Source organism: Schistocerca americana, chromosome 5 (assembly GCF_021461395.2).
Source record: "Schistocerca americana isolate TAMUIC-IGC-003095 chromosome 5, iqSchAmer2.1, whole genome shotgun sequence".
Classification (NCBI taxonomy): domain Eukaryota; kingdom Metazoa; phylum Arthropoda; class Insecta; order Orthoptera; family Acrididae; genus Schistocerca; species Schistocerca americana.
In genome coordinates, this window is record NC_060123.1 from 545,981,960 (window position 1) to 546,054,048 (window position 72,089).

Consider the following 72,089-nt stretch of genomic DNA (forward strand, 5'->3'; position numbering starts at 1 on the left):
AAGTAAAAGAGTTATTTGTCCATTTTACTCCTCTCGAAGCTTATAAAAATAATCAGTTTTTATGAAGAGACTGATTATCTACTGGTGACGTGTGGGAGGGTAAGATTACAACCTCAAACGTCGCTTTATTATTGACTACAGAAATTCTACCGAGGAGCTACTAGACTATTTTACCCCATCCTTTTCATACCCCGTATACACAATCATTGTGTACCGATAGTACGACGATACTCAAGAGCGATTACTTCCATTTCTTTCATGTCAGTGTTTACAACCAATCTTCGTACTGCCCAATGGACTCTATCCATCGCCGCCCGCGTTCTCCCTCAGTTTAGCCAACACCGACGTGTAGTGTGAAGGGGAGCTGCATGCTGGTAAATCATTCCATGACACTCATAAAATTTGATCACATTCCTTTTCGCAGATAGAACACGTTCGACTTTTTGGATGTTGGAGAATCTGGCGATTTCCACATTGTGCTGACTCGTTTTCCTTCAGGATCATAATGACGCAGCCATGACTCATCACTGGTGATAATCGATTCCAGAAACGCGTGCCCTCCATCAGCAATGAGACGCAGCAGCTCACGCGTTGTCTTCATACGCACTGCCATTTGCTCGGGAGACATGGCACCCAGTGGGCACAAGCACGGATCATATGGAGATGATCATCCGTAATGTAACTCGCCGTGCCGGCTCGTATCGATTGATCGATCGGATCGGTATGGTGTGATCTTTTGGCTCGGCCGTTTCACGTGGCTTTTGGCCGCGACGGGCGTGTGGCACTCGAGAGGGACAACCGTAGAGCCACGCGGCGCGTGAGAATCGGAGGCGAGCGTGGTTGAGCAGGCCGGGGCACGACGCAGAGGTTGTGGTGTGTTTGACACGTTGCAAGACCGAACCTGGCTTGCAGTGTGGGAAATGGACTCGGCCACATTACCCGAATCGAGTCGTGCGGCCCTGATTTGTATCTGTAAAGGATTTCATAAAAGATTTGGTGAGAATTGCTTGTCATGTTTTTGGTGCGCATGTTATACTGATCCTTGCTTTCCAAGTATCGGCACCATGACCGGAAACTGTTGTCTTGCCAACCAAGAGGTCCCCTCTATTTAGCACTGTTTAAATAAACACGTGTTATTGTGTTTGGTTAAAGCTCTATCTGGATTTTGGTGATGTGATACTGCCCGCGCAAGCGAGGTGTATTAATTGGTACTGTTCGGAGTGACGGACGGCGTAAGCCAGTATGGTGAAGCTGTAATATTTTTCCTGGTACAGTGAGCTGTGTGGACGTTGGTTCAAAATGGTTCAAATGGCTCTGAGCACTATGGGACTTAACTTCTGAGGTCATCAGTCCCCTAGCGGTCGCGCGATTCCAGACTGTAGCGCCTAGAACCGCTCGCCACCCCGGCCGGCTGGACGTGGGTATAGTTGGTTCAAAGCACAGGCTTAACATTGAATCTGTACGTTCTGTATTATCTAATTGCATTATTTGCTCACTCGTAAACAGTGAAATGGTAGCCTTACTTGACTGTTTATCAGTATCCTGTTAAGCGGTAATTTAAATGAGCTCTCCAGTTTCAGTGAGCATATGTTAACCTACTAGTGTAGTTTAAATTTCTAAGCTGACTTGGTATTATGTTCTTCGCCCTCGTCCTTTAAGGTTACGTCAAGGGCATTAGTTATTGATTCACCCTTGACTATTTTATTTCAATGTTTGTGAAATAGGCTATCGTTTTATACATTTTGCGTTTGAGGAATTAATTTTTGCCATTTTCTCCCCCCCCCCCCCCCCCACCCTTTCTTTGAAATTGTATAGTAGCAAGGGCTCTAAGACCTTTTTTCCAGAATGTTATAGTGTGCTGTGTGCGGCACCCTGTCCAGCTCGCCCGTTTGCTGTGGGTTCTGGGTCTAGCCGCCTCTGGTTTGGGTCCAGTGGGCCCCCCTTCTGCTACTTGAATTAGCCCGTGCCTATGTGACGTCACCTGTTTTGAAAAATGTGTCACAAAGGGGCGTATCTGTTTGTATTTTATTTTACGCTAAAAACAATTTATGATCCATTATTGGTTAAAGTTTTATCTCATTATTGTAGTCTGCTTTTGGGAGCTTTACTGTGTACGGAATTTAATTAACTTTCGAGTCACTTAATACTTGTTTAAAGATTAATGTTGTTGTTTGAATAGGGCGGTTGCCCGTGCTTGTAAGGATTTTTTGCTAACTTACTTCATCACAAAAATTTTAAAGATAAAATTTTATTTTGCCAAAAAAATTTAATAAAAGTGTTGTTGTTATAAACTGTGAATGTTGCTTGTGTGGCCCGGCCCTCCCGCTCAACAGCAATTGCCTGATTAGGGTGAAATGACCACCACAGTAACGACACTGCCATATGAAATTCTCAACACTTCACTCAGATTACGTAGCATTGCCCGCCGATCCCTATAGAGAATAACAGAAATTGTGTTGATATTGACTTCAGTCACAGCAGAAGTCGAAACATCACTCCCACCTTGCTTAACATAGGCTAGTCGGCCTTCTTTGAAGTCTTTGAAACTCCTAAACACTGTTGCACGACGTAGTGCATCTTCGATGCACGCTTGCTGCTGTTTTGCATAAGTTTCACAGAGTTTTCTGTGTCTCAGTATGGTAACACAATGCTCACACAAGGAAACTAGACATCCACCTGGGTGAGTCAATGAGAATTATTACGGATACACTAAGATCCGTACGATTCCTTGGCTACACACCATCAGTAACATTTCACCCCCTGAATTGCGAGGCCCAGAAGCGACTGATCGAGAATGGAGGAAGCTTAATCACCCCGAATACCCTCAAAACCTTCCAATTCGTACAGTTTTGAGTGACTCTCCTCCAGACCGCTTCATATCACGCACTCCACTGTGACATAATAGAAGAAACAACAAGAAGTTTTACCCTCCCAGAAGAGTGCTGCAAGAGATGGAATGCCGCAACAATAAAACGTCAAGGTGTTCAAGATCCATCTCCCAATCCTCCAGGATTTTTATCTGTAGAGAAGTGAGTGGAAACGACTGAAGAACCAAGCACGTGAGGAGCTGTGCTATGACGCACAAGTGGGGCCCAAGGACAAACCTTTCAGCATATTATCAGAGACTGCCCTGTGAGAAAGCAACTTTATTAATGCTGTTCCCCTTGCTATCAAAATGGTTCAAATGGCTCTGAGCACTATGGGACTTAGCATCTGTGGTCATCAGTCCCCTAGAACTTAGAACTACTTAAACCTAAGGACATCACACACATCCATGCCCGAGACAGGATTCGAACCTGCGACCGTAGCGGTCACAAGGTTCCAGACTGTAGCGCCTAGAACCGCACGGCCACACTGGCCGGCTCCTCTGCCATCAACTGGCTTCGCTCAGGAGATGTTGAAATCTAATTAAACGTATCTGTTTTAGTTAATAGTTCTAATTTTATAGCTTAAAATTCCTCCTCTTAATATTATTGAAATATTAGCTCTAAGAATTGAAATACAATAGCTTTGCGTGTAAACAGTGAGATGTAGGATTGTAAACCGTGTGTATTTCTACTTCATCTACATACATACTCCGCAATCCACCATATGGTGCGTGGCAGAGGGCACCTCGTACCAAAACTAGCATCTTCTTCCCCTGTTCCACTCCCAAACAGAACTAGGGAAAAATGACTGCCTATATGCCTCTGTACAAGCCCTAATCTCTCTTTTCTTATCTTTGTGGTCTTTCAGCGAAATGTAAGTTGGCGACAGTAAAATTGTACTGCAGTCAGACTCAAATGCCGGTTCTCTTCCTCAGTAACGATTCACGAAAAGAACGCCTCCTTTCCTCTAGAGGCTCCCACCCGAATTCCTGAAGCATTTCCGTAACACTCGCGTGATGATCAAACCTAACAGTAACAAATCTAGCAGCCCGCCTCTGAATTGCTTCTATGTCCTCCCTCAATCCGCCCTGATAGGGATCCCAAACGCTCGAGCAGTACTCAAGAATAGGTTGTATTAGTGTTTTATAAGCGGTCTCCTTTACAGATGAACCACATCCGCCTTCCCCACAACTGACATTACATGCTTGTCCCATATCGCTCTGCAATGTTACGCCCAAATATTAATCGACGTGACTGTGTCAAGCGCTACACTACTAATGGAGTGTTCAAACATTACAGGATTCTTTTTCCTATTCATCTGCATTAATTTACATTTATCTATATTTAGAGTTAGCTGCAATTCTTTACACCAATCACAAAACCTGTCCAATTTACTAGAATTTGCTGTTGTTACCATAAGATAAATAAATCAATTACATCGTATTCTACTCTCGCGTCATTAGTATGCGAAAAGCAAAGAGAGTACAAAGTAGAGCGTTACCACAACCTACCGATATGAGAGTGTTGCCGCCTATTGACATTATACAAAAAAAACAGCTCTTTTCAAATATTCATGGTACAAAAAGGAAATTATCACCGGAAAAAATCGTCTCAATCTTTGTTGATAATGCTACTGACATATGGGTGTCTAGATACTTTTAATCACACAGTGAATTTGGGCTCAATTCTAGGGACGGGGCTAGTCCATGTTGCCTTCCTTGGGTGTGCCTCGTTCAGTGGTGTCAACTGCTTAGCACTAGTGTCTGGCCTTAGTGTCCAGTGGGCTGCGTAATTTTTTAGCACACAAGGACACTAGACAGTGTCTTGTTACTTTCACACTGTTTGTGTCCTCCCGACACCTGGTTGCAGATTTTCTGTGCGTAGTATGAACTTTTGTACTTCGCAAATGTAAACGTCGCGTCTGTGTTCGTCTAAGGGCGGTGTGAATATGTTGCCGAGAGAGGACAAACTGGAAGGTCTGCCGGGGGCCAGAAACCACCGCCGAAAGCCGCTGAGAGATTTGTCAGCGGCGGCGCTAACAGCCGCCCCCGGGCCTGAATGGCCCGCTATATGTTGTGTCGGCACGCTAACAGCCGCGCACTAAGGCGGCCCTGCGCTGCTCAATACCGCCCACATATCATCTGCTCTGCATCCTTCTCTCTCTCCTCCAACCCCTCCCTCCCTCCTCCTTCCTTTTATTTCATCCCTCCCTCCCACCACCTCCTCCCTTCTCCCAGAATCCCCTTTTTTGTGTAGTCTGTGTGGATCTCAAGTTGCTTGTAAAAATAAATGGACCGCATTTGTTCCTGTTCCCACTTTAAAGTCGGGCTACTTGTTATTTTCTTTTTGCAGAGCCACATTATGCTGTGTGTACCGGCTTTATAACAAAGGGTCTTAACATCTGTCGGGCTGCTAATGCTACGGTCGCTTTCTTTTCCACCTCCTTAACAAGACCCGTTCCATAAAAGCGCCGCCGCCAAGGTAACCAGCTACTGTGCGTTATTGCTTTTCCGTTCTAAATTACTCGCAGATTTTCCGTCAGTACTGCGTGCCTCACAGACCGACGACAAAAGAGCCAGTTTACTGCCGTGGAGGGTCACGTCTCACGGATATTACAAGCCGAGAGAAAATATTACCGCATTTCTAACGTCACGAGGGTCCCTCACTTATATACCATGGAACTATTGTTATAAATAGTTTTCCTGAGCACAGGTATCACGTAATACAGAATTATGACTCGGGAAATGTGTGTTGCGTTCACTAAACAGTAAGAAGATATGCGACAGAGACGGTAACGGCTTGTGTCATAGGTGCTTTTACATCACTGCCGTTGTCAAGACAGTTTACAATTATTGGACGTTTATTTCTCAGGTTCAGTAGTATGAGCAGTGTTATCAGTTCGCAGTAAAACTCCAAATTCTGTGTTCAGCACTTAAATTCATCTGTACACTACAACGCATATTTATACAAAACACTGATGTGCAAATATTAAGGACGAAAGTAACTTCGTTCAAATGGCTCTGAGCACTATGGGACTTCACATCTGTGGTCATCACTCCCCTAGAACTTAGAACTACTTAAACCAAACTAATCTAAGAACATCACACACATCCATGCCCGAGGCAGGATTCGAACCTGCGACCGTAGCGGTCACGCGGTTCCAGACTGAAGCGCCTAGAACCGCACGGCTACACCGGCCAGCCGAAAGTAACTTTCGCGTGATAAAAAGCCTAATAATGTCCCTCGATCAAAGTTGAACCATACATGGAAAGAACTACTGCAGTATACAGTAGATAACAGCAACAAATCCGCAAAGAGGCGACCAGAAATCTCACATTTATTCGAAGACAATAATTATACTGAAGACTTAATAACATGTGTGAATCCATGTACAGCAATGCATGCTCTGCAAAGTGCCCGATGATGGCAACAAGATTGAAAAGAAGTTCTTGGTCTCCAACAGCGCAGTTGACAACTGTTGGACGTTCCTTGGTGGATGCGACTTGCTGCAATATGGCTTCCCAACGCATTCCATCGTCACGGTGGGTTTTAAGTCGGGAGGGGAGGAGGGGGGGGGGGGGGGGGGTGGCATGGTGGAAGGGCTAGTCGCGCATTGCCATTTTGCCATCCATAGAAATGAAGTCAGGGCCGTTTGCACCACTGAAGAAGGACATGGGCAATGAGTGAATGTCGCAGTATCTTTGAGCGTTGGGTGTACCATGATCAAATGTTTGGAGGCCAATACGCCTGTGCAACGTTATGCCTCCCCACACAATAACACCCGGACCTCTGAAACAATCATTTTTGATACTGCTGGTCGACCCTGTTATCGCGAGAGGAGGGCGTACGTAACACACCTAGGAACATGGTACATATTTTCAGGGGTGCTGTCGGTCCTGACTTTATTTCTATGGACGGCAATGCGCGACTGCACCAAATAGCGCAGTTGGAAGAGCTCTTGGAGCGAGACGACTTTCGGCGAATGGACTGGCCTCCCCGTTCCCCCGTCTTAAATCCCACCGGGCACGTGTGAGATGCATGTTAGCCGTACTACAACATGTCCACATGCACCGAACGACCATCCAGCATTTGCAACTGTGCTGGTGGAAAAATGGAACGCCCTACCATAACAACTCGTTACAAACTTTGTGGTCAGCATGGGAGCACGTTAGAGAGCACCCATTGCTGTCCGTGGTGATTGCCCTCTCTATTAAGAACCACCGTTGCTAAGGTCCAGAGGACCATCGTGAATCTCGGTGACTTCAATATAATTGTCTTTGAATAAAAGTGTAATTTCCGTTTGTCTCATTACGTATTTCTTTCAGATAACTCCTGTGCGGTACTGTGCTGCACTGTACTGCAGCAGTTCTCCCTATTTATGGTCCAAGTTGGCAGTGACACATTCATGCGAAAGTTACTTTCGTTCTTAAGTTTACACGATTTTCGCAAGATGAATATCCGTCCTGACGCCACCCTAACGACTTGTCCCAAACTAAATCATATCAGATGGCTGGAGCTTGTGATGTTACAAAATAGAAGTGATGTTGCTATTCAATGGAAAGTTGGAAATTGAGATTTAACTAACTGTTTTATCAATCACAATTGGCGTAAGAATCATGGATTGACCATTGTCATAAAATATTGCATTATGAGATGTGAATAGTTTTTACTTGCGGTTTCGCGTGGCTTGAGGCAGTCACAACTAGCGTGCTATTGATTAAGAAGTTGCGTTATCGTCTTTCTAATTACTTCATGATCGTAGATACGATCATACCCGGTTGTGAAGTTATTGTTATGACAAAAAAATTTCCTAAGGGACCAGAAAGTTCTTAAGGGCGCAAAAACAACTGTAACATCACACAAAAGAGAAATTCAATATTAAAGCTGATGCAAGAAGACGATAAAACAGTTTTCTTTTTATCAAGGTAACACGCACATTGGACTGCTGATCTTGGAGTCTGTAATATTAGCAAAATGCATAATTAAAATGAAAATAATACTGAGGAGATAATAGGAATGAGCACTGCTAAATGATTCAGTATTCCCAGAACAAATATTTATTATAACTAAAACATATATCGTACCTTAAGCTTAATACAACAATGACGGTAGATTTTTATGTCCGTATCATGTCCATTTAGCGCTCTTTTATATAGCCATTGTCTTCTTTGAGTCGCTCGTGCGTCGTCACGGTAAGTTATAACAGTTCTTTACACTTCACTCAACTCAGACATACACGTTTTTATACATTTAGTAAAAATTAGATCAGACTGCCACAAATCTGCGTCCGTCTTACTTCAGAAAAACAGTACAAGTCTTCTTAGCGCTCAAGGCTTCATTTGTTCTCCAGCGAACAAAACAGTGAAGGATCGTATATCTATCCGTATTTTTCTGTTTTTATTGCCGCCCAAAGACGACAAATTACATCACTAGAAAATTCCACCGTCGCTATGCGACGCCTCATTATACATTAATCATTATTTACAAACAAGTATTTGCCTTCTGGCTGAAAGTATTAACTACTCGTATTTGCTGTTTTAATGAAGTCAAAAATAGCGAATATCTCATTGCCTCCCATGAGGAGAGAGGGAATGCCGAAGGATTACCTCGATCCTCATGTCCTCATGAGATATTCGTGATTTTTGGTGTGACATTTACATAATGTTACTGGCGTACTATGTACTTAAATTGAAATCACATTTATAAACATATATCAGATATTTATCATTTTTCAAAATAAAGTTTTTCATTCTTTGTTCATCAGTCACTTCATTCCATAATACCAAGATTAACATTTATGTGCATATTTAAGTTTGGTCCATATTTGCTTATAACAATAAGTGAACGTTCATTTCGCACTTCAGGGGATAGAATTCAGGAATTACTTTCTCTTGAGCTTAACAACTAATACATGAGTACAGTGAGTGCTTATTTTCACTAAACTAGAGTGGACAATGTTCGAGCATCTGTTGACTCCTTGTGGTTCAATTACAGTTTAATAACGTAGCACTACACTTCGTGATGCTTTCACTTTCTGTGTTAGCTGTCTACGGCGTTCATCATGCAGTACATCTGTCCTTTCCACTGTGGTGCCAGGAATTCAAGTGGTTTCCCGGGTTTTTATTTACAATATGAAACAGAAGAAGTGGAAAATTATTAGTATAACTTACAACCTATTGGATACATTTGTTAAGGATCGGGACTGGTCTGGAGTTTAGGGTCTTCCTATAGTGCACATTCATTTTCTTTGTCCATCAAGAGACAGGATTATAATTCATTTTAGCAGTGTTCAGGAGTGCCGGTATTAATGGCTTTAAGGCCTGAGTAATCTAACAATCTACTTCTCACTCATCTTAACTTCAACTCAAGAAAATTGCTTAATTTACATATGAAAATGTAGTCACACAAGTGTACAAATGTCTTTCCTCCAGTATGTACGATTGAAGTCATGGCGGTTAGCAGTTTAAAGTTTGGATTGTTTCGTCACCCACACGTCAGCCACTCACAGCGGCTGCACAGTGTTGCGTGAGCTCCAACACTCAGTATCCGTTCGCGCTCAGGCTGTAACAGAGCTGGTGGTCGTCGATTGCTCCCTTTTTTTTTTTTTTGTGAACTTCGTATCACACGAGTGCATCGATACAAACACCTCGCGCGCGTTTCCCATCGGAGGAGCCGGACACTGAAGTTGCCTCCATACTTCTCTGTCAACTGCCTCCCATGAGGCTCACAGGTAAGTGACGACGAATGTTTTAGCTGTCGCTGCACTTAGAACAACACTGAACTTTGCGTTGCACCTGTTGTCGTAGCCTTGACTTCCTTTTTTACACTTGCAGTACAACACTACCACTAATATACAGTGAACAGTTATTTTTATGATGCACGTCGCACTTTAGTGTGCATCTTCACACAGCATTCGTGCTTAGTTCCTTCGCCGATGGAGATCATTTACAAAACAATCAATTTTGCAGGTTTCCTCCATTGGTACAGAAAGACTTATATTCTACTATTTACAAAATATCACTTACGAGCTAATATTTACAATTAATGGTCACTCCTTTTGTTAAGTCCAGTGAACAACTGCTTTATGAATGGACTCTTTATATCTCAAGATTTGCTTTCACTAGTGAACCTAAAAATATTCTTTCAAACTTTCTTTTAAGTGCTCATCTCCTCATTATGAAAACTACAGGTTTCGCAACACTCGTTGCATTTATTCTTTAGTGCACCCAAGATCATTTTCTACTGCCACGCAGCATATCTACTACTTAACGAGTACACATTTAACGCTGAATCTTTTTTTTTCTTTTTGTGCTTTCCTTTGTGCTTGCCAAATTTTTTTTATATTTGAGGGCAGACTGGATAACAATAGTTCTCCCTCTTCACTTCATGTACTCAGCAATCGTTCTCTGTTAAAAAAAATAGGGTAACGCGTGTCTACTATTTTTTTTTTGCATGAATGGAATTACCGACAGTTCACTGGGTTTACGCAACCGGTCCATAACAAACATTACCAAAGCTAGCGAAGTTCATCACGCTACGTGTCTCATTTCTCATAAGCACTGCTTTGCCCCGAAGCACACGTGCCTTTTACAAGTCGACCCTTGGTCTGGGTTAATGAACCAGGATCAAAAGGAACGGGCACAAGGAAAATGGATTTCATAAGAGGAGTGTCTTAGGAGACATTTTTGCAATAAAATCTGCATGTAAATTAAATTATCATAATAAACATAGGCACATATATAAATTTCAACCTCTTTCATTACAGCATACTTTGCTACTTCTACGTCTTACTCAGGTTATAGTCAATATTAAGTTTAAATATCACTGCATTGCATGTTCTTTAGATTAGCCTTCAATTAGGGTATTGAATGGTCGCTAGATTACACTACAAATCTTCTGAAGATCTTTACTTGGACTTATTTATGATACAGGGGGCTTGCTGTGTGGTTATTTAGTAACTTGATTCTACTGAAATCAATTCGTCAGCTAACATTCCTCATATACTCTTTACATTGGGCTCAGATCACAGGGAAATAGTTTACTTTCATAGCAATTAATGGCCTCGTGGAGTACTTACGCTACATTATTGATGCTTCATGGTTTGCCTCCATTTGTACTGTATTTCACCTTACTTAGTTTACTACAGCTTATTGTCTCCTTGCGTGAACACATGCGGGTTACCACTTGTTTTTCCATTTAACAGCACGCTTTAACTGAACTTTAAGCTATTTCTTCTACTCCTGTCCACTGTCTGGACTGTTTGAACATGTACCTTTTTTTTTTTTTTAAGCAGGTAATTTGGGCTTTTACTACAGAACTTCAAGTACTTACATTACTAAAAATAAATCTATAAATATTCTTGTACCTTGAGAGAAGTGCTTATTTACGCATCCTCCTCCATTTCTCACCTTTACATATTTTATTTAGCTCCGGGCAATCACCTCGCAAGCACTTTTTTTTTCTTAATACTAACTTAAAATTAAATTGAAATTCTTGGTGCAACCTCAATTTCCTGCTTCAGCTTGTTGAAGAAATATCAGTTCAATGTCCATTACTATAAACAATTTTTCCATACATAGCATTTAATACTTAAAGATGACATGTAGTAGCCGTTACCATGTAGTCAGTGCGCTGTTCAACACAATACTTATCATTAACAGTTCACACAAGGAAATTTCCAGTACGCAAGAGGTAAGAAACCAAAACAGATGCTATCTGCAGTTGAGGCTGTGTCTGTGAACTAACTCTCTGTTTCAATGGACCAATCGCTCCCGATATGGAGCAGCCCTGAATCGGCAATGATAAAACTTTTGAAACAGAAGACACCTGTCTGAAAAGACATGATGACATCACATTGATGTTTGCTCCTGTATCAACAACTGCTATGAAAGGAATGTTGGCAATAGAAATCTTAATCGAAGCCTGGACCTGTTCATCATAAATGTCGTTAATGTCTGGAGCTTCTTTGTCAGGTGCAAGGTCATCTCGTAAGTCGGTCTCATGGTCGTACCGTATCGCATTAGCATGCTCAGAATCAGAGTATTCGTTAGTACCCCCACTGGAACCGGCAGCGACCTCTAGGAGGCTGAAAGGTGCTGCCTCTAATTTTCCGCAGGATGTTTAACCTGTTTGTCATTCATGGCCTTAAGTGTTTGTTCCGTTTCATATTGGTGCTGGTTATGTGGTACAAATGCCGGTGTAAAGGGGTCAAATCCACTGGGTGCATTCACTTGTGAATAGAATACTTGAGAAGGCTGATGTCGCCCGATCTTTTGGTTGCCGGCAAAACCATTTCCTTGTGAAGGAAAGTTCGCATTTGGTGCCATTTGAAAATTGTTCCGCGGTCCTCTATCCTGTGAATAGTTGTTCTTATGTTGTGCTGGGTGGCCTCCGCCTTGCCCATGCCACTTGCTATATTTCGACCTATAACTTTGATTGTACACTGGCCCATTTGAAAAATTACCACTAGTTTGTGGAGAATTTCCATACTGCTCAGGCGCAGAATTAAAGGGTGGGTTTCCGTACTGATGTTGTTCCTGGTGGTTGTAAATTGGGTGGTATCTCTGCTGATTACTGTAATTGGTTTTCTGCTTCCATTTAAAGTTATTGCCATTTGCGTTTTCATAACGGCTGGCAGGTTGGTAACAGCGGTCGCAGTAGCTCGCTCTCTCCTTGGGCGCATTGTTGTCCGCGTGCGATGCATTCTGCTGGCTGCCAGGGAAGAATTTGCCGCTGCCAGCCTTGGAGCGCACATCCTCGCTAATTAAATCTAAGGAATCCAGCACAGAAAGGAATACATCCGTGTCTTCTTCGGACACATTTACTAATTTCTCTCTAATAGACACAGGGAGTTTGCTTTTGAGAATCATAATTACGTCCTTGGAAGAAATCGGAGAATCCCAGAATTTAATTTTTGCTAGATACTTCTCAAAGTATCGCCGGAGACTTCCATGCTTCTCATTGAAAATTTCCGCACCATACACCTCCTTCCTTAACCTTTGCTGTACCCCATTACTCCAAAATTTTGCCAAGAACATTTTCTCAAACTCTTCATAATTCCTACACGTGTCTACCATTTCCGTTCCCCATAATGCTGCATCACCAGAAATAAAGCCAGTGACGAACTGAATACGCTGTCTGTCTGTCCAGCTCCTGGGAAATATGCCGGAAAAATTCTTTAGGAACACGATGGGGTGTATTTCTCGCTTCTGCGGATGAAAAACAGGAAAAGTGCGATGCTTAATCACACTTTCCTCTTGCATTAAACTCACAATTGTGGGCGGATCATTTAGTTTCCCTACTCGGGACTCAACAGGACTGTTGTTTTGCATGTAATCATGCGGTGAACGATAAGGAGTTGACTGACATTCGTCACCGTCTAAAGAGTTGTTCCCTATAGTTTGCGTATGTGTGTGCGGATTTTCTACCCAGTTTCTCAGCATTCTGACTTCGTCCACTACTTGCTGCTTCCACTCGGGAAGATCCCGTGTAAGTGTCCTCCGAATCTGTCCCAATTCAGAAACTACTGTGTCTCCCGACTTACCAGGAGCAGCTAAGATTTCATAAGTTACATCCTTGACAGTCTCCCTAAGCTCCTCCCTGACCTTCTTTTCGATAAAAATATCTTTACCCTTTATCCATTCACCGTAGTGTTCCGACAATGCCTCCGCGTGTGCTTTCACGGTGCTCTTAACCTGTTCTTCAATATTGATTGAGTCTATCTGCCTCGACAGATCCTCCACTACACCTTCAATGTCAGATACTGCATTTCTAACTGAGTTTATTTCTTTGGTAGCTGCCTGAATTTTTGTGTTTAATGTTCCAGATGCTTCAGCTATTTCACTTTTCACCTGTTTCTGCATTTTCTGAATTTGATCACTGATCTTAGTTTGCACCTCACCCAAATGGGTATTTAATTCAGCCATAATTTCTTTATGCAGATCTGTTTTGATTGTGCCTAGCTCTGTTTTTAATGATTCGCTTACAGCATCTAGTCGGGCGTTAACAGTCTCATTTTGTGTTTTTATAGTCTCATTTTGTGTTTTTATATTCTCATTTACTGCGTCAAACTGTTGTTTCAGCATTTCCATTAACGCACCGAGGTCATTTGTAGCTGCAGCGGGACGAGTTTGGACTTCAGGGCCACTTTCCCCTGTTACAGACATGGTTAGTTCAGTTTCCACACGGGAACCTACCGTTCGCGATCGTAAAGGGTATGGAATACTATTAACGTCTTCACTTCCGTCTCCTGTTGTCACCTGTCTCTGTTTACTATCTGCCATTTTCGTCAGTAAACCATGTGCTACGCAAGGCTTTCGTCGTTTGTCAGTGACGTGGTGAGTCCGCTAAGAGCACCACTCTCGCGTGAGCAACAAATGAAATTCTATCTGGCAAGAAGACAAGATGGAACCTAACCGTTTCGGACAAATGAATGAAGATGCTCTTCACTGCAAATTGCACACACTATCCACCATGTTGAAAATGCAATACAGGTATACTAACAATGGGGAGAAATAATTTCTATTATCAAACTACGAATAATTTTACTTTGAAAGATAAAATAAAGCAGATTTTCTATAGCGGGAAGGAGATAGAAAGGATGTGGATCGACTTGGAAAAGCAACGTTGCTACTGAAGCACTACACTGCGTATGCAAAATTCTGACTTACTTTTTGATGGCTTGGTTACCGCTATGTTGTCTCAGCAAATTCGCGTCTCTTTTCTGTGCCTTTCTCTCGATAATTAAACTGCGGTATTGACCGTTATTCTCACAGAGAGACGATGTGTACATGAAACGACAGAACATTAATTAACACAAGCACATAGAAAATTTTCCAAGAATTTGAACTAATTTTTGGTCACGTCCCTGTTCGGGCGCCAAGTGTGATGTTACAAAATAGAAGTGATGTTGCTATTCAATGGAAAGTTGGAAATTGAGATTTAACTAACTGTTTTATCAATCACAATTGGCGTAAGAATCATGGATTGACCATTGTCGTAAAATATTGCATTATGAGATGTGAATAGTTTTTACTTGCGGTTTCGCGTGGCTTGAGGCAGTCACAACTAGCGTGCTATTGATTAAGAAGTTGCGTTATCGTCTTTCTAATTACTTCATGATCGTAGATACGATCATACCCGGTTGTGAAGTTATTGTTATGACAAAAAAATTTCCTAAGGGACCAGAAAGTTCTTAAGGGCGCAAAAACAACTGTAACATCACACAAAAGAGAAATTCAATATTAAAGCTGATGCAAGAAGACGATAAAACAGTTTTCTTTTTATCAAGGTAACACGCACATTGGACTGCTGATCTTGGAGTCTGTAATATTAGCAAAATGCATAATTAAAATGAAAATAATACTGAGGAGATAATAGGAATGAGCACTGCTAAATGATTCAGTATTCCCAGAACAAATATTTATTATAACTAAAACATATATCGTACCTTAAGCTTAATACAACAATGACGGTAGATTTTTATGTCCGTATCATGTCCATTTAGCGCTCTTTTATATAGCCATTGTCTTCTTTGAGTCGCTCGTGCGTCGTCACGGTAAGTTATAACAGTTCTTTACACTTCACTCAACTCAGACATACACGTTTTTATACATTTAGTAAAAATTAGATCAGACTGCCACAAATCTGCGTCCGTCTTACTTCAGAAAAACAGTACAAGTCTTCTTAGCGCTCAAGGCTTCATTTGTTCTCCAGCGAACAAAACAGTGAAGGATCGTATATCTATCCGTATTTTTCTGTTTTTATTGCCGCCCAAAGACGACAAATTACATCACTAGAAAATTCCACCGTCGCTATGCGACGCCTCATTATACATTAATCATTATTTACAAACAAGTATTTGCCTTCTGGCTGAAAGTATTAACTACTCGTATTTGCTGTTTTAATGAAGTCAAAAATAGCGAATATCTCAAGCTCCAGCATACTGTCTTTTCGACGTTTCTTCTTCTAATACCACACTGCTGTTGACACTACTGATTCGTTTTGGACAATGTACCCCAGTAACCATAAAGTTTTGATTATCATCTTGACAGATAAAATAACGTAATTGAATTTCTGTTTATTTGTAGGTAGCCGGCCGGTGTGGCCGTGCGGTTAAAGGCGCTTCAGTCTGGAACCGCGTGACCGCTACGGTCGCAGGTTGGAATCCTGCCTTGGGCGTGGATGTGTGTGATGTCCTTAGGTTAGTTAGGTTTAATTAGTTCTAAGTTCTAGGCGACTGATGACCTCAGAAGTTAAGTCGCATAGTGCTCAGAGCCATATTTTTTTGTAGGTACATGTCAACAGGCATGGTATACACTGAAATAACCACACCGCAGTAGAGGAACCAAAAGCAAATGGCGTATCTCAAACATGAATTGGACTAATGTACGCTAATTTGTTTTCTCCACTTTGAGGTATAGCAACGATGTGAATCGAGATTTATCTGGAATCATTAAAGAAAAAGGTGAAATCCGCGTTCTGGCCCTAGAGGGACCAATCAGTCCCAACGACCCGCTGTGTCATCTTCTGCCAATGGCGTCACCAGTTGTGATATGGAGGGGCAGGCATGTACAGTTGACCTCATGATACCAGTCCTACTGCCAAGGGAAAACCACTGTCAGTACGAGGAATCGAGCCCGGGTCCTCAGCGTGGTAGTCAGCCGTGCTGACCACTCAGCTACATCTACATCTATACTCGACAAACCACAGTGAGGTGCATGGCAGAGGGTAAATCCCATTGTACCATTTATTAGGGTTTCTTCTCGTTCCAATAATGTATAGAGCATGGAACGAATTATGGTTTGCAGTAGTTTTTCTAATCTCATCCTCACGATCCCTGTGTGAGCGATACGAAGGGGATTGTATTATATTCTTAGAGTCATCATTTAAAGTCGGTTCTTGAAACTTTGTTAATAGACTTTCTCGCGATAGTTTACGTTTGAGTTGCAAGGACCATACAGCTAACAAGAGTTACAAAGCGTCAAAGAAACATAATCGCAAAAGAGCAGAATAGTACAAAATTACGAATTTAGCGTACAAACACACTCTTAAAGTAAAATAGGGGCACATTTAGACATACACCGGACAGCCGACGGCAGTGAAAACAATGACACTGGAGCAGTAATAAAATAGTACTGTACAACAACATTGCGACAAACATCCATACGCTCTCATAGTAAAAAACAAAACGTGGAAGGGCAAACATCGTACATCATACAATAAGTACAACAATAGCTGAAGAACGAAACGGCAAATATCATCACATAACAATCTGAGACGTGTAGCATATAAACAGATGTACTTAAAATAAAATAAAAATTCAAAATTACGTACACGATACATCCAACGGTATGTACAATAGTGCCAGTAGGGCAGTGACACAAAATGCACCAGAGAGCAGTAATATATGCAATGTATGCAAATTACAAAATTTGTCACCCGATTACGAACTGGGCTGACGCCATGTAAAAATGAAGACCTCAGCAACTCATGAAGTGGATTTGGATGCCGGTGGCTGTCAAATACCGTCTGGGAAAGTTCTATTTATCAAAACGGAAGAGGTAACCTCTCCCAACCAATTTCTTACACAGGTCTGATTGTGCAGTCGTGTTCTTGGAACGTGCCAGTATGATGTGGTTAAGATTCGCTACTGCCGTTGTGTCTACGAAGCTGCACCGAGGAGAAGCATGGTCGAGAAGACAGTGCTGAGAGACATGCCATTCACAATTCCAACAGTGATATGCAGTCTTCCATAACATCGATGTTATGTCCGTAAAAGGAAACGGCAATGGGCGTAACCATCCTTCTATAATATTCCTCTTGCTAAGGCGGGCAACAGTTTCGTTATGATACCACGATGTCCTTTAATTCAGAGTTCATTTCCTTTGGTATCTCTGTAACGTTCTATCACGGATCAGACAAAACTGTGACCGTTCGTACTGTCCTTCTCTGTATACATTCAATATCCCCTGTTAATCCTGTCTGTTATGAGTCCCACACTCTTGAGCAATATTCTAGGATGGGTCACACGAGTGATTTGTAAGAAATCTCCTTTGTAGACTGATTGCAGATTGTTACACCCAGGTATTTGTATACGTTTCCCGTTTCCAACAGTGACTCATTGATACTATAGTCGTAAGATGCCAAGTTTTTTCGTTTTGTGAAGTACACAGTTTTACATTTCTGAACATTTAAAGGAAGTTTCCTATCTTTGCACCACTGTGAAATCTTACCAAGATCCGGTCCAATATTTATGCAGCTTGTTTCAGATAGTACTTTAATATAGATAATTGCATCATCTGCTAAAATCCTGACGTTGCTATTAATATTGTCTGGAAGGTCATTAATAAACAACATGAACAGCTAGGGTGCCAATACACTTCCCTAGGGTACACTCTAAGTTACTTCTACACCTGACGATGACTCTTCGTCCAAAATAACATGCTGTGTTCTCTCTACCAAAAAGTCCTCAGTCCAGTCACAAATTTCACTTGATATCCCATGCGACTGAACTTTTGACAATAAGCGTAGATATAGTACTGAGTCAAATGCTTTTCGGATGGCAAGACATGTTACATCCACCTGATTGCCTTGATCCACCGGTTTCGCATGTCATAAGAGAAAGTGTAAGTTGGGTTTTACATAATGATCGATGTTCTTGGAATCCATGCTGGTTGGCGTTGAGAAGGTCATTCTGTTGAAGATTTCTCATTACGTCTGAGCTCAGAATGTTCTAACACTCTACAACAAATCGAAGGCAAGGACAGTGGACGGTAATTTTGTGGATCGCTTCTACTACCCATCTTGTAGACAGGTGTGACCTGAGCTTTTTTCCAAGAACTGGGCACGGTTTTTTGTTCAAGGGATCTACGATAGATTACCGTTAGAAGAGGAGCTAAATCAGGAGGACTAACTACAGAGAATAGCTAGAATCATTTCCCACACTTTTCCCCACTGCCTTTAAAATCACCCTTTAAATTAACATAAAAACTTAGCAGTATACAGATTTTGTCATTTTAAACTCTGACACAATTTCAGATTCATCCACTTAAGGAAAAATGAAAAAGTTCATTTATCAAAAATCGTGTATCTCTGAAAGTTCTTGCCCGATTGCTTTGAAATTTTGACATGACGTTGAATTCTATTACGGACGTGTTTTTTGAAAAATATTGTTACCAAATATCATAAAATGTATCTTTCCGATTTACTTAAAGTTCTTACACGTTACACGAATAAACGTTTAGACACCTACAGATATATATAAATATATGTGTGTGTGCGTGTGTGTGTGTTAGTTAAACGTTGTTAGCATAAAGTTGTATTTAGGGCTTACTGGAGTATGATTAAAATACTAATACAGTATCCGAATTTGCAGTAACAACAAACAAGGCTCAAGGTCAGAGAGAGAGGCAAAGGGGGTATGAACATATGAACAGAGGATCGCAGGAAATGCTCATAGGCCGGCCGTGGTGGCCGAGCGGTTCTAGATGCTACAGTCTGGAACCGCGCGACCGCTATAGTCGCAGCTTCGAATCCTGCCTCGGGCGTGGACGTGTGTGATGTCCTTAGATTAGTTAGGTTTAAGTAGTTCTAAGTTGTAGCTGACTGATGACCTCAGAAGTTAAGTCCCATAGTGCTCAGAGGCATTTGAACCATTTTTTTGAAATGCTCATAAAAAACGGAAAGGAGGAGATGGACAGAGAGAGGGGGTAGGAGGAGAAGATGGACAGAGACAGAGGAGAGAAGGAGATTAGGACTTACATCCAATCACCGCACATATTACAAACGTGTGCTTTCCGTTTTCTTTCTTTTCCAATTAAGTAGACTGAATCACAGAAAAGCGTGGCTGGGTATAACTACCATTAATATGAATGTGGTACTAATTATACCGATTCTAATTATTCTGTTATTTAGATAATGCTATAATTAAGCTGGTTCCTTATTAGGTGACTCATAGTATGTGGTTGTTTAATAGTGCCACGTTTGTGTATAGAAATCAATGTGGCTTAGAATTAAATATACTACTAAATTATACAGAAAATTATCAGATATAAAAACTGTGTATTGAAGTATGAAATAATAAAATGGATATATTTCCACTATTCTGGATATTTTAGTAGTATTTATATTATATTTCCACGTATTGTTTATATAAAAAATATTTAAGTGTTGACCGTCTGAGAATTTTGTACAGAAGTAATGTTATCACATTGTAAGCTGGGAACAGCCGGTTCTCATTGAGATGTTGATCACAAAATTTAAATTCTGTCTCGACGTGGAACTAATCACTCCTTGGATGTACTGAATGATACAAAACAATGCAGTGCCCTTCGATGCGTGTTACGTCACAGTGATCCATGTGACATTCTATGTTCCATAAAAAAAAGAGAAATTTGGTAATACTGTGATGCTAGGTCAAACCGTGTAACCTATACTCATTCACAACTCTGCACGCGTGCGAGTATGTGTATGACTTATAGCATGTACCACTTCAGGTAATCTGGTACTATTTTCTGTGGCACACGTTACATAACAGGTTAGTTGACAACGCCATCAGCTAAATTTTACTGTATCGATCCTGCAGAGGCGTCTGAATTCTCGGATACCTAGGCACAAACAATAACCTTCTTATGATAAACTGTCACTATAATCTGCATGTACCCCCTACATACATACTACTGCATTATTTGTCCAATAGAATGTTTTTGTCATCTTATCCTCAAAATGGTTCAAAAGGCTCTAAGCACTATGGGACTTAACATCTGAGGTCATCAGTCCCCTAGACTTAGAACGACTTAAACCTAACTAACCTAAGGACATCACACACATCAATGCCCGAGGCAGGATTCGAACCTGAGGCCGTAGCAGCAGCGCGGTTACGGACTGAAGCACCTAGAACCGCTCTGCCACAGCAGCCGGCTTCATCTTATCTGTCTGAGAAGAACGCCATATCTCCAAAATAGCATTACTATCCCTGTTGGAAGAAAAACCACATACGAAGGCAGAAAATGGACTGGCGTGTTTGAAACTTACTAATAAGCAGCAAGGCACACGGGTCAAAATTCCACGTATTCTGTTAAATAACTAATGAAGCTGATAAGAAAGGAGGAGCGGTCTGTTTATCCTGTTGGTCATTTTGTAGTGTGACCGTATCACGTGCAGCGTTTGATTATCCTGCTCTCTCTCTCTCTCTCTCTCTCTCTCTCTCTCTCTCTCGTTTGTTAAGGCCTCTTTCACATGCGAAGCTGTCGATAGAGTGAACCCTTTGCTGTAGCTTGTCCATACTACAGATAACTTAAATCTCGTTCGTGGTAGCTGAACTGCCGTCATTTGGCGTGTTGTAAAACTGCTCAGTTAAACGCTGTTTCCCGTGGAGGATGTAGTTCTGGTTCATGCAAGTCTTGGCCTAGGGAATGAATTCAAAATACCGAAAAGATAAACTTTGTAGTATCGAACAAAGATGCGGTGCTACACCACAGTCGGCAATGCGCATCAATACCGTAGACATCAGCGATGTCTCGCTGGCAATCAGCATCGACAAATGGGAGAGGATGAAGAAGACAAGCTCTCCCTCTCAGCACAGCGCCACCTTGGCACAGCGGTCAATATACAGCCCAACCTGGAAGTGCTCTAGACCCAGTTCGTGACGGCCGGCTGAAGTGGCAGAGCGGTTCTAGGCGCTACAGTCTAGAACCGCGCCACCGCTACGGTCGCAGGTTCGAATCCTGCCTCGGCCATGGATGTGTGTGATGTCCTTAGGTTAGTTAGGTTTAAGTAGTTCTCAGTTCTAGGGGACTGATGACCTCAGAAGTTAAGTCTCATAGTGCTCAGAGCCACTTGAACCATTTGAACCAGTTCGTGACAGCTGAAGCAGTCAAAGCCATCGAGTAGCACTAAAGAGTTACCCAAGTCTCAGACGGAAATGTAGGTTTGTAAGTGAGAAGAGTTTGTTAATTTTTGCACCGAGCTATGGTTTAATAGTCCATGTCAGCCGTAAATTATCAAGCACTTCTGTGTCCAGGGACTGTACCAAGTTAAGTAAATCTTTCTATCATTCATGTAATAAAGTGAGTTAATATTTTATACGTTGTAGTTCAGATGAACCATCTCCCAAGCTTTTTTTTCTTTTTCTAGTCATCAGATTTCTGACCCCCTCACAAATCCGTCTCCTTCGCCAGCATCTTCGTCTCAGAGTAGCAGCTACACCCAATTTCATTTATTTGTTGGATATATTAAAATTTCTGTCTTCCCTACAGTTTTTATCATCTATAGCTATGTATTAACACATGTCTCATCATTCTGTCATTCTGTTCCTTGTTCTTGTCAGTGTTTTCCATGTATTCCTTTCTTCGCCAGTCTCCGTGGGGAACCTCATTATTTGCCTTATCTCTCCACCTAAGTTTCAAAATTTTTCTGTATCACTACATCTCAGATGCTCCGATTCCTTTCTGTTCCGGTTTCCCCACAGCCCATGATTCACTACGACACAACGCTGTGCCTGAAACGCACATTTTCCGAAGTGTCTTTCTCAAATTAAGACTTTTTTTATACTAGTTGGCTTCTTTTGGCCTTCCTGCGTTAGTCTACTTTGTATGTCCTGTCAGCCAAGGGTAGTTTTTGTCCCAAGGTAGCAGAATTCCTTAACTTCGTCTACTTCATGATCACAAATTTTGATGTTATCCTCCTCACTATTTTCGTTTCCGCTACCTTTGCCTTTCTTTCAATCCAGATTCTGTACTCAATAAACTGTTCATTCAATTCAATCGAGTCTACAGTTCTTCACTGTCAGTGAGATTAGCAATGTCATCAGCGAATTATATCATTGATATACTTTCAATGTCATCAGCCAATCATATCACTGATATCCTTTCGTCCTGAATTTTTACTCCATTCTTGAACCTTATATTTATTTCTGTTTTTGCTTCTTCAACGTAAAGGTCGAGCTGCAGGCCAAAAGGCTGCATCCCTGTCTTTCACCCTTTTTTATCCAAGCACTTCATTCTTGGTCTTTCAGTCTAATTGTTCCCTCTTGGTTCTTTTATATAGTGCATATTAGCCGCCCTTCCGTATAGCTTACTCCTGATTCACTCAGACTTTCGAGCATCTCGCAGTGTAATACATTGTAGAACGCTTTTTCCAGCTCGACAAATCCTATGAAAGTCTTGATTTTCTTCAGACTCGGTTCCATTATCGAGCGCATAGTCAGGACTATGTCACTGTTACCTTTACCCTTGCTAAAGCCGAACTGATCGTCATCTTATACATGTTTCTGCCTTAACTGTTTGTAAAGTATCATAACCCCTCCTATATGATCGACATATTTCATTTCACTCATCAGCGTTCTTTAATTTGTTTGCATAGTCAGGCATGGAACAGTTCCACTGTTCTAGCCTTCTTTGTACTTTCGCAATGAAACGCTCTACGTCGAATGTGGTCTCTGTTGTCCCAAAAGGCTGACACTCACAGGAAACGTTTACTGCACTATACTCTAACCATGATTAGTGGGCAGTAGAGAGAAACAGCAGAGTCGTTGACTTGACAATGCGTACCGGTACCGAAACTACCTGCGAAGTTGCAAACAGTAAGCGGATCACTGCCTCCCGTGTGAACACACTCATATGACTCTGTGAAAGGCGAGTAGCGGCGATTTACTTCACCAAGTTACAGTGGGCCGAACACGAAACTCTGTGCCTCGCTTTTGAAAGCATGCGTAAGGTTCAGTGTAAATGGAATCGCTTCAGCTCTCTGCATCTGGATGTACGATCTCTGGTGATCGAGCCCTAGCCTCACAGCGTAGGATTTCAGCTGGAAACAACAGGATTTTGTTGTGAGAGAGGAACTGACAATTCTCAAAGTGTAAAATTCAACTGCTTGGTTCGATTGTTGCCTCAAAGCGACAAAATAAAACTGACACTTGTAACCTCCCCACACAAATAAGTGAAAATGGAAATGGAGCCAAATGTAGCCTCGCCACAAAATAATTTAAATGAAAAATGTGAGCCAAGTGTAGCCTCCCAAAGAATAATAATTAAATGAATTTTAAATATTATGACCTCCAAACAAAATTGGCTCCCATTTATTGTCTGTGTGCAGAAATGCATTCACACTTAATGTTACCACAAAAATTCTATTCTCATGTAATGTCAAATTCGAAACAGAAAAATTCCTAAACACCAAAATAATAAAAAAAGTTTTGTAACCTGATGAATTTATAAGGACAGCAGCGCTGACCTTCGGCCCTGTATTCTGAATAAATTAAAAAAAGGCAAAAATTCTTACCTCAATAAAACTGCAATTATATCTGCTCTTAATTAGTCATTTTTCGAAACAGCTTCGTGCAATGCTGGCGTATATTTTTTTTTTAATTCTTGGAAGCAATGATAATGCATTGGAAAAATTCCTTAAATTGAAATGAAAGCTTTTCTTTAAAAGAGTTACTTTATATTATAAAAATTACTATTGGGCCATTTTTGAACAAATTAAATTACAATTAACATACATTATTAATTATGCGCAAGGCTGCTTCTTTACCTTCTACAACAATACTCATCCTCCAGAGTCCTGACCAGAGTCGCGAGCAGAGCACACAGCCGACGCATGCCGACTCCCGCCGACTCACGCAGACTACTAGACTACTACCGACTCGCTACTAAAGTCGACCGACTACTACTACCCACTCGCGCAGACAAGTGCAGACTAGCGACAAGCAACAACTAACTACAAACTGCTCTCTGGTCAGAGATTCTGTCATGCCTCGCCCATCGCCGGCAAAGCATACGTCTTACACACTGAAAATACACTCCTGGAAATGGAAAAAAGAACACATTGACACCGGTGTGTCAGACCCACCATACTTGCTCCGGACATTGCGAGAGGGCTGTACAAGCAATGATCACACGCACGGCACAGCGGACACACCAGGAACCGCGGTGTTGGCCGTCGAATGGCGCTACCTGCGCAGCATTTGTGCACCGCCGCCGTCAGTGTCAGCCAGTTTGCCGTGGCATACGGAGCTCCATCGCAGTCTTTAACACTGGTAGCATGCCGCGACAGCGTGGACGTGAACCGTATGTGCAGTTGACGGACTTTGAGCGAGGGCGTATAGTGGGCATGCGGGAGGCCGGGTGGACGTACCGCCGAATTGCTCAACACGTGGGGCGTGAGGTCTCCACAGTACATCGATGTTGTCGCCAGTGGTCGGCGGAAGGTGCACGTGCCCGTCGACCTGGGACCGGACCGCAGCGACGCACGGATGCACGCCAAGACCGTAGGATCCTACGCAGTGCCGTAGGGGACCGCACCGCCACTTCCCAGCAAATTAGGGACACTGTTGCTCCTGGGGTATCGGCGAGGACCATTCGCAACCGTCTCCATGAAGTTGGGCTACGGTCCCGCACACCGTTAGGCCGTCTTCCGCTCACGCCCCAACATCGTGCAGCCCGCCTCCAGTGGTGTCGCGACAGGCGTGAATGGACGGACGAATGGAGACGTGTCGTCTTCAGCGATGAGAGTCGCTTCTGCCTTGGTGCCAATGATGGTCGTATGCGTGTTTGGCGCCGTGCAGGTGAGCGCCACAATCAGGACTGCATACGACCGAGGCACACAGGGCCAACACCCGGCATCATGGTGTGGGGAGCGATCTCCTACACTGGCCGTACACCACTGGTGATCGTCGAGGGGACACTGAATAGTGCACGGTACATCCAAACCGTCATCGAACCCATCGTTCTACCATTCCTAGACCGGCAAGGGAACTTGCTGTTCCAACAGGACAATGCACGTCCGCATGTATCCCGTGCCACCCAACGTGCTCTAGAAGGTGTAAGTCAACTACCCTGGCCAGCAAGATCTCCGGATCTGTCCCCCATTGAGCATGTTTGGGACTGGATGAAGCGTCGTCTCACGCGGTCTGCACGTCCAGCACGAACGCTGGTCCAACTGAGGCGCCAGGTGGAAATGGCATGGCAAGCCGTTCCACAGGACTACATCCAGCATATCTACGATCGTCTCCATGGGAGAATAGCAGCCTGCATTGCTGCGAAAGGTGGATATACACTGTACTAGTGCCGACATTGTGCATGCTCTGTTGCCTGTGTCTATGTGCCTGTGGTTCTGTCAGTGTGATCATGTGATGTATCTGACCCCAGGAATGTGTCAATAAAGTTTCCCCTTCCTGGGACAATGAATTCACGGTGTTCTTATTTCAATTTCCAGGAGTGTATTTCATGCGCCTTACGACAGGCAACGTAACTCGCATCACTTGCCCTAGCAGCAGATGACGTAAGCTGTTTTACCTACCTTCAGATGCGTGAAATATTTTCCGGGTCAGTTTTATTTTCCTTGCCCTTCACAAGGTCGTGTCATCAGTGATACGAAACATAAGGAAGACTCATGTAAAGCAGATTTATAACTTTTACAGAGAACTCATCATATTGCAAACTCATATTAGCGGCAGACATGTTCCTGGACGTTCAGCGGTTAATAGTGTGAACTTTTGAAGAACAGTTAATTTACACATTCACACTATGAACTATTAGATACTGTATTGTTTACCAGCTTGTACATATTGTGATTTAAATGATGGAATCTCCTCAGGGTATCAGCCGAGTCATGGCGTCATACTGTCTCAACGTTTCGACGAGTTCGTTACTCGTGGTCCTCAGACAGCAGAGCAGGAAAAACGACAACACGACTCATCTGATAACCAGAGACGTTTCATTAGTGAAATGCGTTCAACTCTCATACTGTTTCAGTGTGTCGAAGAAAAGAAAGTTCTAAAAGTACCCTCTAAAATGTTTCTGATACTAATGCCACATATCGCTATGCGATATTAATTTCCTTTCTGTCGCTACTCGTGATTATTTTAGTGATAATACTGGAGCTGTGTGCTTGTAAAGGTAGCCTTGCACCCTCCATGCTGGTGTGGTGTGTTGCCGAAAACGTCCTTGGTGCCTCTTTTGTCGGTAGAACGCAGTCTGTGGATCTCGTTATGTGAAGGGCACTTCATTTGGGAGAGAGGTAGTTTTTGTGGAAACTGGGTAGCGGCCCACTCTGTGGCTTTTGGAAGCTGGACTGGCATCTGCACCCCATGTGGTTAGTAAATGTCACGGCTCCCTTATAATCCGCAAAGAGTTATTGAACATGACCTTTCTGCGCACACATCAAATACGAAGGCGCCGCAGTAGCGTATAACCGGTGCAGGAGAGTCACTTACGTTCGCTCTAAAAATCGAGTTCATCCAATAGAATTGCTTCGCTCTAGAGAATTTTTTGGCATGTAAGTTTGACTGATCGTGAAGACGCTCCTTTGGCCCATTGGTAAGTATGTGTTTAAAATTGTGCGTCTTGTATGCAAAAGAACGTAAATTACGTGAGCTTTCCCGTTTTCGTAAAGTTTAGTGACAATATGTTATCGTCACATTGTCAAGAGCTTAGTCATCGCCTCTATGTAGAGTTCTTTGAAACGGAAGTTGGGAAAGACAAGTAATCGGTGGCTGGCGACCAATTAGGAAGGTAATTTGGAGGAATCACCACCTAGCGGCCGTCTGAGGTTGTTCGGAACACTTTGCTGTGCTTGAGGAAAAGCAAGTTGACAATCTGCGGTTGGGTACTCCGAATTCTGAACAACTCTATTACTTGCATGTTCCTAACACGTAAATTGTGTTGCCGATGTGTTTTATTGTAAACTGCAGTTTAGGATTATTGAACATTGAATCCGTGAGCTGCGTAGATAAGGATCTTCGTGCTTTGTTCTTGGTTAACTTCACAGGATGTGGCCAAGTTCGTTCGTTTAGTAACCCAGTCGGTTAGGCCGCAGCTTTCGGCTGATATATATCTACAGAGACGAAAATAAGGTTTTTATCTTTTTCTGTGTTTTCCTCGTGGTATATTTATTAAATATCGTGCTTGTTTTCTGTTCAAGTGGTTTAATCTCGCGTTTCTGTAAGAGTGATTCCAGTCGGTAGCGCAATAATTGCTCATTGAGCAGCCAGCTACATAGCTCATTAACACATCAGCGTCCATTGGTAACACACCAGGAGGGTAGCAAGTTGCATATCTAAAATTCTGTCTGCTTCTAGCCGAGGTTAAGTCAATTATTATCCGCAATTTAGTTATATTTTTGTTTATTTTGGTTGTACTGTCGTTTTACGTTGATGACGCGTGTTTTGTTTATTTGTTGTTATATCTTTGCAATTTTCAAGCTGCTAGTTTAGTTTCGTTATCGCTGCCGTGCTGCTGATCATGGCTGCTCCGCTGTCTATTTGCACCAAAGAAGAACAACGTTCAGTGATCCGGTTTTGGGTGTTGGAAGGGGTATCAGGGGCTGAAATTCATCGAAGACTTTCGGTACAACGGAGTGTCTACGAATGGATTGAAAAATTCCGAAATGGTCGCACAACTGTTACGCACGATGAAGGAGCCGGACGACCGTTTACAGCCACAAATGAAGAAACCATTGAGCGTTCACGTCAAATGATTCTATTAGACAGACGATTAACTATTGGCGAAGTGGAACATCGTCTGCAAATTAGCCACGGTTCTGCCTGCGAAATCATCCACAACAGACTTGGGTTTCGTAAAGTTTGCGCAAGGTGGGTCCCAAAACAACTCACACAGTTGCATAAACAAACGTGCTTGGACATCTGCAAAAAAACATTTGGATCGCTATGGTAACTAAGGGGACAACTTCTTAGATAGGATCATTACTGGTGACGAAACATGCATCCATCATTACGAGTCGCAGAGTAAACGGCAGAGTATGGAATGGAAACACCCAAATTCGCCGTGCAAGAAAAAGTTCAAGACCCCACCTCCGCAGGGAAACTGATACTTACGGTTTTCTGGGACGCACAAGGTCCAGTACTGGAACATTATGGGGCAAGAGGCACAATAATAAACAGTGTACGTTACAGTGAGATGCTTACAGCCTGGCTAATTCGAAGCAAACGCCGGAGATTTCTGTCAAAAGGTGATGTGTTGTTGCACGACAATGCCCATCCGCATACCCACCGAGCGAGGTGGCGCAGTGGATAGCACACTGGACACGCATTCGGGAGGACGACGGTTCAATCCCGTCTCCAGCCATCCTGATTTAGGTTTTCCGTGATTTCCCTAAATCGTTTCAGGCAAATGCCGTGATGGTTCCTTTGAAAGGGCACGGCCGATTTCCTTCCCCATCCTTCCCTCACCCGATCTTGCGCTCCGTCTCTAATGACCTCGTTGTCGACGAGACGTTAAACACTAACCTCCTCCTCCTCCATACGCATACTGCTGAAACGCTCCAGAAACTCAAAGTACTGAATCATCCTCCATATAGTCCCGATCTTGCCCCTACTGACTATCACTTGTTTGGTCCATTCAAACAGGCATTAAGGGGCCGTCGATTTGCCTCGGACGAAGTAGTGAAAGATGCGGTGCATTCCTGGCTCGCAGATCAACCGAGAACCTTTTCTTATGACGACATCAAACAGCTTGTACAACGGTGGACCAAGGGCGTTGAAACGCAAGGAGACTGTGCCGAGTAATGATGTTCTTGTATGTTTCCTATTTGATTACAATAAAATTTTGTAACTAATTTGCGAATAATAATTGACTTACTCTCGTAGTTTACTTCTTCACTTAGTCTTACTAGGATGGTTGGGATGTATGCATGCTGTGTGCAGATGCAGTAGAAGCTGGCCGAAGTTCGTGAACTGCTAAATGAGCTTTTGGCTACGGTCAACCACCTTCAGGCTGCTGCCTCGGTGTGTAGCGGTGGCGGAGATTCTGGCGCGTCACATGGGACACCTCAGGTGACACTTGCGTTGCCTACAGTCTCTGCTTCCGAGGCACCTCCTAGTACGATGGATCCGCCCACACAGTAGAGTGAGTGACGGTGGTATGACGTTCGCTTCGCTCGAGGCGGATGCCCAATGTGAAGACTGGCCGCCTCGCCTCGCCCAATCAGGCTGAGAATGAACAGATGGCTGCTCCTCTGAGCAGGCACATGGGGGTGTGGGGGGGGGGCGAGAGGGGAGGGGTTTACTAACTGCTGGGAACTCCAACTTTAAGCGCGTTATGGGGCCCCTTTGGCAGATAGCGTTCAGGGCTGGAAAGAAAGCCAATGTGCACTGGGTATATCTGCCTGGCGGCCTCATTTGAGATGTGGAGGCTGCCTTGCCTGCGACTGTCGAGCGTGCAGGGTGCAGTCGTGTGCAAGTCGAGGCTGACGTCGGCACCAATGACTCTTGTCGTGTGGGTTCTGAAGCCATCCTCAGTTCATACAGATGGCTTATGGAGGGGGCTTCATGCACGGGGTGCAAGCAGACTCGCAATTTGCAACAATGTTCCAAAATTTGATCGGGGTCCTTTAGTTTGGAGCAGAGTGGAGGGTCGTCGACTCTGTAACGGTCGTGTCTGCAGATTTCTAGACTTATGTTATAAAATTGATAGATCAGGGGTGCACTACGCAGAGGAAGCAGCTACTAGGTTAGTAGAGTACTTGTGGAGTGCACATGAGAGGTATTTGGGCTGGACGATAATTTGACGTGTTCTGATGAACACTTGCCAGTCAATACGCAGCAGGATAAGTCAGATGGCATTCGGAGAAAAGACACTTAGGCTGTCAAAGTTTTTTCAGTAAACTGTCCAGATATAAAGTTCCCGAATTTACTGCTCTCCAGGAAAGTTCACGTGGTCAAATTTTGCTTTTCTGAGCTGGCAGAAATCCGAATCGGAAACCTCCGAGACATTTAACGATCCGTGAAACGTTTTTCAGAAAGCCAGATTAGAGCCCGCAGGAGGTGTAGCGTTCATTGCAGTTGACAAAAATTTCTCTATTGAGGCAGAACTTGAGTGTGACAGTGAAGTTATCTGGTCTCGTATAACAGACGTAGGTGAAACCAAGTTAATTGTTGTATGTTTCTACCGACCACCAGACTCCGCTGTGAAGTTCTATAGTCATTCAAAAAAAGTCTATGGTCAGTAGTACCGAAATGCCCAGATCATGCAGTAGTAATTAGAGGCGACCTTAACCTACCTAGTATTGACTGGAATGTTTATGGGACCCTTGCAGGGGGTATAGAAAGACAGTCTTGCGAAATACTTTTGGACACATTTTCTGAACACTGTCTTGAGCAGCAAGCTCGGCAGATCACACGCAATGGAAATATCTTAGATTTTGTAGCTACAAATACGCCGGACCTTATCGACAGTGTCAGCATAGAAACGGGCATTAGTGATCATGATGTCATTGCAGCACCTAGGTTACCAAAGTTAACAAATTAGTGAAAAAGCTCTGTCTGCTAGACAGAGCAGATAAGCAGTTGTTACCATTTCACTTAGATAGTAAACTGACATCACTTAGTTCCAGTAAGATGGGCGCAGACGAATTATGGGCAAAGTTCAAGTAGACTGTAAATCGTTGTTTGCAGAGGTAAGTGCATAGTATGTGAATAAAAGATGGAAAAGACCCACCATGGTTTAATAATGAAATTCGAAAGCCGCTGAGGAAGCAGAGACAGTTGCACTCTCAGTTCAAAACAGAACGCACAAATGACAACAAGCAAAGGTTAGTAGAGACTGGTGCGTCTGTGGAAAGATCTGTTCACTAAGCGTACAACAACTATCACTGACACATCTTAGCAAAATATCTGGCAGGGAACCCGAGAAAATTCTGGTGCTATGTAAAATCGGAAGCGAGTCTAATGTTCCATTCAGTTCCTTGTTGACCAGTTTGGTGTGGCAGTTGAAGATAGCAAAATGAAAACCAAAGATTTAAATTTCACTTTCAAGAAATCGTTCACACAGGAGAAATGTACAAACTTACCGTCATTTGACCATCGGAGACACTCCAGTATGGGCGACATACTAAAGCATCCCTGGCGTAGAGAAACAACTGAAAGATTTGAAAGCCAATAAATCACCAGGTCCGAATGGAATCCCAATTTCGGCATTGTCCCCTTACCTATTTTGCATTTATCATTAATCTCTCGCCCAGCACAAAGCCCCAAGCAACTGGAAAACGGCACAGGATACTCCAGTACATAAAAAGGGTAAAAGAATGGACATTCGAACTTACAGACAGATATTCCTAACCTCGGTTTGATGCAGAATCCTTGAACATATTCTCAGTTCAAATATAACAAACTTTCTTGAGACAGAGAAGCTTGTGCTCACGAACCAGCATGGTTTTAGAAAGCATAGCTCTTGAGAAACCCAGCTTGCCCATTTCTCACAAGATATACTGCGAACAATGGATGAATGGTAACAGGCAGGTCACATATTTCGAGATTTCCGGAAAGCATTTGGCACTGTGGCCCACTGTAAGCTGTTGACGAAGGTACGAGCATATGGAATAAACTCATAGATATGTGACTGGCACGAAGACTCCTTAAGTAACAGAAGCCAGTATGTTGTTCTCGACGGCGAATGTTCATCAGAGACAAGGGTGTCATCAGGAGTGCCCCAGGGAAACGTGAAAGGAGCGCTGTAGTTCTCTACAAACATAAACGATTTGGTAGACAGGGTAGGCAGCAATCTGCTGTTGTTTGCTGATGATGCTGTGGTGTACGGTAAAGTGTCGAAGACGAAGAACTGTTGGAAGATATAAGACGACTTAGAAAAAATTTCTAGTTGGTGTGATGAATGGCAGCTAGCTCTAAATGCTGAAAAATGTAATGCGGATGAGTAGGAAGAATGTAATGTTCGGTTGCAATATTACTAGTGTCCTGCTTGTCACAGTCAAGTCGTTTAAATATCTGGGTGTAACGTTGCAAAGCGATTCAAAATGGTACGCCGGCCTTGTAGCCGAACGGTTCTAGGCGCTTCAGTCTGGATCCGCGCTGCTGCTACGGTCGCAGGTTTAATCCTGCCTCGGGCGTGGATGTGTGTGATGTCCTTTGGTTAGTTAGGTTTAAGTAGTTCTAAGTCTAGGGGACTGATGAGCTCAGATGTTAAGTCCCATAGTGATTAGAGCCATTTGAACCATTTGAACAAAATGGAACGAGCATGTCACAACTGTGGCAGGCGAGATGAATGGTCGACTTCAATTTATTGGGAGGATCATAGGAAAGAGCAGTCCACCTGTAAAGGAGACCTACGGGTGAGACCTATACTTGAGTACTACTCGAGTCTTTAGGATCTGTACCAGGTCGGATTGAAGGAAGACATCACAGGAATTCAACGTCGGGCTATTAGATTTGCAAGCGGCAGGTTCGAACAGTTTTTTTTTGGTCATCAGTCTACTGACTGGTTTGATGCGGCCTGACCTCTTCATCTCAGAGTAGCACTTGCAACCTACGTCCTCAATTATTTGCTTGACGTATTCCAATCTCTGTCTTCTTCTACAGTTTTTGCCCTCTACAGCTCCCTCTAGTACCATGGAAGTCATTCCCTCATGTCTTAGCAGATGTCCTATCATCCTGTCCCTTCTCCTTATCAGTGTTTTCCACATATTCCTTTCCTCTCCGATTCTGCGTAGAACCTCCTCATTCCTTACCTTATCAGTCCACCTAATTTTCAACATTCGTCTATAGCACCACATCTCAAATGCTTCCATTCTCTTCTGTTCCAGTTTTCCCACAGTCCATATTTCACTACCATACAATGCTGTACTCCAGACGTACATCCTCAGAACTTTTTCCTCAAATTAAGGCCGGTATTTGATATTAGTAGACTTCTCTCGGTCAGAAATGCCTTTTTTGCCATAGCGAGTCTGCTTTTGATGTCCTCCTTGCTCCGTCCGTCATTGGTTATTTTACTGCCTAGGTAGCAGAATTCCTTAACTTCATTGACTTCGTGACCATCAATCCTGATGTTAAGTTTCTCGCTGTTCTCATTTCTACTACTTCTCATTACCTTCGTCTTTCTCCGATTTACTCTCAAACCATATTGTGTACTCATTAGACTGTTCATTCCGTTCAGCAGATCATTTAATTCTTCTTCACTTTCACTGAGGATAGCAATGTCATCAGCGAATCGTATCATTGATATCCTTTCACCTTGTATTTTTATTCCACTCCTGAACCTTTCTTTTATTTCCATCATTGCTTCCTCGATGTACAGATTCAAGAGTAGGGGCGAAAGGCTACAGCCTTGTCTTACACCCTTCTTAATACGAGCACTTCGTTCTTGATCGTCCACTCTTATTATTCCCTCTTGGTTGTTGTACATATTGTATATGACCCGTCTCTCCCTATAGCTTACCCCTACTTTTTTCAGAATCTCGAACAGCTTGCACCATTTTATATTGTCGAACGCTTTTTCCAGGTCGACAAAGCCTATGAAAGTGTCTTGATTTTTCTTTAGCCTTGCTTCCATTATTAGCCGTAACGTCAGAATTGCCTCTCTCGTCCCTTTACTTTTCCTAAAGTCAAACTGATCGTCACCTAGCGCATTCTCAATTTTCTTTTCCATTCTTCTGCATATTATTCTTGTAAGCAGCTTCGATGCATGAGCTGTTAAGCTGATTGTGCGATAATTCTCGCACTTGTCAGCTCTTGCCGTCTTCGGAATTGTGTGGATGATGCTTTTCCGAAAGTCAGATGGTATGTCGCCAGACTCATATAGTCTACACACCAACGTGAATAGTCATTTTGTTGCCACTTCCCCCAGTGATTATTGAAATTCTGATGGAATGTTATCTATCCCTTCCGCCTTATTTGACCGTAAGTCCACCAAAGCTCTTTTAAATTTCGATTCTAATACTGGATCCCCTATCTCTTCTAAATCGACTGCTGTTTCTTCTTCTATCACATCAGACAAATCTTCACCCTCATAGAGGCTTTCAATGTATTCTTTGCACCTATCTGCTCTCTCTTCTGCATTTAACAGTGGAATTCCCGTTGCACTCTTAATGTTACCACCGTTGCTTTTAATGTAACCAAAGGTTGTTTTGACTTTCCTGTATGCTGACTCTGTCCTTCCGACACTCATATCTTTTTCGATGTCTTCACATTTTTCCTGCAGCCATTTCGTCTTAGCTTCCCTGCACTTCCTGTTTATTTCATTCCTCAGCGACTTGTATTTCTGTATTCCTGATTTTCCCGGAACATATTTGTACTTCCTCCTTTCATCAATCAACTGAAGTATTTCTTCTGTTACCCATGGTTTCTTCGCAGCTAACTTCTTTGTACCTATGCTTTCCTTCCCAACTTCTGTGATGTCCCTTTTTAGAGATGTCCATTCCTCTTCAACTGCACTGCGTACTGCGCTATTCCTTATTGCTGTATCTATAGCGTTAGAGAACTTCAAACGTATCTCGTCATTCCTTAGTACTTCCGTATCCCACTTCTTTGCGTATTGATTCTTCCTGACTAATGTCTTGAACTTCAGCCTACTCTTCATCACTACTATATTGTGATCTGAGTCTATATCTGCTCCTGGGTACGCCTTACAATCCAGTATCTGATTTCGTGATCTCTGTCTGACCATGATGTAATCTAATTGAAATCTTCCCGTATCTCCCAGCCTTTTCCAAGTATACCTCCTCCTCTTGTGATTCTTGAACAGGGTATTCGCTATTACTAGCTGAAACTTGTTACAGAACTCAATTAGTCTTTCTCCTCTTTCATTCCTTGTCCCAAGCCCATATTCTGCTGTAACCTTTTCTTCTACTCCTTCCCCTACAACTGCATTCCAGTCGCCCATGACTATTAGATTTTCGTCCCCCTTTACATACTGCATTACCCTTTCAATATCCTCATACACTTTCTCTATCTGTTCATCTTCAGCTTGCGACGTCGGCATGTATACATGAACTATCGTTGTCGGTGTTAGTCTGTTGTCGATTCTGATTAGAACAACCGGGTCACTGAACTGTTCACAGTAACACACCCTCTGCCCTACCTTCCTATTCATAACGAATCCTACACCTGTTATACCATTTTCTGCTGCTGTTGATATTACCCGATACTCATCTGACCAGAGATCCTTGTCTTCCTTCCACTTCACTTCACTGACCCCTACTATACCTAGATTGAGCCTTTGCATTTCCCTTTTCAGATTTTCTAGTTTCCCTACCACGTTCAAGCTTCTGACATTCCGCGGCCCGACTCGTAGAACGTTATCCTTTCGTTGATTATTCAATCTTTTTCTCATGGTAACCTCCCCCTTGGCAGCCCCTCCCGAAGATCCGAATGGGGGACTATTCCGGAATCTTTTGCCAATGGAGAGATCATCATGATACTTCTTCAATTACAGGCCACATGTCCTGTGGATACACGTTACGTGTCTTTAATGCAGTGGTTTCCATTGCCTTCTGCATCCTCATGTCGATGATCATTGCTGGTTCTTCCGCCTTTAGGGGCAAGAGAGTGCCCTGAACCTCTATCCGCTCCCTCGCCCTCTTTGACAAGGCCGTTGGCAGAATGAGGCTGACTTCTTGTGCCGGAAGTCTTCGGCCGCCAATGCTGATTATTTATCAAAATTTAGGCAGTGGCGGGGATCGAACCCGGGACCGAAGACTTTTTGTTTATGAATCAAAGACGCTACCCCTTTTTTATATATATAAAACCTTTATTAAAAAAACGATGTTACACATTGCAAATACATACTAAGTTATACATACATGAAGTTATTTAAACAAAGCGGTTCGATCATTTAAATTGCGCTTACATTAAGGAAAGACAACAGAAGATTGTGTTACTGACTAAATCACCAGAAAGAATTAAATTAAACATAAATACTTGAGAATGGCGGAAAGGAGATATATAATAAAGTTGACTAGCCTTCCAACTACACTTTCTGGACATTAATTGAATCTAAGTATTTGAAGTGATCAGATCTATACAATCAGTCTTTCACTGCAAAAATGAACAGGGCAATGTGCCAGCCATTGAATATTACATTTATCGGATAGTATCTTATTGTTTTAACCAATCGATAAGGAGATTTCTATAAAAACTGTCTATTTCCAAATTTCTAGTATAAGCCAATAATGCACCTTTCATGATTTGTGTTTGGCACTATTAGACACACAATCTCAATGTCACATAAGTTCTGTACATTAGGTTATAAATTTCAAAAAACTACTCTCTGAAGTAGAGAAAGCACACATCATAAATATACTGCAAAATCTTAAATAGTATCCTTAAGGTAACTACAATACATCACTGTCAACACAGTCTTCCTTTTTATATTAACCAATGCCCATTCTTTCAAATACAATTTTTAGCATATTACCAAACTTTTTCTTGTGATTCGAATAGCTTCTAATTTTGTTGAACTCACACAGCATGTGTATCTTGAACTCTATGATGCTATCGGATCCTAATTTGTTAAGGACGTAGTTAACAAAATTTCCCAGCAACCAGTACACAGCGTTATTTTTTGCTTCTGGGAAATAGCGTGCTTCAGGCCTGTGTATCAATGACAGCGATATATACTCAGGGGATGTTCTTGTAATCAGAGCTATTTGCTCCCGGATCCACTTCCAACTATTCATGTGACCACTGCAAGTATATCGATGAATTACTGTGTCAACTAGATGACATTGTTGACATAAATTTGTTTCACAGAGTCCGATTGCGTGCAGTCTTTCATTGGTGCTAACTATGTTGTTAACTGTCTTGTACCATGACGTTTTTATATTAGACGTGAGCACATTAGAACTAATGTTTTTCCAAATCTCAGTCCACTCAATGTTTGGAAACTGTCGTTCTATTTTGTTTCTTCCTTCGCTTTTCTTTCGTTCCCGCATTATGGCTCTCGATGTTAAGTGTCGGGACTGCCTGAGTTCGACACTGACATAACTAAACTCAACATAGAAAATCCTCACGTGCTGTAAGCGACTGTTGATATTCTGCACGTCAATCGGGGTAAGCAGGCTTGGAGGTTTAATGATGTCGAAATGTTGGCTGATTATGCTTTCTCGCGAGTCTCTTATTAAATTAACTTGCCTTTTGATAAAAAGAGCAGAGGCTTTATCCGTTATATCAGTTAATCCTAGTCCACCATTTTTAGGATCTAAAGTGGCTACTTTAGCAGGTACTCTGAACACTTCACCTCTCCACAAAAATTTTGTGATTTTGGACATTATTCTCCTCGCTATCATTCTCGGTATTGGAAACAGCTGGGGAGTATAATAAGCCTTAGCAAGGATGCATGAGTTGATACACTGTGAACTTGGTTCATATATCGAGTTAAATTCTCTACAATGGCTCCTTGCACTTTATCTGCTGCAACTTTCCAATTTAAAGCCGTCATTTTCATAGGGCATGCTGTCAGGCTGATCCCAAGTGTTTTATGTTGTCGGACTAAGTTTGCCCACTCGACGTTGATATTATCAAAACCTCTGAGATTTAACATCTTACTTTTTTTTTCCGTTTGCATTGGCTCCAGATGCTCTACAGTACGAATCAATCACTGTTGCTAGCGTGGTTACCTCGTCATTATTCCTTATAATGACCCCTATATCGTCAGCATAGGCTCTTATAACTGTTTTGTTTCCTGATAATGTTAAGCCTTTTAATGTAGCATGGACATGTCGGAGGAAAGGTTCCAGCGAAATTGCGAAGAGCGACATGGACAGAGGACTTCCTTGAGGAACACCTCGTTGTATTTGCATCGGCCTGGATTGTTGACAATTCACCGCTATTTTAGCATTTATTCCAGTTGCTATGTTCTTAATCAACTGTATAACCCTATCGTTGAAACCTATTTTCTTCAATGTCTGTAGAAGATATTGATGGTTTACTACATCGAACGCCTTATAAAAATCTAAAAACAATGAAGCACACTTTATGTTTGTTACAGAAGTTATTGCAATGATATCCCTGAATTCCGCTAGATTTTGAAAAATGGTTCTGCCTTGCGCACAGTTCTGATGTTGACTAATAATTTTATCTGTAAGGCATGAAATTCTCTTGTTTATTATTCTAGCTATTAATTTATAATCAGAATTCAGCAGTGAAATTGGACGAAAATTATTTAAATCTTTGTTTCCATTATTTTTTGGCACCAGAACAATTTTACTCTCCTTAAACTCAGCCGGAATCATTTTACCCTGAATATCCTCATTTACAATGTCCGTGATTTTCGCACCCACTATTGGCCAGTAACGGATGTAAAATTCTGCTGGCAGACCATCCGGTCCTGGGGATTTTTTTGGTGGTGAGGCGCACAGAGTCTCATACACGTCTTCTTCACTGACAACCTCGAGAAAATTTTCGTTGTCATCTTCTGTCAGCTGTGGGGCTAGGATGTCAAGGAATTCTTCCAAGGAAGCATCACTACTTTGATGTACAGAATATAGCTCGCAATAATAGCGATAAATCTCGTCCATGATATCCTGTTGGGTTCTGAGAATCGTGCCGTGTTTTGTTCGAATTTCTTCAATAAAAGTCCTTCTCCCGTTTTTCGTATGCTTCACTAAATGATATAGGGAAGTAGTTTCATCTGCTGACACCGAATTTGCCTTCGATTTTATTTTCAACCCTTCCATTTGACTTCTCTTGATATTAAGTAACTTGGCTTTGACTTTTTTGATGTCTGCTATCCGAAGTGAGGAACCTGCTGAGACTTGATCATATAGATCTCTCAAAACGGATTAGTAATACTCTATAGTGCATTTCATTTCCCTTGCGCTCTGGGCACTGTATTGAATAAGAACTTTCCTCAACTTCGGCTTTGCCATTTTAACCCACCAGTCAATAGCAGTGGCATATCTACTACGGGCTCGCAGGCATATTTCCCATGTTTCTTTAATCAGATCTTCTAAATCATGATTAACTAACAAGGAAGTGTTCAAATTCCACTGATTCTTGAATCGGCGAACCGGCTGTCTTGTTAGATTTATGCAAGCTAAGACACTTGGATGGTCTGAAAAGTACGTAGGAATGGTTTCTACTTTTGTCACGGAAGTTACAAGATTTTTAGAAATATATAGTCTATCAATCCTGCTACGTGATGTTGCCGTGACATAAGTGAACTCAACAATGGAGGGGTATTTGATTTCCCATATATCCTTTAATTCTAAACCAGTAACTAATTGTTTTAGTTCACTTGAGAAATTAAAATTAGGTAACTGATCTTTTCGATTTAAAACACAATTAAAATCACCTCCAAGTAATAACTGTCTTGGTGATTTCCTTAACAAGTATATCAAGTCGTCTTTGAAGAAACGTGCCCTGTCAGCTCGATGAGAACTTCCTGAAGGGGCGTACAAGTTGATGATAGTCACATCATAGATATTTAGTCCTATTCCCCTTCCGGATTCCAGTCGTTCCACCTCGCTTACTGCAATCCCTTCCCTTACCAAAATAGCTGTTCCAACACTATTTTCGGGAGACACATTTATGTAACTGACAAAACCGGGAATTACCAAATCCGAAATTAGAACTTCTTGTAACAGGGCAATATCAGTCGCCGATTATTTATGTTTATAGTGGTGACAGAATAAGATTGCGTCATTGTGCTGTCACTATGTAGTTGTTTTGTTGAACTAATTTAGTTTACTGTGGTTCAGGGTTCAGTTAAGCTGTAACAGTTTTCTCGGAAGGCTGAACATGGAATAACACTTCAATCAGTTTATTAGTTACTGTCCCGTTTTTTTTCTACTTCTGGTGTTTTCTCTTGTACCGCAAGCAGACTGATTTCCTGGTAAACTTTCTGATTTTTCCTCCAGTGATTCGTGTACGACCGTTTCGGACTGAACATTCTTTGGGCTTGGGTCGCCCCTACTGGATTTTCCCTTCCCTTGGTTACGAGCTACATTCTCATTTGGTTGCGTCGGTATTTTACTTCGCGGCTTATCTGGAGCAGCAGCAGACGCTTTAGCAATTTCGGTTGCCGGCGCCTGCCCTGAGGTGTTGACCGTGATTTCAGTTTGGCCACCACTTCCTCGTTCTTTATTAATTTCACTCACTTTCTGATCGAGGGAAACAAATGGAGACTGCAGTTTTGCATCCTCTCCCTGAATTTGTTTATTAACAGATAGATTCTGATCTTTGCAATCGGCTACTGCACCTGTTGTTTCTTGCAAATTAATGCTGCTTACACCCCTTTCATTTTCTGGTACCGTATGTGTATTATCTTTCTGTTCATTAGTTTCCAGACCATGGGTTCGAACAGTACGTAAGTGTTACGGAGGTGATTCGCAAAATCAGATGGGAATCCCTGGAGGAAACCCGATGTTCGAGAAACGCTACTAGAGAACCGGCATTTGAAACTGACTGCCGAACAACTTTACCGCCGCCAACATACATCGCGTGTAAGGACCACGAAGATAAGATACGAAAAATTAGGGCTCATACGGAGGCATACAGACAATCGTTTTTCTCGCGCTGTGTTTGCGAGTGCAACAGGAAAGGAAGTGACTAGTAGTGGTACAGGACACCATACAGTGGCTTGTGGAATGCCTATGTAAATGTAGATTTACAAAGATAATCTCGATATTATTTTGTGAAAGCGTTAGCATTGCTCTTGCTCTTCTGACGTCAGTATGACTTAATTTGATCTTTTATTCTGTGACAACCATGGACATTTCGCTCGTTCGCCTTGTATTACTACGGGTTGGTTCTATTAACTAGGTAGAGCCCACATCTCGTAGCTGGCCAGGAGCTAGCATTATTTCGTAATTTAACTAATAGATTAGGAACTTTCGTGGTTGTCTCCTAAGTATAAGAAGACATAATGGAACACTCTAAGCACGTTCCCTAGAACAATTTTGGAAATCTTCCAGAGCGTAGTGCCTCAAGAAAGGTTTTTAAAATTGAATTTTGTGCTATTTTTAACTCCATTTTGATCTTAATTTAATTTTCTTTCGCTGATCTACAGTTTTTTGCTAAACGTAACTACTTACGACATGTGCATTCCACTGGTATTTATTTGAAGGGAGAAATTTTTCTTGAACATCTGCAAAATATCGAAAGAAAATTGTATTTTACGTAAATTTAAGAATATTATTGTACATGCCACCAAAAAGCTGCTACAAAGTTTTAATGTGTCGCAACTAGCTTCGACAACTTCGTCAGCAGTTTGGAAGACTTATAGCTGCTTTTTGGTGGCGTGCATATAACTACTTCTCTAGAAGACCCACATATAATGCAGGTTGCAGCGGTGTACAGAACGAGATCTAAGTTCTGTCGCAATCGTTCGCGGCTCTTGATTGGCGACGACAGAATAAGCCATCGCTATTGCACTGCACAACCAGTTATCAACCAATGTACAATATTGTGTCTACATTTAGCTTACAAGAGCGAATAAAAATAAAGGAGTATTCTTCGTTTCAGGTGGCAATGATTACCAAGTAACACCCATGTAAACGTTTAGAAATAATTAGCAACATGCCTTGGGGGGCGGAATGCCCACTCCGCTGATATCAGTGGGAAAACATTGCTGAGACGCCGTAAGTCCTCATTAGCGTTACAATTAAGTGCCTGCTAGTAGCTGCAAATGTTGCGTAATGTTTGCAGACTATTTATTTAAGAAGTTCTGACCTCCCATTAGTCACAAACGGCGAGCGTCACTTTATTAGTCTTTATTGCTAATTAGCAATTAAGATCGACACATGATGAAAACGTTGCAGCTCACGTAATTAAATAAATATAAATAATGATAATCACATTTGAATATTTATTGTAACTGGCCAATGTGACAGTATTAATTGAGGTTATTATCGCTAATTAGCGAGGCTGCGAAAAAATGTCAGAGCTCCATATAGACAATCTGCAAACCGATTCACGGATTCACTGCATATTTGTTTCAGTACTAGCAGAAAATGCTTCAATAAAATAAAATAAACGCTCTTTCTACCTGCTACTATATGTATGATCAAACTGTCAGGAATACAACACAGTATACTGTGTGAACTTCAGAGATCTAATGCTAACCAGATGACAAACCGAGCTGTAGTTTCCCCATCGTTGTAGATCTATCAACATGAACGATAGTCTGATTTATTCTTTCTTTTATTTACTTCCATTGCAACCTGGAACAATCTTTCCGAAGCCAGTTGGTTTGCTTGGGTAACATTTATCTTGTGCATAAAGAAGCCATATTCACTGCAAGGACTGTTTGTAGGTATATGTAAAATGCTGAATTCCATTTCACTTCACTGTCGATCTATCTCGATAAATTAGTCATTTTCAACTGTGCCGCCTACTTGTTCTACCATGAGTAACTGTATTGTTGTAGATGACTCGACTACGACAGAGTGCGTAGAGCGTGGTGCAACAATGGTGCTGCTGGCGAAAGAAAAAAGATGTATGGTAAGCGGAGGGTGGAGGTGAAATCCACCGTCGGCGGAGACACCACTTCTCAAAAATAATGAGATTGTGTCTAACGGACCGACCATCGTCAAGACTTCAAGGTAAGACTTGGAAACACTGTCCGGTAATCAGATATTGTACGCTACGAACTCCTTTGCTTGTCAGCAAAATGATCATCTCGAAATATCTCCTGCGTCTACGTTCCAAATTGGCCACCTCTGGGACGAATGACAACAAATGAGGGTCTGTTATCTCTGTGGAGGCAGCCACCACCGTTTTACGAAGAACGCGCAATAGTGGATTCAGTGAGCTCATAGCTCTGCTACCAAAGATTACATTCACATCAACATTGCAAAAAAGAAGAACGTGCCTGTGAAACAGGCCGAGCACATCACTGCACTACTTGTAATCTGCTTTTAGAGAAGATTCTTTCTCGCGTGTGAAGGATAATTATCACTTTGAATATATAGAAAATTCAAATTAATTTTTTCTTTATTTGACATGTACATTTGCAGTCATGGAACACATTGAACTCTCTGCGTCACTGTACCGTGGCGCGCCGCTAGAGTAGCCAAAACAGAATGGCGCATTCCTGGGTTAAACTGGAATATCGTGCGGTGTTTTGTAACTACATTTAATGGTTAACAACGCTGGAAAAATCCATACTAAGTTGGTGGAAGTCGGAACTGGATTATTTTTTTATCGTTCGGTAACGAAGGCTTTAGCACTGCTCACTGCATTGGGTAAATCGTTCTTCTCAAAATCTAATCTTTTTTCCATTTTACTGCCGTGAATAAACGATTAAAATTTTTCATAACTGCTATACTTCAGTACTTGCTTATCGTACACTGCTTCACTCCTGTAGACTGTATGGTCTGCACGGACGTTTTTTTTTCTTTAATCTAATTTTTATGTTGTTCACAAATTGCAACACCTACTAAATTTTAATGCTAATTAAGACCTATAAGCACAGTCTTTTCCGAATGTACTTCTGACCAAAAACGATTCTGGAGTCCCATCATGCCTTTTGCGTTCTACATTACGTTATATTAATACTTGTTCCATACATCGTGAATACATTTCTTAATGATTTGGAACATTTCAGTCAAACGTAAGTTTTCTATACACGACTTATTTTTTATTTTATTTTATGTTTTGGTTGCTACTTCAAATCTAAAAATTCATATGTTCAGTAAAATGAGTTGTCATTCAGAAATTCTTTTAATTTGTTTTTAAATGCTGGTTGGTTATCTGTCAGACTAATAATGCTGTTTGGAAAATTACCAAAGATTTTTGTGGCAGCATAATTCACCCCTTTCTGTGCCAAAGTCAGATTTAACCCAGAATAATGAAAGTCATCCTTTCGTCTAGTGTCATAGCTATGCACGTAGCTATTGTTTTTGAATTGGCGCGGGTTATTAATATCTAATTTGATAAGCGAATATATGTATTGTGAAGATAATGCGAATATCCCAAGTTGCTTAAATAAATGTCTGCAAGGTGATCTTGGAAGGGCTCCAGCTACTATTCTGATTACACGCTTCTGTAGAATGAATACTTTTTCTCTTACTGATGAATAAATATGCATAGTAGGTTAATTTACTGATATGTTTATCACCAAAATTTGCAATAACCCTAATTGCATAAGTAGCTGAACCTAATCGATTCAGCAGTTAATCATGTGTTTCTTCCAAATCAATTTCTCATCATTGTGCTCACCCGGATATTTTGAATATTCTGTCTTAGCAACAGACTTCTCCTCCAAGTCTATATTTCTCAATGGTGATATGCCATTTACTGTACAGAACTGTATATACTCTGTGTTCTCAAAATATAGTGAGAGTTCATTCGTAGAGAACAACTCAATAATTTTCTAAAAGACATTATCTACAATTTCTGTAGCTAATTCTTATTTTTTGGGTGTGATTAGTGTACTTACAACATCAGCAAAAATAAGTGGCTCTGCATCTTCATGATTTTAGAGTGCCAAGTAATTAATATGCATTAAGAACAATAAGGGACCCAAGACTGAAGCCTGTGGGATACCATTCTTGATATCTTCCCAGTCAGAGGACTCTGTTGATACTTGTAGACTATCTGTATTGTTAATTTCAGCCTTCTGCATTCTTCCAGTTAAATATAAATTAAGCTGTTTCTGCACTGTCGCACTCATACCGCAATACTTAAACTTATGTAGAAGAATTTCATGATTCACAAAGTCAAATCAAAGAATATCCCAGTGGATGATGTTCAGTTATTCAAAGCATTATTCTGAACTTAATTTAATCCAATGTCGAATCACAGGACACTGATCTTAGCCTAAAACAGAGGTATTTCCATGAGTTTCTGAAGCAGCTAATCTAGCTCCATATTGACCATCCTGAGAGACCTGTTCAATTGGAGCCACATGTAAACAGGAACCAAGTCAACATTTGTATGGTCCATTGCAGATGCTACTTTTACCAGGTCACATTCAGTATTGTAACCCTGATCCTAATCACTTTTGTTTCCTGCTCCATCCACTATTTTGCTTTGTAAAACCTTTGCACAATTATTCTACACTCTCTATCACTTGTGGTGATATTTGCACAGAAGCTTTCATGTCAGTAGTGAAACGGGATGGTAGTTGTTGACACTTTCCCTGTCACATTTTTTGTAGAGGCTTTGAACAGTAGCAAATTCGAATCTCTCTGGAAAAATACCCTTAGTTAGTGATGCTTAAATGTTTCAGAAAATACAGGAGTTGCTGTTTCGGAATGAGTCTTTAGTACTCCATTGGAAACACCATAATATACAAATGGACTTTTATTTTGTAGAGAATATACATATAGAAGTTCGTGAAACATCTATATAACGAAAATGTATGTGTGTTGCTGCTTCAACATACTGCCTTGATTTTTCTCTTGAACTCTTTCATCCTATATTTTCCAATAGTTGGTAGCCCTAAACCAGGCGAGACGAGTGAGTTTTGTGCTGCCGTACAGATAAGTGATTTAGACTATAATAAAACTCAGTTTAGTTCAGGAAACTAGTTTAATAAATGTATTAGTATGTTTTGCAAGCTTACTGTTAAAGGTTTTACCTCTCTTTGCGTATTATTCCAGAAAACGCGAAAAGAACATAAAGTAAGATTACGATTGTATTCTTGAATACATTTTAGGGCAGTAAAACTTATAGAATCTCGTTTAATTGTTCTGTTCCGTTCCAGCAAGTTAAGAAAAGCGCATCCCTTTGTTGTTTAACTCTTATTTTGCGAAACACAGCGTAAATTTTAAGTTCCACTATCTGGAAACTTTGCACATAGCTTTGTTTGCATACTGTTGCGACTAGGCCTAATTTTTGTAAACGTGTTTTTCTTCTTTTTTCGGTAATCTAACTTATTGTCACTAAAGTAAGTTTGTTTACATGCGATTGAGACTAGACCTAAGGTTTCGTAAAGGTGTTTTCTTGTTTTTCAGTTATTTAATTTGACTTATTCTCGTTAAGTGAGATTTTTACCATGATTACAAAGTGCCTGACGTGCCGTAGAATTGTTAGCTCCATGGTTTGGTGTGCTGGCCGCACTAGTTTTTTTCCATTGGGGTGACTGTAGCTGCGTGGTCCTTTATAATAGTAGCCACATACCGAGCACCATCATGAAATTTCAACCTGTTTATAAACGGTCTTGAAGATTTATTATCTCATATAAAATTAAAAAACAAAGAACTAGTGGCTGCTGATGATTTTAATATAGATTTAATTTCTACTGTAAAACTAGGGCATACAAATGTTCTAAGACTGCCATTGATCATATCTTTATAGACAACTCTAGGCAACTAAGCCACATTACAAAACCAGTAGTAAATGGGCTATTTGAACGTGACATGCCACACCTAACATTAAATTTTGAAAATTGTCAAGGTAAAATATCTATCAGAACTGAGTTCAGAAAGCCAATAAAACAGTCAAAACCTGAGAAATTTAGGAGATTGCTCAAATAAATTAATTGGATTGCTGTTTACAGCAACCAAGCACAAATGGAAGATACAAAACATTCATTAATAAAGTTAGTACTTTATCTGAAAGCCGGCCGAAGTGGCCGTGCGGTTAATGGCGCTGCAGTCTGGAACCGCAAGACCGCTACGGTCGCAGGTTCGAATCCTGCCTCGGGCATGGATGTTTGTGATGTCCTTAGGTTAGTTAGGTTTAACTAGTTCTAAGTTCTAGGGGACTAATGACCTCAGCAGTTGAGTCCCATAGTGCTCAGAGCCATTTTTTATCTGAAAATTGTTTCCCCCTGGAGGTAACTCAAATTAAGCAGAAGTTTAATAAGAAACCATGGCTCACACAAGGGATAAAGACATCATGTGAGAGAAAAAGGAAACTATCTGATATGAAGGGACACCTCTGATACTAGCATTGTAGCTCATTACAAAAATTACTGCAAAATATTGAAGAAGGTCATCCAGAAGTCTAAACACCTGCATTATGAAAAGAAGATAAATACATCCAGCAATAAAATAAAAACAGTATGGGATATAGTTAAGTCAGAGATGGGTAGGACCATAAACGAGGAGGAACAAATAGCTCTAAAAATAAATGAAGCCGTGGTAACAAACGCATGTTGTGTTGCAAACCATTTAAACAAGTATTTTGTCTGTGCTATTAATAGCATGGGGTTGTCAGGTTCAGTAAATAATGCAATGGAATATCTGAGACCAGTGCACACAAGCAATGTCAGTAAAATGGAATTGACAACTACTTCACCCAAAGAAATAGAACCCATCATAAGGTCCTTGAAATCAAAGCATTCTTGTGGTTATGATAACATATCAACAAAGTTAGTAAAAGAGTGTTCATGTGAGCTTAGTCATATCTTAAGTTATTTGTGTAATCAATCACTTATCACAGAAACATTCCCAGACTGGCTTAAATATGCTGAAGTTATACATCTCCACAAGAAAAGGGACAAAGAAATGCATCAAATTACCGACCAATCTCACTTTTGCCAGCTTTTTCAAAAATGTTTGAAAAGGATATGTTTAAACATCTACTTAAGCACCTTAGTGAAAAATAACATACTGTCAAAGTCACAGTTTGGGTTTCTTAAAGGTTCTGATATTGAGAAGGTTATTTACACTTACAGTGAAAAGTCCTTAATTAATTAGAGAACAAATTAGAGGCAACTGCCGTATTGTGTGACCAGTCAAAGGCTTTTGACTGTGTGAATCACAGGAGTCTTAAGTAAATTAAAATATTATGGCATCACTGGTAGTGCTGCAAAGTCGTTTCAGTCATATCTTACTAATAGAAAACAAAAGGTGTCATTACATAACACTTCAGCAGAAGGCAATCAGACATCATCTAAGTAACAAGAAATTACATGTAACGTTCCCCAAGGTCCCATACTAGTCCATTACTTTTTCTTGTGTATATTAATGACCTGTCATCTGTTGCATTACCAGATGCCTAGTTTGTCTTATTTGCTGTAAATGGTAAATCAAATACAAATTTAGAAAGAGCAGCTAATCAAATTATTACTGACATTAATAAGTGGTTCATAGCCAATTCACTGTCACTAAACGTTGAAACGACCCACTATATGCACTTCAGAACTTCCAAGAGATTTCCTTCCAGTGCGTGTATAAAATATGATGACATGGAAATAGGAGAAGTTGAGAATGTAAAATTCTTGGTATTACAACTTGATAATAAATTCAGTTGGGAGCGACGTACTAACGAACTGCTAAAGCGCCTAAATAAGTTGTGCTTGCAATGCGAACGATGTCAGACATAGGAGATATAAATATAAAAAAACTGGCACGTTTTGCTTATTTTCGCCGGCCGTTGGTGGTCGAGCGGTTCTAGGCGCTTCAGTCTGGAACCGCGCGACCGCTACGGTCGCAGGTTCGAATCCTGCCTCGGGCATGGATGTGTGGGATGTCCTTAGGTTAGTTAGGTTTACGAAGTTCTAAGTTCTATGGGACTGATGACCTCAGATGTTAAGCCCCATATTGCTCAGAGCCATTTGGACCATTTTGAAAGCAGATGTAATTCTTAAGTCTGTAAATAGTGGAAGTTTAATTTTAAATCTTGTATATAATTTGACAGTTCTTAACTAAGGATCATTGAAATTAAAAATTTACTTTAATTTTTGACAATACTTGGTTGTAATAGTCAAGTAACTAGCTACTGTGTGAATGATGGCTTTAATGAAAGCAGATGTAAGTATTAAACCTGTAAATATTAGAAGTTTAATTTTAATTCATGTACATGATTTTACTGTTTATTGACTGAGGATCATTAAACTTAGTGACTCTCAAGTTTTTCGACTTAATGTATTTATCAGACATGTTCCACACCCAGGAGGATCCCCTCTTTTGTGGGTCTATGGAATGAATAATTAATCTAATCTAATGTGATCTAATATATTGCCTCAGACATCTCACACTTTGCACTGTAGGCAACATTCTGCCGCAGATCGCGCTCGAACAGTCCCTCCTGATGCGAGCAGGAAGCTGCTTCCCCAGGTTCTGCATTTTACCGCTGCGGGATGGCAGCTCTGGTGTTCCCCGCTTCCGCCGCAGACGCCGGAGGGTCCCTATCGAGCATTAAGGCCTGGCCGCCGGAGATTGCGCCATATTCAAGCGGCGAGAAGTTGCTCCAGTCTCGCTGCCTGCTCTGCATTACAGATAAAAATGAAATAAAGCGGGAGTCCTAATACCGATCCGAAAATATAATTTTCGCCACTAAAAGGAGAGTAAAACCAAAGAGCAGAATGAGGCAGGAGGAGGAATGGGAGAACCAGCAGAAGAAAGTGAGAAAGGGAGCGACAGCAGAATCGCTTCAGCGACGAGCTTAGTTATTCTGCAGACCGCTCTGCAGAGTGTGACGAGAAAGCAGCGCAGCCATTGTGCTCTACTGGCCAGTGAACTAATTGGATTACTTTCTGTTGTAGGAATAAACAACAGAACACGCCTCGCTGTACCCCTGAATTGAAAGGGTGTCGTTGCTTAAATGTCTTATTCGGAACCACTGGACTGGGACGGAGGTAGCAGTCCGATTTTCAGTCGAAGCAAAGTTGCAGTCGTCTGCAGCTAACAGCGGTGCACCATGTGCTTACGACATTTGCTCACTTTTTTCTTGAGCCCTGATGTAGGAGGGCGGAGGAAATAATCCGCATGCTGGGCATAGAACGCCGCACATAGAGTAACTGTGTAGAAAGAGAGGGACAAGCTCCATCCTCCCCACCCAGAACCGTTAATAATGTCACTGTTTCAGCATCGCACATCGCATCGAGCACCTACAAAGGGTGTTCTGCCACACCTGCAGCTAGTAATAGTGTCTACACAACCCCGAACACTGATCTTCAACAACTTACCAGCAAACATAAAAAATTTAGTTACAAATAAAGATCAGTTTAAAAGGAGGCTGAAACTTACTAGTGGCCAACTCCTTCTACTCCACTGACTAATTTTTTAATAGAAACAAATGATGTATTGTATATACTCATATTATTAGTATTGTCATTTCAGTATTAAAAAGACTGACATGTTCCACATCCACGAGGAGCTCGTCAGCACGGATCTATGGAACGAAAAACTAATCTAATCTAATCTCTAATCCGAAGATGTCAAAGGCACAAACATTCGAGGACGTCCACACAATCGGCTTAACAGCTCATTTAAATTAGTAACAAGAATGAAATACAGGAGAATGGAAAACAAAGCCGAAGACATTGGTGCAATAACCAGGTTAAGTCACTTTTAAATAATTTCGAGCAAAACATGAAAAACTCTCCATAAATTGGAAAATCTTTTTAGTTCGTCTTGTCTTTTTCCCAACCCTTTTTTAGGCCAGCAACGACGTGTACTATCCTTTTACTTAAGCAAACAAAGATATTTTTTGATTTTTTTAAAATGGACTTGTCTTGGTCTTGCACCGAACAACTTTGATTTTTGAATATGTTGTCAAATAAATAAGCAAGTACGAGGGGCGATCAGTTAATAATGAAAGACTGTTTTTTTCCTGAAATCAGATTGGTTTTATTCAGGATTGCAGTGCAGCATATTATTTCCCACTCGTTCAATGCGACGTCCTTACAAAACCCTATTGGGTGAGGGGGGGGGGGGGGGGGAGGCCCTCTATGCCCGCATGGTACCACTACTGGCAGACGTCAGAGCCAACGTCTTACCCCAGCAGTAACCTCCCCATCATTCACATACTGCTTCCCACGGAGTGCAATCGTCATTGGGCCAAACAGATGGAAGCTGGAAGGTGCGAGATCCCGACTGCAGGGTGGATGACGAAGAACAGTCCAGTGACGTGTTGTCAGTTCCTCTCGGTTGCGCAAACTTGTGTGAGAAGGAGAAGTTCGTTTGCGTATTTGCGGCGACGAACACGTTGAAGTCATTTCTTCAGTTTCCTGAGGGCAGCACACTACACTTCGAAATTTATAGTTGCACGATGGGGGATGACATCAAACAGAATAACCCCTTCGGGGTCCCAGAAGACAGTCGCCTTGACATTAAAGGCTGACGATGCGGCGCCACTCCATAGATTGCCGTTTTTTTCCGTTTCGATGTGATGAACCATGTTTCATCGTCTGGGGCGATGTTCTGCTAAAGACTGTACACGATCGGTCTCGTAATCCGCAAGCAATTCCGCACAATCTGTCCTTCGTTACGCGGCGGGGAACCCACCGGGCACAGGGCCTTTGAGTACCCCAACTGGTGAACAAATGTGTCATCACTAGCACCAGAGACATCCAGTTGAGAACCGGGGTGTTTGTTTGTGAGCCTTCAATCACCTCGAATGAGATCGTCCCACGTTGCAACATTGCAGGTGTTACAGCTGTGTACGGCCGGCCAGCACGCGGGAGGTTCAGAAATGGCTCTGACAAGGGAACCTCCCCATCCCACCCCCCTCAGTTTTAGTTATAAGTTGGCGCAGTGTATAGGCCTTGAAAAATTGAACACAGATCAATCGAGAAAACAGGAAGAAGTTGTATGGCACTATGAAAAAATAAGCAAAATATACAAACTGAGTAGTCCATGTGAAGATAGGCAACTCAAGGATAAACTGAACTCAGGACCACCGTGGTCCCGTGGTTAGCGTGAGCAGCTGCGGAACGAGAGGTCCTTGGTTCAAGTCTCCCCTCAAGTGAAAAGTTTTTCTTTATTTTCGCAAAGTTATGATCTGTCCATTCGTTCATTGACGTCTCTGTTCACTGTAGTAAGTTTAGTGTCTGAGTTTTGCGACCGCACCGGAAAACCGTGCGATTAGTAGACGAAAGGACGTGCCTCTCCAATGGGAACCGAAAATATTTGATCGCAAGGTCATAGGTCAACCGATTGCTCCACAGGAAAACACGTCTGATATATTCTATACGACATTGGTGAGGGCATGTGCGTCACAGAAATATGTAGTCGACCCACCTAACTCGTACACTTGGCGAATGTGTAAAAAGATTCTTCAACATTGCCCGATTTAGGTTTTATTGTGGATGTGAGAATTACTCCCAAAAAAGTGATGAAAACATAAGAGTTTGTGAGATAAACTGCAACAAATGAATGCAACAGTTCCACAGTCGTACACTTTTCCCTGTGCTTTGTCAAAACATACGGTTTTAACGTTTTCAAATTTTTCCGTATGTAGACCGTCAAATCCTGCATATGTCCAAGGAAATCTGAACATGTCCTGGAATTTTGGAGAGCGAAGTTGATTATGTGTGAGTGCCTGAACTTTGATAATTGTCTGAAAATAAAAAAGAGAATTTTACGCTAGAATGAAGACTTGAACCAAGAACCTCTCGTTCCACAGCTGCTCACGGGACCACGGCACTCCTGAGCTCAGATTGCCCTTGATGTTGCCTATCCTCGCATGGACTACTCAGTTTGTATATTTTGCTTATTTTTTCATAGTTCCACACAACTTCTTCCTGTTTTCTCGATTGATCTGTGTTCAGTTTTTCAAGGCCTATCCACTATGCTAACTTATAACTAAATCTGAGGGGGGTGCGATGGGGAGGTTCCCTTGTGAGCACTATGGGACTTACCATCTGAGGTCATCAGCCCCCTAGAACTTAGAACTACTTAAACCTAACTAACCTAAGGACACCACACACATCCATGCCCGAGGCAGGATTCGAACCTGCGACCGTAGCAGTCGCGCGGTTCCAGACTGAAGCGCCTAGAACCGCTCGGCCACACCGGCCGGCAGGCGGGAACTTTACGCGACATTATTGCGATCATGGCGGACGCTTGGGCAACGATTCACCTTTCTGTTGTCTACTGCCAGGTCTCCGTAAAAGTTCTGCAAGCGCCTATGAATAATGCGATGCACTGGTTTCCCGTCAAAAGAAACACAGCGATAGCACACTGCTTGGAATGCACCTCCGTTACAGACATCAGTTTAAAGGCTACGCAGAGCGCCTCGGCCTGCACGCAGTGCTGCTGTTGGCTTTAAGAGGGCGGAAGCAGATTACTGCAACATCACTCTGTTGTACGTCTTCAGTGTCGTCTCAAGTGGATTTGTAATCGTGACTCTTGCGGATCAAAGTGCCATGCATTTGGATAGTCTTTGTGTCTATTATTTACTGCAAAATGATGACACTTAGAGACAAGATAAATTTGTTACTTTTATTTTTTACCATTATTTTGAATAAAGTCACACTCTCAACAGGTCTACGTACCATATGACAACAGTCTGCCTTAGCCATCTAAGTCGAGATAGTGGTACAGCCATTGTCTGTAGAATACTTCGCTTTCGCTGCCTATGACAGGATCCAAGCAGCTTTGAGTCGCCGTCATTTTCCTAATATTTGTTTAACTGTTACATTCTCAATTTTAGAAGACGTAGTAACTTTGGATTAACTGAAATTTTCGCTAGTGACTTCAGTTTCCCCAATTTTATGAAAGATTATTCATTACAGCTTTTCGATAAGCATACCTATTATATTTGTTTTAAACTCCATGTCTGGATTCTAGGTTTTGAGTAGTGTTTGAAAAAGATTTGTGGGACGGTTCAGCATACCTCTCCCCCTCAAGGTCCCCCACTCCATCCTTCCCCTGTTAAGGTGACCTTTATCTGAACACCACTCGAAATCACCCCCTCAAAATCATCTCCCCCCGCACTCCATCCCAAAACATCCCTTCAAGGTTATCACCTACCCTTTCCTACCACATTCCTCACCCACATGCAGTATTTCCGTATTTCAGGCCAGAAAAATCCACATTGGATTCATTCTTAATACTGCGCTATGACTCGCTGGAGATAACAAAGGTAGGAGGAAATGGACATGGTTTTTTCACATATAAGGATAATCACGTCGCTGATAAGATTGTTGCTGCCATTCGTTGCATGTACGCAACCTGTACTCGCATTTACACTGGCTGTCAGTGGTATCACATACTTCAGCAACTCATTGAAGTGCGAAGCTGGTCCAGAACACGCACTGTATTCCTACTTACGTTGTGTAATAAATAACCTGGGATTGTTACGAAATGGTATTTTTCACATATACATACTTAATTTGCACTAACGCAAAAAATACAAAAATGTAAAATAACAGGCCGGCCGGAGTGGCCGAGCGGTTCTAGGCGCTAGAGTCTGGAACCGCGCGACTGCTACGGTCACAGGTTCGAATCCTGCCTCGGGCATGGATGTGTGTGATGTCCTTAGGTTAGTTAGGTTTAAGTAGTTCTAAGTTCTAGAGGACTGATGACCTCAGCAGTTAAGTCCCATAGTGCTCAGAGCCATTTGAACCATTTTTTTGTAAAATAACAAGTAAGGTATTTTGTAGTCAACACAGCGTTAAGTAACGACTGTCGTGGCCATCAGAGTCAAATTAATACGATATCCGTTACGTCTATTGAAAATTATAACAGTTAAAAATGATTGTTATAATTTAGTTACGAACACAGGGGTCTTATTCGAATTTTTTTTCTAAAATTCATATTCACTACTATAAACTAAAAGCACATAATTATAGATGCTCTACAGTACTAATTTAGATTGTCGAACCGTTTCTGATATTCAAGGCTATCATCGGACTTTAACCGATTGTTGTCGTCAAAGAGAATACAATATTGGTGGGCAATGTTGAAAAGAAATGTTACACATCGAGAGTGATGTGCGAACATAGAGTATTTAGCACCTTTGAAACTTCAGTGACAATATAATAAAAAATTTTAAACAATAAATATACCGGGCGATCAAAAAGTTAGTATAAATTTGAAAACTGAATAAATCACGGAATAATGTAGATAGAGAGGTGCAAATTGACATACATGCTTGGAATGACATGGGGTTTTATTAGAACCGAAAAAAAACGTTCAAAAAATGTCCGACAGATGGCGCTTCATCTGATCAGAATAGAAATAATTAGCATAACAAAGTAAGACAAAGCAAAGGTGATTTTCTTTGCAGGAAATGCTCAATATGTCCACCATCATTCCTCAATAATAGCTGTAGTCGAGGAATAATGTTGTGAACAGCACTGTAAAGCATGTCCGGAGTTATGGTGAGGCATTGGCGTCGGTTATTGTCTTTCAGCATCCCTAGAGATATCGGTCGATCACGATACACTTGCGACTTCAGGTAACCCCAAAGCCAATAATCGCACGGACTGAGGTCTCGGGACCAGGGAGGCCAAGCATGACGAAAGTGGCGGCTGAGCACACCATCATCATCAAACGACGTGCGCAAGAGATCTTTCACGTGTCTAGCAATATGGGGAGGAGCACCATCCTGCATAAACATCGTACGTTCCAACAGGTGTCTATCAGCCAGGCTGGGGATGATGCGATTCTGTAACATATCGGCGTACCTCTCACCCGTCACTGTAGCAGTTTTGCTGTCCAGCGTCATCTGTCGGACATTTTGTGAACTTTGTTTTTTTTTTTGTTATAATAAAATCCCATGTCATTCCAAGCATGTGTGTCAATTTTTACCTCTCTATCTACTTTATTCCGTGGTTTATTAAGTTTTCAAATTTATACTGACTTTTTGATCACCCTGTATATTCAAGTAACAAGTCAGAAAAACATTAACACTAAATATCGAAAAACCAGTGTGTCTTTGTGTTTATGTGAGAGTGTGTGGGGGCGAGGCGGAGGTGCGGGAGTAGTGAAGATTAGATCCAAGGGAAGAGTACTAAATTATCAAATGGCTCTGAGCACTATGGGACTTTAGTTCTGAGGTCATCAGTCCCGTAGAACTTGGAACTACTTAAACCTAACTAACCTAAGGACATCACACACATCCATGCCCGAGGCAGGATTCGAAACCGCCACCGTAGCGGTCGCGCGGTTCCAGACTGTAGCGCCTAGAACCGCTCGGCCACCCCGGAAGGCCTACTAAATTATCAAGGAATTACACGGAACGTATGGTAAAGCAAACTGATATCTTATATAACGATTCAGATTAAATTAACAATCGCAATACAATAAAGTTAACGAAACACAAGAGTACTGAAGAATAGCTTGAAGAGGTATTATATATGTAAGGTGACACAGAAGCAGAGTAAAAAATACAACTGGCAACTATAAAAGGAAATACACAAGCTAATTTAGACAGAGTGTCGCAGGAGGGGTGGTAATTATTCAAGGCTGAAGTATCATTAGAGGCAAAAAAGTCTAGTAAACATGGGCTGTAAAATGTGTATCTTAAAAGTTATGAGCACTTATCTTCGACACTGTGAAACGAATATCTTCTACTGCCAGCTCTTTGCTTTACGTATCTTGAGAAATGGCTGGCAGCATGGACCACAACAAGAAAAAACGTCCAGTAAACGTGGACTCTAATGTCATACTTTAAGAGCTATGAGCATTTATTCATCTTCACCAAGGTGAAGCACATCTCTTCTACTGAACAAGTGATCATAACTCTTAAAGAATGCATTTTAGTGCCCTTGTTTACTAGACATTTTTTTCTTGTTTTGGTCAATACTACCTTCTCCCAAAATATGGAAATTATGGAGCTCGCAGGAGAATAAATTTGTTTCACAGTATCGAATATGTAGCGTTCATAGCTCTTAAGGTATGCAGTTTTAGAGCTCAAGTGAACAAGACTTCTTTGTACAAGACTTTTCGTATGATAGTTCCTGTTACATGCAATAAACAGTGTGGGAAGAATTGGAGAAATGTGAGGCTTAAAATAAGTTCGGAAAAGCAGAAGTACTGAGTTGTGTTTTATCATTTAATACGAAAAGAATATTGTCTGCAGACGTTTATTGATTTCCAGGATTTCCAAAAAGGATTAAGTTTTTGACCGTTTGTTTTATAAGTTGACGACTTTGGACTCTGGCTGGTAGCTCTGACCCACACTTGGGGCATGTTCGGCAGATATGGAGCCAGAAGTGTACAAATTCCTGTTGCGTTCATTTTCAGTGCCTCAGTAACCAACATCAAACTTAGACAAATAGGACTAGTAATTTTATATACCCCAGTCTTGGTTAGTAAATGGAACTTTTTATTTGCTATTGAAAACATACTGGGTTGTGATGTTTATCATTTCCTACTATAGGAAAATATTTGAAGCTGTCCTTTCAAACAGCAACAGAAGACTGACATAATATTCGCTACTTTCAATCAGTTGAACTCTCATAGTCACTAAATAATCACAGATCTCTCAGTTGATTCCGACTGAACTGATTTCACTCAAAATTACTGTCATTGTTATCCAAAGAGAATTTTGCCTGATAGAATAATCTTGTCTCCTTTTCGTTATTTGAAAAATACAATAAGTGGGGATAGAAAGTGAATTTTCAAAACACCAAATCCCTAAGCAGTGAAGAAAACGTAATGAAGAGGGCCAGCACATCAAGACATGTAAAACCCTCAAATATTTTGGTAGCATTCTATATGAAGAGTGAACAAATAATTTAGAAACCTAGCAAATAGTAGCCCTAGGGTAAGCAGCCATCCAGGAGCTAAGCCCTCTGTTACGGTCTTTTAAGATAAGTGTGCGACCCAACAGCTGAATGGTCAGCGTGACCGTCTGTCGTCCTCAGGGGCCCAGCTTCGATTCCCGCCTGCGTCGGGGATTTTCTCCTCTCAGGGACTTGTAACGTTCCCTGGCAAACCCACACATTAACAAACTGAAATTTATTTGTACCTTATACGCCACTCTGAGCAATTTGTATATAATGTAATTATTTAACAAAAAATATTATTGAATTTTGTGTAAAAGACATTTGTTATTATTGTAATATTTTTTGTAGTAATATTCTCTCTGTATTTAGGATGATAATATTTCTATATTAAATATGTAATTGCGAAATGTGTCAATATCTGAGATAACAGAGATGTGAAATTCAGCCAGAGGGAAATAATGTCGTGAAATTACAAAGAAATGTTAATAGTCAGCAATACTATAAAAGCACAATGCACTATGTATTCTTTGGTCTTCCTCGTTTAGAGCTGAAAGCGGTAGGAAGCTGTGTCGATGTATTTGGTGAATGGGTAGACGTCATTTGTCTGTATCTAGATTTAGCCGCCATTGAAGGAGAAATTACGAACTAATGTGAGTTGAATTATTGCTTGATCTAAATATATCAGAATTTATAAAAAGTGTGTATTATTAATGTAAATTAGCTTGCCCATGTCATCTATAATATTTCTTTAAAGAGTTTCCAGCATTTTTTAGCGGTGTTGCTGGGCTGTGCCGCGACCGATCGATTTGCAGCGGCGGCACATTTAAAAAATTGTTCCGCTAAAGGAAAAATCAACCAAACCCGTAAATCGGGAACAGATAGATAAACATTAACAGTGAACTAAGAGAATGTTCTTCTTTTACAGCGATCCAGAGACTGACTGAGATTTTAAAAAAAATAGTTACACATTTGTGCATTCTTAGACGGATAGTTAACATTGAAATTTAACAATTTTGGTTCTTTCAAATAACTTTAATGTATAGCGAAGTAGGTTTGATCAGTGATAATTAAATGTCGGCTTGGTAATAATTAACCATTTTCTGTTAATAGTGAAAATCTTGTGTTCAAAAGCTAACGCCGGGAAAGAATTCAGTAAAAATATTTAACAAAAAATCCACTGCATTTAGAAAATGTGTGCCAAGGCCGAATGATGTGAAAAATTTAATTTTCAACCAAATATTCTTAATCAGTTAATATGAGTTCACGTAATTTTTAAATGTACGTAATTCTTTTGAAAGTGAAAATTTTTATTACCACACGTAAATAAGAGAGAGGTTCTACAACAAAGTTCGCACGCAAAGAAAGTAAGGTAAAGAAAATTAACTTAAAAGCAAATAAAATTCTTTAACGAAATTTACACAGCAATTTCGTTAAATTGGCGCCCAACGTGGGGCACGAATATGCAGTGGCCACTAAATACCCATAAGATAACTAGGGAATTATTATAGTCGAACTTTGTTGGAGAACATTTAATAATTTTTCCATGTATTGTATGTATTGCATAACCAATATTGTGTGGTAATACCTGGGAAGCATACTGTCATCCAACTGCTCATCTGGAAAAGATGTGGAGAATAGATTACGTGCTGCACATGTAGCATTTGGTCGTCTTACAAAGCGTGTCTTCCTGAATAAAGACCTAACACTGTACACCAAACTGATGGTGTACAAAGCTGTAGTCATTTCCACCCTGCTATATGGTTGCGAAACCTGGACGTTATATCGCTGCGATCTGAAGAAACTAGAACGCTTCAACCAACAGAAGCTAAGATATATCATGAACCTGAAATGGGATGACTTCATATCCAACACGGCTGTTCTAGAGAAAGCAAAAATGCATAGCATGGAAGCTCTTATCATTGGGCATCAACTCAGATGGGTCGGACATGTCCAGCGGATGAAAAATGACAGACTCCCACGCCAAATGCTGTACAGCGAAGTGAGCACAGGTAAAAGGCCACGAGGTGCCCCTCTCAAACGTTATAAGGATCAGTACAAGAAAAATCTGAAAAACTTGAACATCGATCCGAGTAACTGGTCCACAATAGCAGAAGACCGAGGTCGCTGGCGCTCAGTTACCTCAAATGCTCTTCAAAACTTTGAGCTGGAACGTCGAAGAATGGAGAATGACAAACGCCAGAGACGTAAACTCCTCCAGTCTCAGCCACGTCCTCCACCTTCCATCAGCTGTAATGTCTGTGGCCGCCTGTTCCACGCTAGGATTGGATTGCTAAGCCATCAACGACACTTCCACGCCTGAACCGTGACAAAGGAAATCTCAGGAGAGAAATGAAAACTCGGATACGAGTATCAGCCGACGACGATTTTTTGCATGAGAACACTATATACCCAGAGGCAAGCTGAAGAAGAGAGCTCATTATTTCGGAAAATTATTTACCTACCACAATACCAGGGGGCAGCTGCACCCGAGATAGATCACCAAAAGGTAAAGCTACAGTGTAGTTGTCCTGTGGGTCGTAAAGTAGCCTCAGTGCAGTGTTCTCGGATCATTAGTGGTGTGCTTGTTGTTAGTGCTTTGTTTTAAAATAACAGGGCATTTGAGTAGTTAGTCATTGTAGTATATAATAAGTGTGTTTTAACAAATGACCATTTCTTGTGTGATTATGTCAGTGAAACCTGAGTGTTAGGATATTTAGTTCAGATTTTATTTCTCTTGTTTACTATGGTTAGATTGCGTAGTCAGAAGGATATCAACATGGATAATGAACAACAGTTAGTAAGTAGTGATACCGAGTTAGAAAGTGGGACACAAAGTAATGTTAGTGACGTAGTTCAGGAAGTACAATGTGAGAATCTGGGGGCAGAAGGGCAAGAAATGTTGCCACTGCCACCCAGTGATTCAGTTGATAGCGGAAATACTGTGCCACCCGCAAGCACTGGACACGGACCAGAGAGTGGTGAGGTGTCAGAAGTGCAATCATTAAGAGTTATGTTCGAGTGCATGCTCAATTTCCAAAGTGAATTTGTACGTATGCAAGCAGAGCGTGACCAGAGATTGGTAGCTGAATTTGCATGTATGCAAGCAGAACGCGATAGTGAACGTGATGCTAAACAAGCAGAGCGTGATAGAGAACGTGATGCTAAACAAGCAGAGCGTGATCGACGCATGCATGAGAGAGACTTGCAGTTAATGCAATCTTTAGAAGCTATGCAAAGTGAGATTGTTAGTATGAAGGAAAACTATGAAACCTTACCCAAAGCGGTGAAAGAACTAAGCGAAAGAGTAGATAGTATCCAAGTGGCTAACGCCAGTATCGTAGAGGAAATCAGTGTACTGACCAACAGGGTGGAGCAATTAGAGATTGACACAAATCAAGTAATTGAGCACAAAGCGTCCGAACAAGTGCACGCCGCGATTGAAGCCAAAGACGCGTGCTCCAATGCGGAAATAAAGGACCTTAAAAAGGCGGTGCACACTGACATTCCGCTATGGCAGCGGAATGTCAAAGCTTGCTGCACGGCGACGCGCAGGGGTGTGTCACGCCAGCCAGGTCCAACAATGATAGGCATATAAATACAGCAGTAAAAAATTGCGACTGCGAGACAGAACATGCAACCAATGTAAGCGAAACAAATAAATGTCATTCCAAAGTAGTGATTGAAGAAAGTCTGATTAGAAACCGACAGTTTCAGATCTTTACAACGGAGAAGAAATCTGTTCACCCTGTAGTGTTTATCAAGAGGTTTAGAAACATTTTGCCTAGCGTGTGGAGTCATACACAGAAAATACAGTTCGTTATGTCTTACATACAAGGAGATGCTGCATTATGGGCAACCGAAGCAGCTGACAGTTGCGATACATATGAGCAATTTGAAAAGGCATTCTTGGCCAAATATTGGTCAACATGTATTCAGGAGAGATTACGGAAGGAGGTATATAATCCAGAGCCGTATTCTCCACGATTAGGCAATTTGCGAAAATATTTTGAGAAGTACATTAATAAGACCCGTTATTGGGACGAGCAGATTTCATCCCGGGATTTGATCAGACTTTTGAAATCACACTTGCCGATACACGTAAAGGAAAAACTTATACACGTGCCCGAAAACGATATGGAACATTTTTTGTCTGTTCTGGACTCAATTGACCTGATTCAGGAGGATGTTAAGGCAGCCTCTGAACAGGCTAGAAGTAACGGAAACGCTTACAGAAATGGTCGAAATAACACGCCTCCACCAAGTAATGGAAACGGCGGAGGTAACAATAGGAGACAAGATTATGTACAAAACGGGAATAGAGGTAGAGACCGGAACGGCAATAGTCCGCCGGTGAATAATGACCGGAAAAGGAGGTCAGATGACCGATATGAAACAGGCCCACCAAGCAATAGTAGATGGAAAAATGCCAGGGGGCCGTGGAACACTAATACTTATAATGATGCAAACCGAACTTGGCCACAGAACCAGAGGCCCAGTCCGGACCGGCAAAACAGTGAAGGATATGACAATAACCGACCGCCACCACAAAATGCGCCAATTGCGCAACCGTGGCGGCCGACGCAACACAACTTACACATAGTGGAGGTCAGTGACACAGAGCAGCCACACCCATCCACCAGCAATAATCCAACAAACTAGATTCAGCCGAGATACGCTCTCCATCGTCGGCTGAGGTTTGGAGTGAGAGCAGCCCGACACAGAACAAAACATCGGGAATCTGTATCCTTAGGTATAATGACGGGGTACAGATGGGACATAAATTAATAACTGAACCATCCACGTGCATAAAGGAGCACAAAGACAAAGTACAAGCGATAATAGAGATCAAAATTAACAATATTGATGTGCAAGCAATCGTAGATACAGGTGCTACTGTCAGTGTCATGAGTATGGACTTATTCAGAGTACTGGGGAAAGAAAAGCGTATGCTGACTTTTCCCGTGAATAATTGTAAAGTCACTGGAGCCATAAGTGCACAGCGACAAATAATTAAACTCCAAGTGCGGGTAGAGATGTATTTAGGGGAAGAAGCCATAGCGTGCTCATTCCTGGTAGTAAAGGGTTTAAAGGTAGCCTGCATTTTGGGGGTAGATTTTTTGAGAGAAAGGGACACAATAATCGACCTTTCTCGGGGAAAATTAAGTTTGATGAACGCTGGTAGGAGGATAGAATTGTCCATGCTCAGATCTGAAGAGGTACCTGTGCCTAATTGTAATACTATTAACATAAAATGTAGGAATCAGTGGATACTACATTTAGACAATCATTCTGTAGGACAAAATCTCTATTATCCAGACGTACAAAGTGATCAATTAAAAGCAAATGTGGACGCACTTGTGAACAAAGTATCACAGTCCGAAAATTTGAATTCAATGCAACAGCAGGATTTGGTACAGTTATTATCTAATTATGCAGATGTATTTTCAGAACGACCAGGAATTGTTAAGAGATATCAGTACAATATCGAGGTGAAACCTCACAAAACCTACTGTCGAGCCTCATACTCCATTCCTTGGTCCAAGAAGGAAGTAGTAGCTAAAGAGATAAGAAAACTGATCGAGTGGGGAATAATAGAACCGTCTTTGTCCCCTTATAGTAGTCCTTTGGTGGCGGTAGCAAAAGCAGACGGACAGGTACGGTTAGTATTAGATGCGAGAGACATAAACGAAATTATTGTACCTGTCAGGACTCATCCGGAAAACTTAGATGAGCAAATTCAAAAATTCCATAGAGTGCAATATTTGACATCTATTGATATGAAAAGTTCATTCTGGCAAATCCTGCTCACACCCGAGTCGAGGAAATATACTGCATTTATGTTTGGGGGAAGGAGCTACCAATTTAGGGTACTACCTTTCGGCTTAAATGTAAGTGCCGGGGTTTTCATAACAGCCCTCGACGCGGTTTTAGGTCCGGATTTGCTGCAAAGGGTAACAGTGTATGTAGACGATCTGGTGATTGCTATTGCCACCTGGGAGGAGCACGTAGAACTACTGAGTAGAGTCTTAGAAAGGTTTAAGCAAGCGGGAGTAACAGTGAATCTTGAGAAATCCAAATTTGGACGTAATCAGATTAAATTTCTAGGTCACATAATAACACCACAAGGCATCAAACCTGACAGCAAAAAACTTGACGCAATTCGTGGGTTTCCTAGTCCGAGAACTAAGAGACAACTCAAAGCGTTTATAGGTCTTGCATCCTTTTTTAGACGGTTTGTTCCAAACCAATTAATGAATAACGAATCTTTATTGAGCCTGTTGCGTAAAAATGCGCACTGGGTGTGGACAGAAGAATGTCAACGCGCATTTGACGCTATCAAAAACGCCTTGGTGAATGCAAACATACTGCGACATCCAGACATGACAAAAGATTTTTGCATAGCGACAGATTCGTGTTCATACGATCTGGGTGCTTGTCTATTTCAGTGGGACGGGAGCAACGACCCCACAACAATCAATGTAATCGGATTTGCCAGCCGCACACTAAACAGCTGCGAGAGAGCATATTCCGCTACCGAATTAGAGGCTCTTGCAGTGGCTTGGGCGGTAAAGAAATTCAATTATTACATTTATGGTAAAGAAGTCAAAGTATTCAGTGACCACCAGGCTCTGAGCTATTTAATGTCTTGCAAATTATACCATACCCGCTTGCTAAGATGGAGGTTAGCATTGCAGGAATATAAAATTAAGATTATGTACCTAAAAGGACAAGATAATGTTGTAGCTGACGCCTTGTCGAGGCTTCCACTAGGGCAATCCTCAATGTCTAAGATTTTGGAACAATCGGAGGAATATCGAATACTCTTAGTACAAGATAAGGTACATAGGAGGGACTTTTTACATACGTGTAAGAATATGTCTATATTGCAGGAAACTGATCCGATTTGGCGAGATATCATTAGCAAAATTAAAGAAGGAACCAATCTTAAAAGTGTTCAGAATTTCAAAATAATAGATGATATTCTGTATTATAAAACGGGTGTGCCAAATGACCATGGAGTCGTGTGTATACCGCAACAGGCTATCCCAGCTGTAGTGTGGCACACGCATTTAGCATGGGGTCACGCTGGGATAGGCAAAACAATAAGGATTTTATCCAGATTCTGTTACTTTAAGGGAATAAGCCAGCAGACTCGCACCATTATCAGGACTTGTCCTCTGTGCCAAAAAGCTAAGTTTCAAAATAAGTCCACAAAGTTTGAACTGCATCCTATAGTGCCTCATCGGCCACTTCAGTTAGTATCTATAGACATAGCAGGACCCTACCCACGAGCCAGGGGTGGATTAAAGTACATTTTAGCGGTGTATGACCTTTTCTCTAAATACTTAAAAATATACTGCCTTAAATCAGCCACTGCTCGTGGAATAGTTAAATGGTTAGGGAAAGAATATTTTACACAAGTGGGTAAGCCTGAAGCGATAATATCGGATAACGCTTCCTATTTTACAGGCCATACCTGGAAAAACTATTTACATGAACAAGATATAAGGCACATACTAATTTCCCGTTTTCACCCACAAGCAAGTTTAGTAGAGAGAACATTTGGAGAGTTAAATAAATTTTTCAGGTTATACATTGCATATAAGCACACAAGATGGCCAGATCTGATACCTAAGTTTGTGGAAATTCACAACGCAACCCCGCATGCTTCTACGGGGTATCCACAAACGAGATTATAATGAATAATAATAGAGTTCTGAATGAGTGGCTGGCACCTTTGCCTAAGGTCCCAGTCATTCCTGAGCCTAAGGAAGAGAAGATAAGAAAAGCAGGGTGCAACCTTACTAGGTGCGCTCAGAAAAGGAAAGAAAAATATAATCGACATGTGACGAATAATCAAAAATTTAGTGTTGGGGACTTGGTACTCTTACGCAATCATCCTAAGTCCTCGGCATCCTTGAAACAGAATAGCAAGTGGCAATTGGTGTACAATGGACCTTTTAGAGTAGTAAGTGTGCCACATGAGTGTAGCTATCTCTTAGCAGATCCCCACTCAGGGAGAGTACGGGGACTGTATCCGCGTAAGGATGTAAAAATATTCATACAGTAAAAGACTAATAGTCCTATGAGGACACCATTCTTTTGTAAATAATGAACATTAATGATGTGTGATCTGTAGACATAATGTACTAGTGTAGAAGTATTTAGTTATAAGAATATGATTGACTTTCTCATGTGTGTATGAATATTTGTGTTATGTCTTCTTTTAATTTGTGTTATCTAAAACATGCTCTAAATGTCTGCACAGATAATCTGATTAGTGCAATTATTTGTAGTGTTAAGCTGTGACAGAGTTCAGTTAAGAGGAACATTTTAGTAATGATTAGTTAGTGTACTGCATAATTTTCTATATGTGTGTCAAAATTGAAATATTTCTTGGCACAATCTTTTCTATTATATATGTATGTATATATGTGTAGCTGTCAGATTGACAGATTCGAACCCAGAATAATATCAATAATATGAGGCCCTGAGAACTTTATTATCTAACCAATGTTATCAGAGAGAATAATGCACCCAGTAGTGACCAGAGGGCACCATGGGAGGCAAACTTATTGCAAATTTAAGTAACGCAAAGTTACGCACAGAGAAGCTTCAATTGAAGCATGTGCAGATTCAAACAGTAAAAAAAAAAAAAAAAAGGGAACTAGCCAGATACAGTCCAAGTCAATTTTAACCTACAGAGACTACACTGTAGTTACGTAGGACCTTGATAGTAAAGTGTGACATGATTTCAAAGGAGTTATTGAACAATATGCCTGAATCCGGCTGGAATGCACAAATAAAATCTACTCGAACACGAATATAGATGATTTTTGGGCAAACTAATACGAAATTTTAATATTTGTTACCATGTACGCAAATATCACACACCTTGGTAAAGAGTTACGAATGTGCTGTTACAAAAATTGCACAGCGGACATTGTAAATAAAAATAAAGGAACTTAAACAAAAGTGCAGTATTGTGTGGCAGAGACAGACAGTGACTGTTAAACCTGCAGCAATACGTCACGAAGTTGTTGTGTATAAGTAATAAAAAACTGTATTATCGCCGTGTGTGCAAGTGGACAAGGAACTAGCACGACACGAACAGTGAGCCGAAAACGGACGGTGGACCAAGTTAGTGTCAAACTTTAATTCTTTGTGTGTCAAGGGACGCTAGAAAAGCGCATTGACTACAGAGATACATTTTGTCCTAAGGTGAAACTTGCGTGTGACTAATGACAAGTCATGACATGGTGAAAAATATTGTGTGCCCATAAAACGTGTTACTGTGACAACGAAACATTGTGCAAACCAGACTAGTGAAGGCCTACTGAATAATAACTGCCAATAACTGTGTGCGTTCTTTCCCACAGCAGGAAAAATGCCCATAAGGATAGTACACTGTTTGTGAACTTGTTGCATGTTTGCTGGAGCACTGCAAGAAGACGTCACACGGGCGAGCTGATATCCAACGCGCATCCGGCTACATCAGCCATGCAGCGGCCGCAGCAGCCCTTAGCAGACCAGACAGCCACGCCCCTCCGCGCCGTAGCTGTCAACACCGGGGGCGGTGACCTACACGGAGCCGACGCGCCGTGCCGAGCGCCGCTCAACAATCATTCCGCACCGCTCACCGACTACAGCATTGTTGTCATTTTCCAAAATATTTACACAAACTGCATAACATATCAATGACTCCATTTTTGATAAACATTGAACGTTTATTATGTATACCTGTGAACTGATAAGAGAAAATGAACACTAACAAGTGTAGGAGATGGATTTGTGACACGTAGGTAGTGGGAACATTATAAAAAGTGATGCTGTGCTAAATGATTTCAAAAAACTAAGTGATATATCCTAGGACAAGTGACCTTGTGGTATATCGTTGAACTGTATGTGACAGTGATATTATGTAACCGTTGATAACAAACTGTTAAATCAATTCAAAAGAATGACTGCTAAAGAGACAAGATTAATCATGAACCAACTGGGATGGCTGGGCTCCGGCACAGTTTTGCCCAGGTTTTCTGTCTGCCTTCGCCCAAATGGGGGAGCCATAAACATATATAACCCTGGGACTGATTAAAAGAGCCATTCCATAAAAATACAGAATTGTAAAGAACGTTACTGGCACCATTGTGTCGAAGTATAGAAACTCTTTGCCAAATGCTGCCAGGGGGCAATGTAACGTTCCCTGGCAAACTCACACATTAACAAACTGAAATTTATTTGAACCATATACGCCACTCTGAGCAATTTGTATATAATGTAATTATTTAACAAAAAATATTATTGAATTTTGTGTAAAAGACATTTGTTATTATTGTAATATTTTTTGTAGTAATATTCTCTCTGTATTTAGGATGGTAATATTTCTATATTAAATATGTAATTGCGAAATGTGTCAATATCTGAGATAACAGAGATGTGAAATTCAGCCAGAGGGAAATAATGTCGTGAAATTACAAAGAAATGTTAATAGTCAGCAATACTATAAAAGCACAATGCACTATGTATTCTTTGGTCTTCCTCGTTTAGAGCTGAAAGCGGTAGGAAGCTGTGTCGATGTATTTGGTGAATGGGTAGACGTCATTTGTCTGTATCTAGATTTAGCCGCCATTGAAGGAGAAATTACGAACTAATGTGAGTTGAATTATTGCTTGATCTAAATATATCAGAATTTATAAAAAGTGTGTATTATTAATGTAAATTAGCTTGCCCATGTCATCTATAATATTTCTTTAAAGAGTTTCCAGCATTTTTTAGCGGTGTTGCTGGGCTGTGCCGCGACCGATCGATTTGCAGCGGCGGCACATTTAAAAAATTGTTCCGCTAAAGGAAAAATCAACCAAACCCGTAAATCGGGAACAGATAGATAAACATTAACAGTGAACTAAGAGAATGTTCTTCTTTTACAGCGATCCAGAGACTGACTGAGATTTTAAAAAAAATAGTTACACATTTGTGCATTCTTAGACGGATAGTTAACATTGAAATTTAACAATTTTGGTTCTTTCAAATAACTTTAATGTATAGCGAAGTAGGTTTGATCAGTGATAATTAAATGTCGGCTTGGTAATAATTAACCATTTTCTGTTAATAGTGAAAATCTTGTGTTCAAAAGCTAACGCCGGGAAAGAATTCAGTAAAAATATTTAACAAAAAATCCACTGCATTTAGAAAATGTGTGCCAAGGCCGAATGATGTGAAAAATTTAATTTTCAACCAAATATTCTTAATCAGTTAATATGAGTTCACGTAATTTTTAAATGTACGTAATTCTTTTGAAAGTGAAAATTTTTATTACCACACGTAAATAAGAGAGAGGTTCTACAACAAAGTTCGCACGCAAAGAAAGTAAGGTAAAGAAAATTAACTTAAAAGCAAATAAAATTCTTTAACGAAATTTACACAGCAATTTCGTTAAATTGGCGCCCAACGTGGGGCACGAATATGCAGTGGCCACTAAATACCCATAAGATAACTAGGGAATTATTATAGTCGAACTTTGTTGGAGAACATTTAATAATTTTTCCATGTATTGTATGTATTGCATAACCAATATTGTGTGGTAATACCTGGGAAGCATACTGTCATCCAACTGCTCATCTGGAAAAGATGTGGAGAATAGATTACGTGCTGCACATGTAGCATTTGGTCGTCTTACAAAGCGTGTCTTCCTGAATAAAGACCTAACACTGTACACCAAACTGATGGTGTACAAAGCTGTAGTCATTTCCACCCTGCTATATGGTTGCGAAACCTGGACGTTATATCGCTGCGATCTGAAGAAACTAGAACGCTTCAACCAACAGAAGCTAAGATATATCATGAACCTGAAATGGGATGACTTCATATCCAACACGGCTGTTCTAGAGAAAGCAAAAATGCATAGCATGGAAGCTCTTATCATTGGGCATCAACTCAGATGGGTCGGACATGTCCAGCGGATGAAAAATGACAGACTCCCACGCCAAATGCTGTACAGCGAAGTGAGCACAGGTAAAAGGCCACGAGGTGCCCCTCTCAAACGTTATAAGGATCAGTACAAGAAAAATCTGAAAAACTTGAACATCGATCCGAGTAACTGGTCCACAATAGCAGAAGACCGAGGTCGCTGGCGCTCAGTTACCTCAAATGCTCTTCAAAACTTTGAGCTGGAACGTCGAAGAATGGAGAATGACAAACGCCAGAGACGTAAACTCCTCCAGTCTCAGCCACGTCCTCCACCTTCCATCAGCTGTAATGTCTGTGGCCGCCTGTTCCACGCTAGGATTGGATTGCTAAGCCATCAACGACACTTCCACGCCTGAACCGTGACAAAGGAAATCTCAGGAGAGAAATGAAAACTCGGATACGAGTATCAGCCGACGACGATTTTTTGCATGAGAACACTATATACCCAGAGGCAAGCTGAAGAAGAGAGCTCATTATTTCGGAAAATTATTTACCTACCACAATACCAGGGGGCAGCTGCACCCGAGATAGATCACCAAAAGGTAAAGCTACAGTGTAGTTGTCCTGTGGGTCGTAAAGTAGCCTCAGTGCAGTGTTCTCGGATCATTAGTGGTGTGCTTGTTGTTAGTGCTTTGTTTTAAAATAACAGGGCATTTGAGTAGTTAGTCATTGTAGTATATAATAAGTGTGTTTTAACAAATGACCATTTCTTGTGTGATTATGTCAGTGAAACCTGAGTGTTAGGATATTTAGTTCAGATTTTATTTCTCTTGTTTACTATGGTTAGATTGCGTAGTCAGAAGGATATCAACATGGATAATGAACAACAGTTAGTAAGTAGTGATACCGAGTTAGAAAGTGGGACACAAAGTAATGTTAGTGACGTAGTTCAGGAAGTACAATGTGAGAATCTGGGGGCAGAAGGGCAAGAAATGTTGCCACTGCCACCCAGTGATTCAGTTGATAGCGGAAATACTGTGCCACCCGCAAGCACTGGACACGGACCAGAGAGTGGTGAGGTGTCAGAAGTGCAATCATTAAGAGTTATGTTCGAGTGCATGCTCAATTTCCAAAGTGAATTTGTACGTATGCAAGCAGAGCGTGACCAGAGATTGGTAGCTGAATTTGCATGTATGCAAGCAGAACGCGATAGTGAACGTGATGCTAAACAAGCAGAGCGTGATAGAGAACGTGATGCTAAACAAGCAGAGCGTGATCGACGCATGCATGAGAGAGACTTGCAGTTAATGCAATCTTTAGAAGCTATGCAAAGTGAGATTGTTAGTATGAAGGAAAACTATGAAACCTTACCCAAAGCGGTGAAAGAACTAAGCGAAAGAGTAGATAGTATCCAAGTGGCTAACGCCAGTATCGTAGAGGAAATCAGTGTACTGACCAACAGGGTGGAGCAATTAGAGATTGACACAAATCAAGTAATTGAGCACAAAGCGTCCGAACAAGTGCACGCCGCGATTGAAGCCAAAGACGCGTGCTCCAATGCGGAAATAAAGGACCTTAAAAAGGCGGTGCACACTGACATTCCGCTATGGCAGCGGAATGTCAAAGCTTGCTGCACGGCGACGCGCAGGGGTGTGTCACGCCAGCCAGGTCCAACAATGATAGGCATATAAATACAGCAGTAAAAAATTGCGACTGCGAGACAGAACATGCAACCAATGTAAGCGAAACAAATAAATGTCATTCCAAAGTAGTGATTGAAGAAAGTCTGATTAGAAACCGACAGTTTCAGATCTTTACAACGGAGAAGAAATCTGTTCACCCTGTAGTGTTTATCAAGAGGTTTAGAAACATTTTGCCTAGCGTGTGGAGTCATACACAGAAAATACAGTTCGTTATGTCTTACATACAAGGAGATGCTGCATTATGGGCAACCGAAGCAGCTGACAGTTGCGATACATATGAGCAATTTGAAAAGGCATTCTTGGCCAAATATTGGTCAACATGTATTCAGGAGAGATTACGGAAGGAGGTATATAATCCAGAGCCGTATTCTCCACGATTAGGCAATTTGCGAAAATATTTTGAGAAGTACATTAATAAGACCCGTTATTGGGACGAGCAGATTTCATCCCGGGATTTGATCAGACTTTTGAAATCACACTTGCCGATACACGTAAAGGAAAAACTTATACACGTGCCCGAAAACGATATGGAACATTTTTTGTCTGTTCTGGACTCAATTGACCTGATTCAG